Here is a 72,089-nt window from a genome sequence, read left to right on the forward strand (position 1 = left end):
TAACGTTGTATAGAATATAGATGTATACTTTGATCGAGTCATTTAATCATTCATGAAACTCTATAGAATGCATAATAAATACCGAAAAAAGAGGGAAATAATAAATATGACCGATAGGCGTTTGAGCTTTGTTTAAAATCTTATCCTAAGAGTGGTTATCCCTTTCTGATAATACTTTGTTTGCAGAAAATTAGTCATAGAATCGTCACGACTAGTCTTACATTCCACTAGCGCTTTGATAGATTCTGTCAAACGCCTGTAACAATCAATTTTTGAAGGTGATTCATCACTCATGGATGTGTACGATGAAAAGATCAGAAGACTGTCAATATCGCACGCAAAGTCGGTAGCATATAAAAGTGCCTCAGTCTGAGGGTAAAACGAATCTCACTAAAGTTTCCACTAAGAATTATATTTTAACTTATCCTCGTTTTGGAATCTCGTCCCATGCGCCCTCAGCAATACCAGTTTATTGATTGACCTCGGCATGTAGTATTTGGGTGTCTTACATTGTTAGCTGTCTGATTTTATAATATCATCTGTGAATATGTATCTTTGTTGCTCGCTATAATATGGAATAAACAGTATACCCGACCTCTACACCACGTCGCTTTGTCAGTGCTCTCGTTGTTATGCTATGAACCACAACGCTGATGTGGCAGCCGTAGAATGCAAGCTATTGCTTGTCTTCGCAGTTGTATCAAGGTATAATGGCCTTCAGTCACGCAAATAATGCCCCCGAAACTGTACTCTTTGTAACGTCTGGATGCCAATAAAAATCCCGCTTTGCCAAGAACAACAGCCTTTGATAGACTTTTCTAACGGGTTTGTGTTCCGGTGGATAAAACTTACTGTGATAACCATTTTGATGCCATTTTGCAATTTACTGCTCTTTTTCTTTGCATTGTGTTTCTTTGACATCATTGGTGTCAGTAGCATTTAAAAGATATACTTCTAAAAAGGTATCATATTCTTTATGTAGGTCTGTTTAAACTGCATGTAGCGTACAGCTAAACGTCTGCATTTGCTCTCTTTATGGATCGAATATAATACAAGAGAAGGATAGGTATGTGTAATCCAACGTTAATTACAATCTACATGCACTGAAATGAAAACTGCATTATTGTATGCTGATGAACCTACAAGTATTAAGCGACCTCTGAAGATTGTTTGGCAATAATTCAGTAAAGAGACCAGTGCGGAAACGAAACTCGTTTTAACCTGTTGGGAAAAAAATACTATTTTGAAATGTCTATTCCATTCTGACAAATCTCAACGTTAATCTGATTGTTCCTGCTAAGCAGATTATTATATAAGCTATTAAGTTTACACAATGTTTCGAATACTTTTGTGATTGGGACATTTTATACAAATGAGAAAGTAAAATCAACATCCTTATGCAAGAACAATGTACAATGACAGTATACTCGATTATGAGAAAAATTGAATTTTCGAACTTTCACAGGCTAGCAGCTATTTTTCTCGGTGTGTGTTTTAAGTTATTATTATTATTATTATTATTATTATTAAAGATCATGCATGGTAAAGTGTTGATTTATTTGGAAACACAACAAAACTGTATCATCTTTGTTAACATATTTAAGAATTCGTAAAAGTGCCATTTTCTAATTGCACTTTCACCAAAATAACTAAAATTCTACAATCCGCAAAAACTCTAGATACATTCACCAATATCCCTTATTACATTTCTTTCGATATTTCTCCAAATAAAGAATCACATTCTCGACCTAATTGTTAGATGATGATAACATATCTTCGTCGATTATTAACCTTAAAAATAATGGACCAGCAGTTGGCTTACTTTGAATTAGCGAAACTTCTTCTGAAATGTATGAATTTAGTTAAAATCTATTATTAGTTCTTTCTTATATTTATTTTCAATTTTTTGTTTAGGCATTCGTACGATAACATGGCTTTAAAGAGAATGGCTGGTATTACCACACAATAGTGAAAAGACGTCGGATTAGGTGGGTAATAAATTATCAGATAAGGGGAAAATGTAAGTTCTGTTCCTATCTAGCGTCGTATGAATACAATGTACAAGGTGTTCAAATACAGGTCTGTGAGAACCAAGGATTGTTGTTGGTATATTGGTGTTTATTGTTCTAGCTGCCTTTGGACGAAATCTTTTTGAAAAGACATAGGGAAAAATATTTTGCTTAAAAATCCACATTTAGGTGTGGGTTAAACCCACGAATTCAGACACGTTCCTTCAATGTCAATCTTCTAACCTAGTCTCCCTAACATATAAAGCTACAAAAGAAAGAAGACATATCCTATGCGGCCAAAATTACTGCACAGAGTCTATTCATTTTAGACTTGCTTGCATAAAGGGAGTAGGAATAAATTTATAGTTTTTAAATTATGTTTAAAAAACAAACAGATATCACAAAATGTGAAGGCACGGGATCAAGTTATGTGCAACTTGGATTAACTAGGTTCCAGCACTGTGGTTTAATTTGGTTTTGGTGTTTTACCGCACATCAACACATGAAGATTATTTAGTGCCAAGGTAATTGGACAATCTACATTATCATGAAGACAGTTGTAATATTAAAGACTGGGTAATTACGCTCTTTTACCTCTTGACCAACATAAATAAATATAGTAACTAGCGTGCCGGAGAATATGCAGACAATATAATTGAAACACAACTTCCAATACAGCAGTGCATTTCTTAAAGGTCACCTGTAACAAATAAAATATCTAATTAAACCACATTCCTTTCTAGATTACTTGCCTCAATCGCCAGTTGATTAAGAAATACGTGACTGTGTATAAATTTAATCACTGTAGCAATTTGTCAGCGATGAAACTGCGTATGGTTCGATTTATTTGCTTGTTTTATTATCACTTACCTCTTCATATCTTTGTGTTTCCTTACTTTTGTTATTAGTTCATACATTCATTGTATCGTTTGGTCGTTCTTTCTTCCTCTTATTCTTTTTTATTACAGGTTATTATTTTGCGATTTCGTCCTATTTCCGATATATCGACCCATCTGTAGCCACCATTTCACTTCAGCAGATTCAGCTAGAACAACAGTGAAGCTTGTTGCAAGGTTTTTGTGTCAGTTGTACCGATCATGACGGGAAAAACAATATTTGTAAGTAACTGCATTTGTATGGGAAAATATTAAAGAGTTTTTCGGATGGAATACTGCATGACCTTGGGAGTGAAGTATATCCGTCTGACAAAACAAGTTCATATTTTCCCATACAAATGCAGTAATCTTTTTTATATACTCATTTTTTTTTTCTTCTACCTAAGGCCTAATTATATAAACAAAATACACTACAAGAAACAAAGTAACTGAATGTATGCCGTATTCCAAACTAAATACACAAGCGCAGATTCATCATTACACAGAAACAACATCATTAATGCGCACATAACTCCGCCCAGATAGATTTTAACTTAGTCGCGCGCTAGACATAACTTTCGAAAGAAAATTGCGTTTTTGTCTACTTAAAATTGAAATTTGGAGACATAATTAGAGTGAATGCGCAATTCAACAACTTTTCCATTTGATCTGGAATAAATAGATTTTGGTATTTTATTCGATTCTACGAAATTTCGTGATATGGACTGGATTCATCTGTGCAAATTGTACATGAAAATAATCGGATTGCAGCAGCGAGGGAGAAGCGTGTTGACATCTTCAAGTGTGTTTGTTATGTCATTGACTATTTGAAATCATAATGTGGGGGAGGGAAATATGAAGTCTTTCATCTGCAATTATCACAAAGACGACATGGAATTTAATGTTTATTTCATTTTGAGTAAAGTAAGGAGGATGTAATTGCACTTGGTATATAGTCGAAATTACAATGCAATTTCGAAATGTGTAATCAAGCTTGAGAACTCATGAAATGGCTCATCTAATTTGGATTTGCAGAACTAAGAAAGTACATTTTGAGGAAATTCAGGATGTAAAACTCTAAGTATATTTTTGCCGAATATTCTTATTACCAGCTAAAGGAGACAGTTTATGTCTTGCAACTTGCATGTTATTTGTAGGTTCCCAGCAATTTTATGAAATCCGGCGTCTATCGCCAAAATCCGAAGCATTGTATCAAAAAGGTTAACTCGGAATGTAGCAAAGCAGCTGGTATGTGGCAGTCCGCGAAATATCTGCTTTAGTTCATTCAGAAACAAATTTAATCAACCAAAACGGAAAGCGTCTTTTACACGAGTGTACGTGATTTGTTTACAAAGTAGTTCCTGATACACTATTGGGCACACGTGTCCTGAACGTGAGTGCAGTATGAAGATGTGCAATATCGTAAAATACTGAACGATTCTGACAATGTAAAGTTTACGGAGAACAAAAAGAGCATATAATAATTTTACTTACCATGAAAATAAACGCCCGTATTGAAGCACTAGGAACATTCCAATCTCTTGCCTATAGACGATTTACTAGGGAATAAGAGCTGGCCATCTATGCATGGGTCTACTCTAAACTCCCTGGTAACGATACACAGGACTGGATTAATGTGAATGAGAATGTCATGCAGCACTTTCTTGCGATATGTTTGTTTTCAACCTGATAAGCTTTGATTACATCAAATCAACAGGATGGCGAGATAATATTCAATGACAAAGGAACATCTTGGCATCAAAGGTATGCATTTGATCAAACAATGTATGTTGACGAGGTATTTAAAAGACGAGGAATATACGAGCGAACTGCATTCCACTAAAATGTTGAATAACATTGAACACAATCTCAAAATGAATACATGGTAATATACCTCGCCTTTAAACAATAACACATTGGGGTAGTGTGTAATGTGTCGGTAAAGCAATGATGAACTTGCCCAAATATTTAGATATGTCCTTAGAAAAGGTAGCCCACTATCATAGTGGCCCTTCCCTTGAAATATTCCCATCAAATCTGTCGTAGCCAGAAATATGACTCAGGAATTTTTATCCTTTGCATCCGGTGGAGAACGCACTGATATTAGAAGATTTTCTTTGAAAACTACAAAAACTGCCAGTTAAGTTTAGGTAAATAATGTTTAAACTCTCTGAAAAAATGCACTTTTTTATTTTTTTCGTATATGTCTAAAGGGTCACTGTTTACTCAAAGATTCGAGAATAGTTGACATGGTCAATGGAAAAGAAATCAGAATTGATTATAGTAAGAAAGGTAAATGATGCTTGGAACGCTCAGTTATTTTGCATTGGTTGTCTTTCTAGGAGACAAATATAACCATTTAAAATAATTATCGCCAGCGGAAATCGCGGAAAGTCAAGCCACTACTTGCATACAAGCATAATGTATATTTTACGATAATGCTGAGGTCGTTTCTACCAACACCCTCTATAACCCACTAGATAAATAAATTATCCACAGAGTGCATTGATATATTTTAATTCCTAAATGGTAGTGCTAAGAACGAGCCACATTTCTCTCTCTCTCTCTCTCTCTTCCCTCTTTGACCGAGTTCTCGTTACATTTTAGTCTTAGAGAGACACCCAAAATTAGGTTCAAGTATTTTTTCACATGAATGGAAATCACATACCAGAGATAGTTTATAGATTACCTAATCTGTGATGTGTCTAAAATATCTGAAAAATAAAGTAGAACACGTATATAAATTATTTCCTATATTTCTATGATCTTGTAGGTAGTATCCTCCCACCACAAAGTTATATGTAGTAAAGATTAATGAGGGCATTCTACTAACCATTGTCGCACTCGCATCTGGTGCATTATGTCCGCAATACATTGTACACTTTCATATATCTTTGGAAAAGCGTTCTCTCTCATTTGCACCGATGAATTTAAATTGCATCCTCTATTATTTAAAAATGTGATGTCCTTCGGCATACTAAGTGTAATGTCGGTGACTTTGGCAATCAACAATTTCAAAAGCTGTCTCTAATCCTGGACATATATGAAGTTCACTGTTTCTTCGTCGTCTTCTACAATTGACTGTCCAGGTTTTAAGCATGTTAATTTGATGAGCGATGTCTGTCTGTTCATTTATTCAAAAGCATAGAAAGATCCAACAAGAATATATGAGAACCTCAATAATGTGATCTGATAAAAAACAACAACTGATCATTTAAAAAAAAACAACTTCAATGCATTGAAAAGCTCTAAAATTCGTGTAATTAATAAGCATATTTCAATAGCTATGAATTTTTCGAAGTTCTTGTTTATGTTGCTGTTCTTTTGTATCCTGAAATTTATTGCTACTCCTTGATATGATCATTCCAACTTTCATATCAATCAATTCTTTCTATTACATTAGCTTTTACGATCTTGAAATCCTTAACATGAAACTTTGTTTCCGCAACAGTGAAGAATCTTGTATCAGCACAGAATGTTGCAGGCATCTGTTATTTGTTGATTTAATGCTTTCAGAAAGTTATTTTGTCTTTTGAAAGAAATGTAAAGATAGTGACGAAGATCATTTAAGGTAATATTGGAATGGAGCGAATTTGTATCAGTTTTAACGCAATAAAATGAAAGAGCAAGCCTATCCGTTTCAACGCGATCACACAAAAGCTTGAAAAAAGCCTTGGCATTTACACACATTATTATGTTCGTTAGTAAATTACCTGATTAAATTTTAAGGCCCATTTCAGCAACCTTTATTTGTTAACTTGTCGTGGGGGTAATCTACTCTTTTGAGACAAACACCTTGTCAGGAAGATGATGCAAATGAGGTAAACAGCTAAGAATGCATAGGCATTTAAATGGCCTGCTTTCATTGTCAGGCCATTACAACAAAAGTTTTACATTTTTTAGGTTGCTACAGTTGTGAAGGGGAGACAATCCCTACTTATATCCATTTGTAACAGATCAATGATCAGCTGTTCAGTTATGAATATTAAGTATTTTTGGATGTCATTACACTTATTACATGACTTTTCTTGGAATCAAAAGGGTTCATAATGAATGTCGTACAAGTACCCTCTTGAAACTTCCGGCATGAAAAAGTGTAGCAATGCACACGGTATAAATTGATTTTTAAAAATTAAATATTGCGTAGATAATTATATTATCGTTGACTATTTCATATCCCATTTGTAGGAAATCAGCTGTACAGTAAAACCGCAGCTTTATATATGCACTGCATGCTGGCTCGAAATGATCAGTTGCAGAAATGATACGTAGTCAAATAAGACTTTTACTTGACAGTACTAAATGATACTAACAGCTGCCTCGCTTGGCGTAAAGCATTAAGAGGTTAGTGTTAGGACAGGTCGGCCTGGTGTCAGGATAATGTGACTTGAGTGGGACATAATGCTACATGTCAGCGCCATGATTCCCCAGTGCTAGACATCACAATAAACTGCCACATTGCAGACATCGTAGCGGTATGACTGAAAAATTGTTAAAGGTACGTTACAAATCTAAATCACGTCACAACACAACACACCCATCATGTCGGCCAATTCTGCGCGTCCGTTAATTCTGCGCAACGATACGTGATTTCTGTAAACATTGGATCACGTGTTTTTTTTTTTTTAAATCATAAATTTATTTTGTATTAAGAAAGAATGTTCGTACTTTAATTAAAAAAGGAATAATCATAAAGTGTGCAAAAATATCCCACATTTTGACTCGATGTTATTTCTAAATGTCAACATGAAGACCCCCTCCATGACCCTCTTGAACCTGTGACCCAGAAAATCATATTTACTATGCATCTGTTAGAATCATACAAATAAATAAATTATAAAAAGATGGAAATGTATACCTTACAAAATCTGCATCTTAATCCCAGTTTCCAGTTTTGCAAGTTGTCCCACACATACAAAATCGTCTGCTACCCAACGTGTCAACTTGCCCCTAGAACGGAATTGTCAAAAAACTCCCCAGCTTATAGTCTTTTTCTAAATTATTTAGCAATTTTCCCTCTAAACAAGACGGTGTAAATATTATAACCATTTCTTTGTTGTTTCTCTGCCACATGATAGCTAAAAATAATTTACAAGATCGGTTTAGTTTGCTTAAGGTCTCTTGCCATTTATGGCATTCTTATGTCGAATTTTGTATAAAAAAAACCAGCTATAAACCTGACCTAATTACTTAACCTAAATTTTGACAGAAACAGTCCAAAGTAATCTATATCATTTCCACCGCCCGATCAATAAATATTACATATTTCCAAAGATATGCGCAGAATAGGCCGACAAATGCGAGTCACGAAAACACGGGGGTGGTATCACGTGTGTTCAAAATTAATGTTATTTTGAAAAGAATATTCTAGTGACAATTGTCTCTTTTCAAATGGTAAGCATTGCAGTATGTTATTATTTTATTTACGTCAATTGGTCCAGTTCCGTATGTGTTTTGCTTCAATATTGAAGACGGAAACCTTACGTAAGCAGAGGTGCCCGAGAGCAGTGTATATATCATTCCACGTTGCTGGGCCCTGGTATGCAAAAGAACGATGTCAATATGACTTTGTGTTCGTAGTGAGAATAATGAGTATACAATTGTCAGAAGAGGAGCGTAAGTATCTTGCTGGTGTGTACGCATGGGTGAGGTCAAATTGGTATGTTGGACTTGAGTACGTCATTGAAACGTAGCACAGAGAACAAATTTTATGTTTGATTCTGGTTAGAATGTATAGCCAGTGTAGGGTACAGAGCAGAGAGGAGGTGTGCTCTGATCGTGGTATTCTAAGTATGATCAGAACAGCTGTGTTTTGAACTTTTTAAAGTTTCTGAAGTAGATACTGAGATGAACCAGACAGAATTGAGTTACAATAGTCCAGTCTTGAAAGTACTAATGAATATACAAGTGTTTTCGTGGCATCAGCTGAAAGATATTTGCGAATGGAGCTGATGCGTCTCAGCTCAAGATATGCAGCCTTGCATGTTCATGACATGTTGGTGCAATGTGAGAGTACTGTCCAGAGTAACACCTAGGTTTCGTACTGACTGTGTGAATTTAAGGTTGGTGTTGCTGATATTTATTGTTTGAGGTAAAGGATGTGACTGAGAAAGTCTTTGTGTTGTGATCAGAATGGCCTCAGTTTTATCATCATTCATCTGTAGATTGTTACATGGCATCCATGATTTAGAAATGCACCTCTCTACACCTTGGATGGTAGCATCAACTTCAGTTGGGTGGCTTGATTTGTATATTTGTGTGTCATCAACGTACAATTTGGGTGTCATCAGCGTACAAATGGTGAGACACTCGATGATGATCTATGACACTTGAGAGCGGCTGAGTATATATAAGGCAGAGAACAGGTCCAAGAACAGACCCCTGAGGAACACCATAACATAGATTGATTGGGCTGGAGTGTATTCCATTTGCAGACACATTTGTGTCCTGTTGACCAAGTAGGACTTGAACCACATTAAGGCTGTATCACGAATGCCAAATACATGCTGGAGACGGTGACGTAATATATCATGGTCTATTGTGTGAAATGCTGCAGACAAATCAAGCAGGGTGAGGACTGTAATCTTTCCGCTATCCAAAAGCAGAGAGAATGTCATTAACTACTTTTAGAAGAATAGTTTCAGTACTGTGACAAGGGCGATATGCAGATTGTGCATTGCTAAAAAGACTGCTTGAATTTAGATGAGATACAAGTTGGGATAGAACAACCTTTTCTAAGACATTTTTTATATGAATAGGAGATTAGAAACTGGGCGGTAGTTCTTTAATGATTATGTTCGAGTGTTGGTTTCTTCGGCAGAGGCTTTACAATGGCGGTTTTGAAAAAAGATGGGAATTCCCCGGATGAGAGAGAGGTATTAATAACATCAGTTAGTGAAGGCAATATTGGATCTAAGAACTCATTCAGCAGTGATGTTGGAATTGGATCAAGTTCACATGACTTTGGTGCACTCTTCATCACGATTGTACGTACTAAATCCATAGAGACAGGTTCAAATGCTGCTAATGGTTGCCGCTGAATTTATGTATCCCATCTGTATGGTGACGACGAGTCAATTGAAATTGTGTTGTCAAGCTTATCTCTAATGGTTTGTACTTTGTCACGGAAGAAATTTGCAAACACGCCCGGAAGGTCGACTAGAGAGAAGGTAGTTGGAAGTGGTGTAAATTTGTTCCTTGACATTAGCTTGTTAGTAATCTCGAAGAGCTCTTTGCAACTGGAACTTTTCATGATCTTAGTACTGTAGTGGGCTGATTTTGTTACATGGACTATGTTTGTGACGTTCTTCTTAGCGGCTTCATAGATTTGCTTATGAATATTGAGTCTGGTGGAAAGTCAAAGCCTCTCATCTTTACGGCGGTCTCTTTTAGCAGTGCGAAGCTGGTCCCTAACACTGCTATACCATGGAAGACACTTTTGAATTGATACTCTGCACATGGTGGTTGGGGAATGTTTGTCGAGCAATGAACGCAGGCAGCAATCGAGTTGTTCTGCTGTAGGAGGTAGGCAAGTTGTTAGGTTTGCTTTGATGTCATGCATTAGTTTGGTAGTATTTATCACACAGTGGTTTCTCTTAGTAGCAAAACAAAATGTGGAGGATTAAGGACTGATACGTCAAGATGGCATATAATGCAGAGGTGATCTGATGCAAGTTCGTGGGATACCAGGGAGGACCGTAGAATACTATCATCAGGTCTATGAAGAATCCAGTCTAAAATGTGACCATGTTTATGGGTGGGTTAGTTAACTGACTGTTTGAGGTTGAAAACAGTAATGGAATCTAGGACTTTTGATGTGTTTTGGTTTCTGGGACAGTCAAAGTGAAAGTTGAAATCTCCAAGAATAATCAGGTTGCCACCTATCGAATTTCCACACTCTAGGAGATTCGGAAACTGCTCCAAAATGAGAGATTCAGTCAGCTTGTTTTTTCTACTAGGAGGAGGGCGGTAAAAGCTGAAAAAATGGACTGACCTTTGTTCCAGTGTAAGTGTGGTTTAGACTAGTTCAAACTATGTGTGGTAGAAATTGAACGTTATGGTGTGTTTAAAACGTTTGATCATAGAGTTCTTTGTGATAACAGCAAGAATGGCGTGGGAACGACTTGATGGAGTAACCGGTGGGTGTTAGATCCGCACACTTGGGATCTTAACCTAATGTTTTAACCATGTTTCTGTCAGGAAAAAGACGTCGATATTCTGATTGTTGATAAAATTAACTATTTCTGTACACCTTTCCGATGGTCCTACTGATTGGGCATTGAATAATATAAATTCTTGCGTAGCACAATGCAATAGTTGCATAGTTTATATAGTTAGACAGGTGAGAAAAATCGTTGTCCTTGACGTCAAACATTTGAATATGATACAATTAATATTGAATGATTTTATCTAACAAACAATCATAAGAGATGTGTCAAACCAAGAAATTTGTAGTTACCCATTTTCCTCTTTTTACCGTACTAATGTTTAATAATACATTCGATATATTGACGAGACAGTTCCGCTATTAACTATTTGTTTCTGAATGCATATATTGAATATAAAAGATCATACTTTCAGCTGCAACAAAGAATCTCTACAAACAATAAAACACATCTTAACTTTTGCTCAATCAAAAAGCAATGCAGTCTAAAGAGTATCTCACCTTAAGTGTGTGTGTGTGTGTGTGTGTGTGTGTGTGTGTGTGATTTGGTCTTTTAACGCAGCTTTAACAATTGTTCAGTCATATCGTTACGACGTCTGCAGTGTGACAGTTTATAGTGATGTCTAGCACTGGGGCATCATGCCGCAGACATGTAGCATGATGCCCTACCCAGTCACGTTATCCTGCCACCATGCCGACCGGGGAATGAACCAACGACCTCCCGCGTCCGAGGCGGACGCTCTAACTACTAGACCACTGGAGTGGTCCTCGCCTTACATGTATAAAGCAAAGCAGTCTAAAAAGTATCACACTTTAAATAGACAAAGCAAAGCAGTCTAAAGATTATATCACTTTAAATGGATAAAGCAAAGCAGTCTAAAGAGAATATCACCTTCAATGGAGAAAGCAAAGTAGTCTAAAGAGTATGTTACTTTAAATGGGCAGAGCAAAGCAGTCTAAAGAGTTTCTCACCTAAAATGGATAAAGCAAAGCAGTCTAAAGAGTATCTCACCTTAAATGTATAAAGCAAATCAGTCTAAAAGGTATCTCACTTTAAATGAATAAAACAAAGCAGTCTAAAGAGTATCAGACTTTAAAAGGATAAATCAAAACAGTCTAAAGAGTTTCTCGATTTCATCGGTGGGAATCAATACAAAACCTGCTCTTCAATGGCTTTAATCGTGGAATGGATGAAATAAATTAGGCGAAAAAATTATTTCCACTTGTAAATAACTTAAAAGAAGCCAAGGACAAAATATTTGGTTATGACATAGTTTATTTTCCACATATCTATAAACGTTATTTTCTGCCAGTCTTCCAAGTGCAGAAATTACATTGGTCACTCTACTTCCTCGAAATGGTATGCTCTACCCCATTTATGTTTTTCTTCCCTTAGCTGATAAACCCTGGGTACAGGATTTGTATTTTTCGTTGGGTAACGTGAAAGGAGAACTGACCTGCTTTCCAAACTGCTGGTACAGCTGTGGCTTGGGGAAGTAGGGACGGGTGGAATTTTTATTTTTGGTGAATCTGTTAATAGTTTTGTTTCCCGCAGTCTTCTTTGAACGAAAACTACGATAAGTCTGTACAAAAGTAACACTATGACTAATGTATTCTTACAGGTGAAAAACATGTTTGAGTAGCTTAAGACATAGTATCTGAATATCAAGAGCATGCGCAAAACCAGGAAAGGAAGATCCTGTAACAATATCGAAATGATTATTCCGAAAACATCCGTGCCACAACACCCGACTGACTGAACATCACTTCTCCGGGAAAGTAGTCCAGACTGATCTCTTCGAGCTCTCGCTGCCGTGAGAACGAGCGAAAATTGCATGAGACTTAGGGACCACAAGCCTAGAATGGCTATGCATAGAATCTTGTCGTACCGTACCTGTAAACGTAATATCAGTATTGTTACTAGTAAACCAGTTTATATAGTATTACTTGACATTGTAGCTCCTCCCATATATATATATATATATATATATATATATATATATATATATATATATATATATATATATATATATATATATATATATATATATATATTAGGAATACAAAATGATATAGCGAAAAACAATCCATTCAAGTGCACTGGATCCAGCAAGAGATCACGCGTGTCAGGGTTTCATTAAGATAAATGCAATAAACTGACAACAAACAGTGCGAAACTAGTATCTAACTAGCCTGAGCGTTTTCAACCAAATAGCAGGGGGAAAAACATCTTTGTAAAATGCATCCAATAATTTATTTCCCTGGAAAACAAGTCAAAATTTAAAAGAAATTAAAGTATTGTGAGTTAAATCCCAAAAAATCGTAAATGTTGTAGCATAAGTCCTAGTATTCCAAATAATTTCATGTGGTGTTCATAAGGAACTGCGATACTGATTGTGCTGATGTGCCAATAACATGGAATAGTGCTTATTTGCTAACACCTGGATGTATCACAATGTTATAATAAAAAAATGTCCTTTAATGATTTCAAAATAACTCCAAGATGGCAATTTAGTCCTGCAGTCAAAACAACACTTTGTAATTCTAATGAATAATTGAAATAAAAAAATAAAATCCTCTTAAATGAAACCTAACTATAACTGATTCCTCTAAAGAGTGATGTTTATATAATAATGAGTAATTCTGAAGTAAACAACAATTACATAAAAACTACGACATAGTAACAAAACATAACTTGGGTCTTTCCCCGTAATTTCGTAAACTTCCTTCTAGAACATTCTAAATAAATTCAGACCTTGAACTTGACCTATGTAAAAATATTTACCTCCAAAATGCTAATGATTAGCTATATCTGTTAAATGCTAAATCTGATCCAAAATCATCGAGAAGAATTAGCTATATAATATTTTGCTTACCACCCCATACCCAAAAGATGTCATTTGTCAGATATGCCACTACCCTTAAGTACTGGCAAAGGTCAACCAAAGAAAGGGCAACATCATAAGTTTGGAGAACGCACGATATATTAGTCTCCAGGACGCTGATTAGAGCTGGGGAAGGGAATCTACGGATGCGGATACTAAATGCGATTGCAGAAAACTAGATGCTCTATGGAGGGCCAAACATTGCTATCTTACAAGTAGTTGAAAATATCGACTTGGATGGAAATGCAACGATTCATTGCCTTCAAAATAGAAAGTCGCGCCTACGGACACCGACTGATACAGAAGAACTGGCATAGGCAACGAAAGAATCACTCTTCGAAGAACAGCCAGAGAAAGGTTGACATGTTTCTCTACGACTAGCAGCCTCTTTTTGATAAATCTGGTGCTTTTCTTGGAAGGACTGCAAAAGGTGAAACGCGGTTTTCGATGCCAAAAAAACTAGGGTCCGCAAAGGCTGGTTCCAATTCACCCCAGGCAAGAAATTATCAAGCATGCGAATGACATGTTGAGAAAGGGGATACTATCCCTATCTTCCTATCCATAGTCATCGCCAGTTATTTTAGTACAGAATAAAAGGATGGCACAACAAGGTTTTGCGTCGATTATCGTGCCTTCAACGAAGTGACCGCGAAAGATTCCTACTCTCCGTGGTCTGCAATGCGCCATGGACCTTCGAAAGATTGATAGATACAGTTCATACCGGGCTCCAATAGCAGGTATTTTTGGGGTACCTCGAGGACACAGTAATCTTTGGACGCACATTCAAAGAGAATGTAGATCATCTTGGATAGGTCTTTGGCAGTTAGATGAAAGCTTGTCTAAAGCTCAAGCCCAAGAAATGGCGTTCATTCGTAAAAGACGACAAGTACTTGGAGCATTTTGCGTCGAAAGAGGTCATTCGTGCAGATCCAGAGAAAATGTACTCCTGGTCGACTTTACAAATCTGATGTCGCAGACAGAATTTAGCAAGTTTCATAGGGCTATGTTCATACTATTGCCGATTCATAAAGAGGTTTACCGATATTGCAGATAGCCTACACCGCCTTCACTGAGGATTGTCAGTCTTCTCTCGACCAGTTGAAGAAACAATTAACGACCAACCCTATGTTACCAAAGCCATTCATTATTGAAAGCGCGAGCGACAGTGTACTTGTTGTAGTCATGTCGCAAGTACACAACGAATGTAAGGGGGCTGAAGCCTGTTCTGACCGATCGCTTATGAAAGCCAAAAGAAGATTTGCGTCACATGAAAGGAGCTTGGTGGTAGTATTTATGTGAAATGTTTCAAGCATTGCTGTAGTGACCAGGACAACCCGCAGATCCATGAGGTAGTAACTGTATTAAAAAGAAAACAGAAAGACAATTCGCAGAATAGATCGAAGTCCTGTCACAATATCATTTGAGATTTAGCATAGTCCGGAATTTTGCGTCGTAACGCTAACGTCCTTTCCGAAAGCCCTTGTAGGCTATGTGGTTTTCAAGTAGAGGAAATAAATGTAAGCAGCAATGATCCGGCGACGGATAAAGAACGGACGTTTGCAAATAATGTGCTAGTAACTGCGGTGCAGACGGCCTGTGGTAGCAACGAGTATGCCAAGGCTCAGAAATCTGACCAGGATATGACAACTGTAATAAGTTAAGTTAAAAGCAAGCAACGACCACTGTGGGAAGACACGTTGCAGGATATGGCGTGTTGGTCAGTAGCCTCTGGAGTCAGTGGGAACAGCTAAAGATAAAGAACGCCGTAATCTGTAGCAGATGATAGTCGCTCGATGGTGGAAAAGCTACAAAATAGGGTATTATTGAGTCGGACATCAGAAAGATTTGGGACTGTTTTGCCAGAGATGTGAAGTATGTGCAAAGCGAAAGTGACCAGTACTTGTGGCTGGCTACATCAGGGGTTCCGATGGAACGTATAGCAGCTGATATTTTAGGAACATCTCCGACGATCGAAAACGTTTGTTATTATTGTGATCGCTGACTACTTTAATAAATGGACTGCTACATTCTCAATGCCTTGCCGGGAAGCTAAAGTTGCCACAAAACTAATAGTAGAGGAAACCGTCTAACGTTTTAGTGTGCCAAGTAAGTGTCACATGGATCAAAACTGATTGTTTGTGACTTATTGCATTCGTGAAATGTGTCGACCCTTGGAATTGAGAATACACTGGTCAGTACGTACAATGCGCAGCTCGACAGCGTGGCGGAAAGAATGAACCAAACGATAGATAGCTGCAATCTGCTTTCGTCGAAGAACGACAAAGAGATTGGGAGGAGCAGCTCCCGTACCTAGCCATAGCATACCGCTCATCAGTGAATGAAAGTGCAGGTTTTACTCCCAGTTTCATGATTGTGGGACGTGAGGCTGATTGGCCATCAGACATTGTATTTGAAAGACCACCCAATCAACATTACAATAGTTCGCATTAAAAAATTTACAATCGTTTCGCATGAGAAAACTTACATTCCAACATGCGGCGACAGAAGTGCTATTATGTTCATATGGGAACGATTGCAAACACGCGATCATGTCTTGTCGTTTTCACCAAAGAGAAGAAGGGTGAAAATTCACTGAAATTACAGACATGGCGATACAAAGTTCTTGAGAGCAATTTTTTATTTTTTATTTTTTTTTTATTAACCCCGTAATAGGTTGACCAATGGGTCGGGGAACCATCCCAGAGTCATCTTACAATCAAACATTTCTGGTTATCAGATAATCTAGGGATAATAAATATAACACTGGACAACAAATTTTTACAAAAGTCATGTTACTGAAATAAAATTAGTCAATTCTTATCAATTTTTATGTGCTGAACACGAATATGACAGTCAAATTGCAAAATTGGCTCTAGTTTTTTTGTAATCTGCAAGAAATTAATGTTTACATAACGAAATGCATTCCAATAGTAAAAGGTCAACTGTAATAGCCTACCTATAAAAAATCAAGTCATTGACTACATCTTAGATTTCTTCGCCTGTCTCTTGTACAGCTGTTCGGGATCATCTCTGAGGAGTGTCCAGCAGTAGTCAGCCAGCATTGTAGTGGACCATTTTCCCTGGTATCTTTGTTCCATTGTTGCGATATCTTGATGAAAACGTTCGCCGTGTTCATCACTAACAATACCACAGTTGCTAGGAAAGAAATCCAAATGGGAATGAAGGAAGTGAATCTTTAGAGACATATTGCAGCCAAGTTTCTTATACTTCATCAACATGTCTTCTACTAGTTCCTTATAGTTTTCTGCCCTAACATTTCCGAGGAAGTTTGTAGAAACTAGGCGAAAAGCATTCCATGCTTGTTTCGCGTCACCTTCCAGCAAGTTGTTGAACCGGTCATCTTTGAAAAGCTCTCGAATCTGAGGACCCACAAAAACTCCCTCTTTAATCTTTGCTTCGCTGAGTCGAGGGAATTTTTCATGCAGGTATCGGAATGCTGGCAAAGTCCGGTCAATGGCTTTCACGAAGTTCTTCATCAAACCTAGTTTGATGTGAAGGGGTGGTAGCAAGATTTTCTGAGCCTCAACCAGAGCTGGGTGTTGGATATTCTTCTCTCCAATGGCTACATTCTGCCTGTGAGTCCATTCCTTCCTCATGTAGTGCATTTCCCTTGCTCGGCTATCCCACTCGCATAAGAAACACATGTATTTTGTATATCCTTGCTGCAGTCCCATTAAAAGGGCAACTACCTTCAAATCACCACAGAGGTGCCAGCTGTACTTGTTATACTCAATGGAATTCAGTAGCTGCCTTAAGTTATCGTATGTCTCTTTCATGTGGACAGCATACGCTACTGGAATAGATGGAAGAATGTTTCCATTGTGCAAAAGCACAGCCTTGAGACTCAGTTTCGAAGAGTCCACAAATAGTCTCCATTCTTGTGGGTCATGAGTGATTTTTAAAGCATTCATGAGGCCCTCAATATCGGAACAGAATATCAGATTACTTTCCTTTCTGAAGAAAGGCTCCAATTGCTGGTGGCGCTTTCGATATGCAGTAATTGTGACATCTTCTTCTAGAAGATTCCATTGTTGGAGTCTTGATCCTAGCAATTCTGCCTTGTTCTTTGATAAGTCCAAATCACGAATCAGGTCATTTAGTTCTTCCTGTGTTATTCTGTGTGGGGTTGATGATGCACCACAGTGAAAATCTGGATCACTGCATGCTGATGGACCAGGAGAAGAACAGGTCGACTCACCTTTGTCTTCGTCAGATGAATCAAGAGAATATTCTGCTGGAGGTTCTGGAATAGGAAGTCCCTCACCATGTGGAACTGGTCTCAATGCAGACGGAATGTTTGGGTAGACTATTCTCGACTTCTTTCGCTTCGTTATTCCGCCGGAAAGAGGAGGAACCAAGCAGAAGTAACAGTCATTTAGGTGGTTGCTTGGCTCTCTCCACACCATTGGGACTGCAAACGGCATTGATGACCTTTTGCAATTCAACCACTGTGAAAGCTGTGTTGTACATGTAGCACAGCATATATGCGGAGCCCAAGGCTTGTCTTGGTCACCAACCTTGCATCCGAAGTAAAGATGATATGCCTTCTTCACTTGAGAATTGATACTTTTCTTCTGGTTGGCAAATGTCACTTCCCCACAAATATAGCAAAAATTGTCCGCGGTATTAACACACTTTCGAGGCATTACTGTTCTTTATTGTACGTAAATGGATAAAATAATAAGTTTTATGTAACAGTAGCTTGAACTGTCTCGCACAACGTCTAAAATATTTTAAATGCTGAACCTATCTGATTGGGCTTTATATAGTACACTGCTTACGTCAGCTTCAGCAGCCGCCTGGCATTAGTATAATAGGCCTACACATGTATAGTACACTGCTGACGTCAACTTACTTCAGCAGCCGCATGGCATTAGTATTGCATTGCATCAGAAAATGATGCAATCAACTGTGGATGATGTGAGCATGATGGTATTATGCAATGTTACATCATTATTCCGGATGTTGCTGCAGTCCTACTGGAGAAATTTACACAGTGAAACATAGAAAATGAAGTATATGAATATCTTCAAAACGAGAGCCAATACAAATTTTTCACGGTTATATTCGTGTTCGGCACACCAAAATACTACAGATTAGGGCCTTTTCAAGTCAGTAATGATTTCACTGTTGACCAGTGTAATCTACAGAGAAAGTAAAAAAGAAAACACACACACACACGCATATACACATGCATATGGCACACAATCTAGGTGACATGGCCTTTGTGATATTACAATATTTTGTTCCTGTTTACCATCAAGTCAGAGACAAGTTAAATGTTCATTGTTGAGGTCCATGTTTGAAGAAATTGGTGCTCTTTTTTATCTACCTTAGCAGTGTATTTTTCAATGTTCTTATGCATTGCAACTATTTGCTTAAAAGCAAAAATAGAAGGATTTTTCATATTGAATCTGCAAGTATAAATATAATATTTTGCCAAAATAAGCAGAAAATTACCCAAACTGTCCAGTTGTTCACTTCCTAAAAATGTTTCTTTTTTGGACAGATGTACAATATTTGGGCAAAAAGGTGCAAAAACTTCAATAAAACGGTACCAAAACTGTGAAGTAATACTGCAGTCATAAAAGAGATGCTCAATACTTTCAGTTTCACTCTTACAGAAAGTACATTTATTGTCATCAAATATGTTAATTCTTTTAAGAAAATAATTAGTAGCGATTATTCTATGGATTAATTTAAAGTTAAAAGAGATCAACTTGGTATCCTTGGTACAGCATTTTGCCCGGCTATATATATCAGACCACTCCTCACTACTTATATTTTTATTAAATACTTGCATCCAAGTTTCTTGCTTCGCAGTGTGTTGCCTTTTAGTTTCCTGTAAAAGATCTTTGTAAACAAACTTGAGTGAATCTTGTTTTCGTAAGTTCGTTATTTTATCTTCCTGCTTATCAAAATTATTATGTACTAGGTGGTTTTTTATGGCATCTTTCCATGCTTTAGGAATTCTGGATATTAAGGAGAAGTATTTCAAGAAATCATCGCTTCCAGTTTTTTGTTTTATTATCTCAAAAGGTATTAAATTACCGTGATCATCTACTAGATCGTTCAGAATTTCAAAACCAGCTTCTGTCCAGGATTTGTATTGATAAATCATTTTAGGGGGGACAAAATTTAAAATACTCATGGATAGATACTCGTTAGGACTTTGCGGTTCTTCTTTCCATTTAGATACTGCCAAAATTACATCTCTCCAAAAACTGTTTTTAATGAAGTTACTAAATTCTTCTAATTTCCTTGAGAGCAATTTTTTAGGGATACATGCAGTTGACATGGGAAGCCTCTCGTAGTGCACATGGATCGCTTGAAAAGGGGATTGGATTCTAAGAAGTCTGAAAATATTGCTAAAAATCAATGGAACGACGACCTCGATGAGACCAATCATGTTGCCCCTTACCTCGTCGACACAGTGACGGGAATTCTCGTAGGGGGTACAAGCGATAGTGGGAAGTCAAGAACAGTTGGTGATGAGCGACCTCGGAGATAGAGAACGCTATGTTGACCTTTTGTTATCCAGAATAGCGAAAAAATGCGTCTGGAACACTCTTATGTGTAGATAGAATAGCTGGATGCAGTCGATTAAAAATGTTCAGCGCAGCCTCCAATCAGATACAGACCTACAATGACATACTAATCATTATCATTATTTCAAATGACAAACACTATAATACAGCGTATCATGCTACTTACATTCCTTCTCATTTCGTGTATGGCCAGAACTAAGATCATTCCCAGAAAGACGACGATTTGTCCATTTGCAAGAAAAGGTTTCGAGGGAAGGCAGCTCTGTTCGAGCCTTTAAGGCGTCGACATTCAGCGAAGAAATATTCATGCTAAGAATGTGCACGGTTCGCTCCATGGACATGATGAAACACTCGTGATATATCGCCCTACAGAGAACGCGACAGAGAGAGGAGCCAACAATATAGTAATAAATAGTCGAGAGAGTCAGAGTCGACCCCAATTACTTGACCGTTTGAGTTGTCAAAGTCGAGATCTGGTACATTTTAGTCGTGGGATGCAGCGACACTTGAGGAATCGCCGGTTCCTGTCTTCGCCATCCTAGCAGATATTTTGTCAGTTAGAACAACCAAACGTGGATCATTTGGCGCTGATGAAACAGAAACGATTTGTGTCGGTAGCCTGGCAGACAGTAGCGTCAACACAAGTCATATTACGGAGCGAAACCGATGACAAGGAAGTGATTCATGCGGACGGTACTAAGTATTGAATTCAACGGACCCTGAAAGTGGAAGAAGAGTAAGAGCCATTGCCAGTGTAACCGTGCTTTCAAGAGTGTCCTTGAAGGTGGCACGATGACTGGAATGAATTATTGTGAAATAACGACTGTCATTCGAACTGAACATTAATTCATTTGTAATTATTTGATATTGTCTTTTGCTTTAATTTCACCGTGTTTTCTGTGATTGATATTGGGTTGATTACGCGTATTTGTACGTGCGTGGAAACTCATAGTTGTGGAGGCGTTGGTTGTGAAATGAAAAAACATATGAACAGTAATTTTCGTTTCGATGAAGTTTAAGTTTTGATTTTAAATTGTAGCTTGGTTTGTAGCGCCATCTAGCGTCTTAAGTTTTTGATAACACGATGAAGCACGTTGGGTATATATATACGAGCCAGCTATAGCTGCAATAGTGGTGTGGTATGATGATATGTGATGGGAAGACAACCCTTTCCAGTGAAGCAACCGGAGAAAGCAGATTTCCATAGCTTGCTGAACAGGAAAAGGACAGATCAGAAAATCTTAAATGGGATTGGGAGTAGGTCTTTTGTCGACCCGAGTAAAGGAGTTACAAGGATCGTTCAAAATGCACGAAAATCTTGCTATTCCATCCTTGTAAGAATACAGATAGTAAGTGAAGATCTCAATTATCTTATTATAACGCCCTCCATTCGTCTCTCTGTCGATGTTGAGGGAGTGATGACCCGCGACCACGACTCAGTCCATGTCGCAGGCTACAACCTTGTCGCTGACCCAGAAAATAACCCAGTCGACGACTCAGACTGCGATCTAGAGGGCGACACAGTTGACGACTCTTACGATTGAGAAAGCGACACAGTGGACAACTCAAACTGCGATCCAGAAGACCATCTAGGTGGGGACCAGGTGGCGAGAATACGACAACAACATGATGATATCCCGCTGGTAAAGACTTATGTCATACTCTGGAGCGCAAGACCTCAGACAGATTCAGCAGAGGAGCACTCCAATATAAGGACCTATCCTAAAGAACCTGAACAAGCGATACTATACCATTGTAGGTGAGTGACTTCAAGATATGTTAAATTAAGGCTTGACTCAGTAATTTGTCCTTATGATGTATTCATTCAAACTTTTGACCAAATTCATATAAAATGCGTAACAAAGAAGTCATTATGCACGTTCTTTCCTTAAAACCTTATACTACATGATGTTAAGAAATCAACCCTTGAGCACCATTGTCGATCTATGTCCATTCATATTTATTAGTATAGAAAAGTTCCACGTGATTAAGTGTAAACTTTTAATGCATTTCTGCAGAAAAACTTTTGAATGAAACGGAGCTTATAATGTTTTTGAATATGTTAATACGGTGAACAATATCTCGAAGTCTAACATTGTTTCCTGGAGGTTCAACAAACAAAGCAATCTAGCTACCATATCCTAAACAATAACATTTAAGAGGAAACTCGACAACTGTAAACTACATATTTATATATAGTAATTGGACTCAGTATGTGCCATTGATAAAATTGAGCAGGAAAAAGATGGTTCCAAACTACATATTTACATATTGTATTTGAATAAAATTAGCGGTATTTAAATTAAGAGCGCTAGTAGAAGAACCAAAGATAATAAAATCCTGCAAGTCGCATATCTAAATTTATTTTGGTTTCAATTACAGGTTGCTAAAATGTAAACATTGAATTTGTTCCCAAAAAAATGGGTGAGGGGCCACTTGTAATTATATAATTCATCCAAGATGATTCGCGATTAAGTCTGTTAGTCGGTGGACTTGAATTTCTAATAAACAGTGGTTGCTTAACTTCTTATGATAGATAGGTGAGTCGGTATTATTAATAATTATTTACTAATTTCATATCACAGTGGAGATTTTTAAAATATAAACTGGCCTAACCTGTACTTCTTTGAAAGCTTCAAAGAACTCGACAATATCCGCCGCAGTTCCGATGTAGACAAGAAGGAGTTGAGACAACTGGTCATGGGTCAGCTTGCCCTTCGGGAGTAGCCAGCGTCCTAAAATCAGGATCAGTAAGAGAATCTGCTCCAGGGTGCGGATCCACTGGTCTGACGTCATCTCTATCGGGATCCTGATCTCAAATTTGACCTTAAATTGGTGCCAAAAACTTTTGATTTTCGTTGAGTTACATTTGTTTACTTTAAGTGCTGACATACTGATAAAATAAATATAAAATATTTACTTTCATAGCATTGTTTTGATCTCAATAAAACAGAACAAGAAATCAAACATATGCCAAAACTACAAAAAAGATGTTATTAAAACAGTTTTTGAAGTTCCAGAACTCTAGCTGTATTCAAAACTATATAATAATGCTTATATTATTTTTTATATACAAGCTCTGGACTTTAGCTCTGGTTGCATGCTTAAAAGATTTCGAAAACACTGAGTCAGGATAAGTACTGATATACATGGACGAGTAAATATTGAGAAGTATTCTAGATTTATTTGGTTCGTTGGAGACCTTTATTGAGACACTTCTTAGAAAATCAGCATCTTTTAAAATAAAATCTGAGATCATCGTTGTCTACGCTGGCTAAGTAAATCAGAAACCTTTGTGCTGTAACGTTGTCTGTTAAAGAGTGATTTATACGACGTCGAATCATTCATACAAAAATGATAGAAAATTGATCATTCGATGACAGAATCTTAAAAAACATTAATGTATAATTTTGACCCAATCACAGGTTGTTGTTGTTGTAGGGTTTAACGCGATTTTTCAGCACAAGCCTGGCTTATACTTGGCGGCAAGTACAATTGGCTTCTGGCAAGCTTTCTCACGTAGCAACGTTAGCCGAGCCTGAGACTCGAACCCACTCAGAGACAGATGGCAGTGATCCGGAACGGTGAGCGCTTTAGACCACTCGGCCACTCGGGGCCCCCAGTTATATATTTTTAAGTGTTTTAATTCTTATAAGTTTTCAACATGCACAGATCTAAAGAAAACAAGGAAACTATCTGTAATCATTGTAAGATAAATCATTTAAAAAAATTGAGTGTAGCAAAAAGTAAAATGACTGCGAAATATATCTATAATAATAATAATAATAGTAATAGTAATAATTTTAAACATTGCAAAATATCCCATTGCGCCGAAAAACCACAGCCTTGGTGAAATATATGCCTTATACCTTGTTGAAAGAATTCTTATTGTTCCATTTACAGACAATTTGTTAGAGTTGTTTTTCAAAGTTTGTTTCATTTCTTTTGCATATTGCATATTTTTTTTATTTTTTTTGACATCTCCTTTGTTAGATTTGTGGTAATAATAATAATAATAAACTTGTTGCTATGATGGTCTGTTCCTAATTTAGTCCAAATTGACATGTTATGTGAATTTTAATAAAATGTTGATATTTTTGTCTTTAATACTAGCTAATGATACTAAAACTAAACAGCAACTAATGCCAACATTTAAAAGAAAAAAAAAACTTGCCTGTAAATTGTAATAAATATTGGTCATAAGGAAGTTTGAAAATTCCAGGATTATAATATATAATGACCAATCTGCACTATTTATACAGGTTTGAAAGATATAACACCACTATACTCTGTAAATAGTTGGCCAGAACAGGTAAAGCCGCTATGAGAAATGTTTTAAAATGTTTTCATATTTTAGCAAAAACGAACGTATTTAGGTGTCAATTTTATAGTCAAGTGAATTTCTTGTTATCTGAATGATTTTCCTTCAGCTTTCTCAATTTAATTCACGGTGTCAATGATGAGGTTGGAAATTCACGGATTATTGATTCTTCCTATAAATTTTGTTTAAGAAAACCCCATTTTGATCTTTCAGGTTTGTTTTAGAAAAACCCATTTCAACCAGGCAAATAATTTCGGTTTGTTATGAATGTATATAATATGAATGTAATATAAGAAAAAAACTTACGAAGACAAGGAGAACTAAATCAGGATGGAAACAACAGTTATCCGTCAATACAGCATGGATAATTCTATAAACTGTTTAAAGCCCAGTAAAACGATCGGTAGTTAGCATGCAGGTTCATATCATTGTCACTAGATTTCACATTATCTCGAAGTGGAAGTAAGTGCATTCATCTGCGTCGATCATTGGAGGAATATTAACACACATCCGCCATTGTTTGTATATAATTATAAACGTGTAGTCTGGCAAACTTTGTTAGTAGTGTACAAATGAAGAGAGAGAACTACTAATAGATAGGTACGTAACGGACGCACTGGGTCTGCCCAGTTGACCGTATGCAGACTAGAATAGACGACCAATCACAAATCGCATTGCTTTTGAGAACTCTTTCTATCTGGCTGATGGCTGAAAATCAATCTCGAACTTAAGAGTGGAATACAGGCTTGACTTCTATAAGAATAATGTTCCGGTAGATATACGTCTATACTGTTAACAGGAGGGAAAAATGCATGAGTAAAACGAATAGCGGAAACACGTCAACATGTGCATTATCTAATGACAGATTTGACTTCGCAGTGCATGTTCTGTAGGTGACCAGATATTGTTATATCCTGGAGTAATATAACAAGCATCCGTTAACAATGAATTTTCTAAATTTCCGACAGCATTCAGATTTCAAGAGAGGTTGATAAAACTGACATGACGCTTCTGGCTTTTTGCATGTTATATCAATGGTATAATTGCGAGATAACAGGGTGTCATCACCGAAGTGAATATAACCTCGGGGGATCGTTGAATCCAACTTCCCTATCAGAAATGACAGGTTCTATTTTATGAATTATACAGAGTGTGAGTCGACTGTGACGACACAAATAAACTTGCGTGCATGTATGTATGTATGTATGTATGTGTGTGTATGTGTGACTATCGCTACGATGGTTGCAATGTGGCAGTTTATAGTGACGCCTAGCATTGGGGCATCATGCCGCAGACACGTAGCATGATGTCCCACCCAGTCACATTATCCTGACACCAGTCCGACTAGTCCTAACACTTACCTCTTAATGCTAAGCGCCAAGTTAGGCGGCTGTTAGTACCGGTTTTTGTAAGTCTTTGGTATGACTCGGCCGGGGATCGAAGGCGAGGCGAACGCTATAACCACTAGGCCACATGAGCGGTTATGTTTAAATGAATGACAGAAGGGAAGGCAGAGAGGTTGGTAATCATTCTTCAAAATTACATGTTACTTACCCCAAGGACTGACCCCAGAGGTGCGCTCAGGTCTTCATATTGATCCGTGTAGTAGAGGGGTGGGGTGTGATTAGAGGCTAGATATTCAATCATCCGCCTCTCGAACTCATGCAGTTCAAGAAACCAGATAGCTGGCACGGAACTCATCAGGTATATAAACACACTGGGACAGAACCTGTAGATAGGCAAATCGACCAAGTGTAATGTAATCCAATTTGTTTTTTTTAAATTGCCTTTTGCCTGTTACTTCCATACTGTCGCTTATAACTGTATGCCTGCTTTATGCGTATATTTATGTATACGAATATTTCTTTGTCGTTATGTCCGTCTGTCCGCATGCATGCATATATGTATACTTGAATTGCAGGTAAGCACGTACATGTTCGATAATATGTACACATTGCATCTTCTAACAAAGCTTTCTAAAATTTATGCTGTCTTTTGTTTAAATCCCATTTTTCCTATATCATTTCACTTTCATTCTGCATCAGTCTCAGAGTAATCTGAAAATTATTTCTTACATCTTTACGTATTAAAACAAAATACGTGAAACGATTCGTGCAAAGTGACTTAATAACTCCTACTAAAAGAAATGCACAAGTTTATGGGTGAATCCACATGTTCTATCAGCAAACCACGTATTATAAAGTAAACTTTCAAGCACAGAATAAAAATGTTTTAAGTGTTTATTGACATTCACGACAGATCCATGATTCCACTTTATACAGGACACATATTTTCCCCCATCCCTAAGAAAAAATTGAACATGTTATTGTTTAATATACACCAATTTAGGACATCTATTTTGCTTGTAAGCAAAATACTGACTGTAGCACTCCATACTGGGTCACTAACAATACTTGATCGGCTTATGACAATGTGAATATATTAGTCAGCCAAATATTGACTTCTTGGATCGGACTTGTATCGCGTTCCTCAAAGACGAAGAGCCCGTATATCCTACAGTAAAATCCGGTATAACGGTGGGATATTCAACCTAAGTGCCTTCTAAATCTTCACTGCTACAGATTAATAGACAATGTACCTTGCAAAATTCAGGCATTATGCAGTACTTTTCTGCAATGACGTGACATTTTGTAAAATTTCGTCTGTGCAAGGCGATTGAAGAATATCGTATTTTCATTTAGAGTTAACATATGTATCGCATGACTGCTGTATTACTTATGTGAATAAGTCCATATTATTATGGGTATGTTATATAGGTTTGTAAAATACAAAATAAAAATTTCATTACCTTAAAAATAAGGTCATGATGTGATTTAACGCTAAGGTGTTATGTCTTAGGCCTCACACTGTACCTCAATTTCATTTCAACAAACTGCTCCCCAATTGGCGCTTTCGCTCCTTAAAACACCAGTTCCAATATGCTGATGTCTGCAACATCCTTACAGAAACGCATGTTTTGACTTTGTCTCATTTTTTCGTAAGGAATTCACAAACAGTGAAAATATGGAAGCATTAGGTCTGGAAACAGCTTGTATATTATTGTCTTTTTAAATGTATCAACTTTTTAGTCAAGCTTCTAACAGAAATTACAACAACAACTAACCAGCAGTCAATCGGTCTGTGCAGGCGGTAGTGTCGTTTGCAAATATCATCTGTGGAGGAGTTTGTAATTTCACTACATATTGTGCACTTGCAGAAGATCACATTTAGCGACTTCGCTTTTGTAAATTTCCTTAAAAAAGAAAATATCTGTAAATATCAGCTATATTATTTTTTATTATTCCGTGCCACACATTGGGCAGTGACAAATCTAAGCATTAATTTAAATAATGCTGATGTAATTTAAAACAAATTATATAAAAAGGACATAATCATCATTTATTAATAAATTTAGTAATGCACCTTATAGCATATGACTACCAGGCTGAAAGCGCAGTTTTGAAAAATCTCTTCTATCAAAAGCAGGCTCGGCCCTAGGGCAAGGCGAATGAGGTAACCATCTTGGGTCTCACGCTTTCAGGAAATCAACTCCGAAATGCAGTTATTTTGCTTGGGGTCCCGCGCTGATCGCTTTTTGCCTTGGGCACTGCATGCTTCCTTGAGCCCCGTATATCCTTGGGCCGGGCTTGATGAAAGGGAATTGGTTATAAAAACATTATGTACTGGCATGACCAGCCTTTTTCTATGAGTGAAAAATCACTCAGTTGTTTAAAAAGATTTGCAATAACAATACATTCATGTGTGTAATGACTATTTCTATAGAATAAACAATCATAATAAAAAGTTTATAATTTGAAATTGATAGGCATTTTATTTTGGGGTCTTTAAATTATAAATTTCGGTTAGTTTCAATTTGAAGAAGTCAAAATCGCACAAGCATAGAATACTATGTGCAGTTCGTTTCTTGTTTCTCCACCATTCGGTATTGTACATAATTCTTTATTTTTAGCAGTGGAAAAGATTTTTCATTCAATTTGTTTTCCTTTCATTTTCCAAAACTACTACAACTACATTGCCAGTCGATCCATCAAGGCACTGAAATTAGAGTAGTTTATATTAAAACTATGTTGAAATTAGAGTAGTTTATATTAAAACTATGTTCAAAACCACAAGCGTTTATTCATTACACTATCAAATAATGATGGATCTGGCTAACCCAAAGCTAATCCATTGCACTAAGTTTATACCTATCGTGCGGTGCGGTCCTTATATCGAAACTGTAATAACGCAAAATGAACAGCCTCCTATATATCGGTTTGGGGTTGGATTTATATAAGAGCCACGTTCAGGACATTGAGATATAACCAGTCAGTAGTGACGTACATGGTAACTAAATTACAATTATTCCTTCGTCTTTTTTTTTTTTCCTTTTTGTGGACGAGAGCCTCGCTTCTGCATGATTATTCTTCTTTTCCTGTCCAACGTTACTAACGGAACGGAACTTTATTGATCTGACATATGCAAAACAAAGCAGTAGATTAATGCAATACATAATGCATGTATAATACATTGTTTCAGAAATTAACGGCAATAACAAATCTGTCTACACATACATTTAGAGAGAGAGAGAGAGAGAGAGAGAGAGAGAGATGTGGGTAGAGGAGTAAAACAGGTAATATCAGTAAGAATAGGCAACTATAGTAATATCAGTATGTAATGTTTGCCTTTTCATTCCTGATACAAGTCAAGACCTCTATTCCCCATGACTTTTTCATAGTTTAGCAAGCAAGCAACATACTATGTGCAGCCTGTGGATTATTAATAATTCACGAAAGTAAAGTGACCAAACAAACAACCAAACAATGGCCAGAGTTAAACAAGATGACGGGGTGACGCAGACCAGTAACCGGCAAAGCCACCAAAATCTACCCCTGACAACAGAAACATCTTTGAAATTGTTTATTATGATTAATTATCTTGGTAAGGTTTTCAGTCAGGCATATATTATTGTTTGTATCCACACTTAAAAATAACGACGGAACACATATTTGTGGCTGCAGGAAACAGATTTTCTTCAAAAAAGGTTATTGCTTTTCACTACAAAGTGTGCAAAAGTAAACTTTCTGTCGCAGAGAAAAGTCGTGTTGGCAGATTAAATTATGGTAGAAAATACATTTTATATTGAAACATTTCGGCGATATATATATATATATATATATATATATATATATATATATATATATATATATATATATATATATATATTACAATTAAGAAAACTTTTGTCAAGGAATTTATACAGAACTCTAATAACGAGGTTAACCCCTTAGATGACTGGCGGATAAAAATGTGGTACAGAAACAAAAATCTCTGCTTTAATTAAATGCATCAAGCAGATTTATAAAAGAGGCTCAAAAGATGGTACATGCATTTTCTGACACAAAGCTAAACATATTGATAAATTGATTAACTTAGGATTGATTTTAAAACAGAAGCGGGGTAAATGTGGCCAAGCTTATGAGCAGAGAAAGATAAAACGTTTTATAATATTGTGATAGAAAAAAATAAAGTCTATAACTATAGGTGAATCACCTAATACAGCTAAAGTGAGCCAGGAAAGATACAAATGAATACTCTGATGATATTAGCAGTGAATATTCTCGCAGCAATGAAGATATCCAAGAGCAAATCAATTAAACAAATGTTTTATGGGTATTAATATAATAATGGAATCCGAACTAACTAGTCTTCGATATATCTGAACAATTTGATACATTGACGCAAAAGAAGAGCAGCGCAGAAACATGGAACAATTGTCAGGAGCTATTACTAAAACCAATGATGCAAAAGCTATTGAGGAAAGTTAGTAACACTAAAAATACATTTGATAATGCATACAAACGTTCAAAGTCATATCGTATTCGAGTTGGCGTAATTTTTTGTTTTGACGGGTTATTTTAGCTCATTTGGGCTGATAGTTGGACTATATTTATCCACGTTTGCAGATGAATTTATATGTTCGCTTGCAATATAGAACGCTGATCCCCCAACTCCCCCCCCAAAAAAAAAACAAACAAGTATGTAAATTTTTGAAAGCCTGATTTAAACTTTCGAATTACCATAAAGTAGCATGATGGACTTTATAAAGCTCTCGATCCGCCTAGCATCATTATCAGTGTGCCATTTGGTGCGGGGCAGGAGATAAAGAGCGGCGATAGGTATCCATACTCAGACTCACAAAATAGGAGACGTTTGTGAACTCCATTATGAGCCTAGCGGTGAGGCCTTTCCAATTAATAAAAACTCTTTTGCATATATAAACATTCAGTGGCTTCAGACGCAATTAATGCAAGGGTGTATATCTTGGAAACCGTTGACTCTGCATAAAAACATCCAGCATGATAACTGTGAATCACATTTGCTCACGTATAGTGTTGGTACATGTATTCGACCATGTCTTAATTGTGCTATTAGAGTCAAATCACGTAATCAACTTTGCCGATCATATAGATCTATTTCTGAATATTATCGCACGCGACGTCAGAGATTTGCTGAACCTGTGACTGTACAAAAAACATGTAATAGCACAAACTCACCAAACAGATACAACAATAAACGAAACAGACAGAGGAACGAAATGAGATAATATATATAATAGAAGTGATTACAATTTCTGATCTTGGAAGAATACAACAATTAAAACGATTTATTGACGGACTTTTCAATCAAAGAACGATTTCCCTTATATATGCATGCGGACCGTGCATCAGCTAAAACAAATCACACAGTACCAAGGAACACAAGTACCAAGCCGTACATGAAAGGATCACATACTTGAATTATTGAGACCGATAGTTGCACTAGATCAGCCTCCTGTCCCTGATAATCCATCATCGGTTGTTACAATAACAAAGGTTGCTAATACAATAGCGATTGCTAATGCAATCACGGCTGCTAATACAAGAGCAACGGTATAAGAACTCAAACAATTTGCACGTAAGCGTAATATACGAATACAAAGAGATGCGAAAAAAGCTGACATATTTGCGATATTAGTTGCGTTTGAGAATTAACAAACCGTCATCCTATTGTTATAGAGGTTATACAAATCCGCCATGGGGATGAATAAAAACGTAATGCAATTGCCATGCTGCTGAGCATGCTCGTTTAAAAGCATAGCAATTACAAGTATCTGAATTTAAATTTCATACACGTAGTGGTGAATTAGAAAATCACCTGGCAAGTGTACCCCACGCATAAAACCAGGCATAGATGCTAGACAACTGTATCAAATATGACCAGTGGCATCATATGTTACAGCATTCTGGCCCCTCTGAAGTTCAAGCAGATATTGTTGTTAATGCGCATTTGGTTTTACCTTTTAATAGAAAGTTGTTATACAAGAATGGATTTAAAACTACTACACGATGGACTCACAGCAGTGCCCGCACAAGCCTGAGCCATAAAGATAACAAAGTTATCAATGAACAAATCGATAAAGATATTGGAAAGATTCTCGATACGTCGGAAAGATACAGCAATTTAGAATCAAGATGGACTCTTGACCGATGAGCAAATGTCGAGATACATATCTTGCCATATCTACCATTTCGTGGATCAAATTACATGCCAACACCAATGTGGATTATATTATAGTCAGTGATAAAAATTAAAGAATTAAAATGACCATAGATGTTTTGTCTTATCTGCGTTATATCCATAACAAGGCAGAAATATTCTCAAATTAACTGTACTACAAAGAAATATATGCAGACTTTGACTATTGCAACACTGAAGTGAAAGATGCGAACGTATCCACCTACCTTATAAACAAAACAAATACAGCACAAGTTGCTGAATAAGTTCATGCGTGTATTGTTACTTTTGTTAGGTGTGACATTTAACTGAACCACCAATGTTTTATCGTGGAAAGGACACGATAGAGGTTTTTCTTCAGTAGTTTGAAGTTACACTAAAATAGATTTGAGAACAGCTCTATTCACCAGAAGAATAACGTGAGCAAACTTTTCCACACCCACTCATCACTGGATCTGTGAAGGAGCTCTTACTTTCACAGCGACTGGAAGTTCCGGTTCCAAGGATTTTGACCATTGCCGCATCACTAGCGCGTAGGTAATTTAATAATCCAAGTTGTAGAATCAGAATCAAAAAGACCGATAAGTGCATGGCAAAATACATAACGTTTCGGCTGGGTCATACATTTAAATTAGTCGCCGATATTGTGCCACAAATACTAACCTGTTAAGGAAAAAAATGTGTGTATCCATACAATTACGTGGGAGACTGGGAAAAAATTTCTTAAACTCATTTGCCAACGATGGAAACGTTGTACTCGTCGCTGTCACGTGAAAGCATTCCGCAAACAACTACGTGCAACCAAACAAAAGTCTGTTCGGCATTCGAATGCAAAAACGTGGTGACTATCATGATCTGTATTTGCGCACCGATGCTTTTCAAAACTTTCATGACACTGCCATGCACATGTACAAGTTAGATCCTGCACATTACTTTTCATCACCGGGAATGGCTTGGTATGCGTTGTTGTCAAAAGCCAAAATCAATTTGGAATTTCTCTCCGATATCGACCGACTTCTCTTCATCGAGCTCCTACTTCGTATCGTAATATATATGGTGAGTCAAGCGTATGAGCGTGCAAACTACCCAAGCTAAGACGGATATAATCCGTTGAGGGTAATTGTTACATTATATATATATATATATATATATATATATATATATATATATATATATATATATATATATTCCTGTTTGTGGATTTTCGTGAATTAAAACCACAGAAGCTTTGCTTCTCATACACTTACGCGATAACAACATCAGTAATGACCACAGACATTTAAATAAACTTGATATAGTTGACCTGAACAATTTTCTTTACGCTCCTAACGATTATTTGTTTCGTCAGAAGCGTTGTCATTGCCTGGTGAATGTTTATCCCTGTATCTGTGCGCAATTCAACGTAAATATACTTAATGAATAATTTTGTGCCACGTATGAAGACGAAATACTATTATGTATCACACGTACGAAATCGGCAGTTGTAATTGCGGCTGGGAATGCATGTAATCAAGCTCCATCGATCGCCTGGATTTCGCCACAATCTTGGATGGGACGAGACTTTCAGATAAATACCGATTTGTCCACAGCCGACACGAGTGACGTTGAACAAAATTTGTCAATACTCATGAAAAATGCAGTGTTCGGAGAAACCATGGAGAATATACTCAAAGAATCCACGTACGTCTTGTCCATTATAGTATGCACGATAAGCTCCGATTGCTTAGTGTTGACACAGCATTTGAATATTTGATAGTAGACTTTGTGCTATTTATAGTAAGAAAAGACAAAGTTGAAGTTGATAAAACCAACCTAAGTTGGTTTGTCCGTTTTGGACCAGTCGAAGCTGCTTATAGACGAGCTAAAACAATTAATAAGGATCGTGGGAAGATGTTCTATGCAGACAGCGATCTCACTTCATATGCATATCATCGCGAAATAATTTGAATTTGGACACACGGTAAATATGATACAGTCTCGAGAAAGGTGATGAATAAACACCAAATCAATCCCGCCAAATATAGTTCTCATAGCAAAGGGGGAAAATAGCATTAAAGTGTCAAAGACGTGTTGTTGTTGGGACAAAATGAGTTAGAAAATTTCACAGAGTGCTTTGAGCGAATATTTACTCCGCTGAGTAAACCAAAAAAAAACATACAACAGCGGAACATGCGCTAGAGGTATTTGTGTTTGCCATATAGTCTTAACGTACTTCACCAAACGGTGAACAAGATGCAATGCGAGTCGTTGATAGCATAAAAAATGTTGCTGCGGATCAGTTACAAAATCTGGAATTACAAATGGTTTAATCATCGCTTAAGGTGATTAGTGACTCGATAACCAAAGACGGTTCCTGCTACACTACCATCAACAGCATCAACAGTTTCTCCAGCTAGTACAATCATTAATGATGCCGCTCAACAACAACTGTCAGATTCGTTTATTGCAAATATGGCGATAATGAACGGATTTGGACACAAGCGGCAAATCCATCAGAACTTTTTGGAAATTGAGCACAAATTGTAAAGCACGACAGTACTGATTATCCCACCAATGCCTAATGTTTTCGTGTGCTATTCTCCTCAGTCACATATATAGGTTTTGTAGAGATGTTCGCAAGGTTAATTTTGAAGCTAAATACATAGTCATAATATTGTTTAGGAAACACGACAACGATGCAATATATTGCGAGGTGCAGATACCACTGATGTTATAGTTGTATTAAAAACATTGACGTTTGTGGATACCGGTATTATCTCCTTCATTAACACATAATCACGTGTGCTGTCGTTTATGCAGTCGCCAACTGCGTCAAAGCTGTCATTTTTTTAACATACCACATATATACACCCACCAAGTAGCGTTACGGGATAATATATGGCAAATAAGTACCTAAAATGGTCTTACAGCACCAAACCACGTGTTCGTCGCGTTTCAACTTACAGCGCGAGATAATGACGAAATCCGTTGAAAATGTTATTAGATGATTTAAGAGCGACTGAAGTTTCTCTGTGATTAAGCGGTCGTGAAACATCTGATGAAATATCGATCACTACTAATTCTATACAGATGCTAATTATATTGCATGTGTATATTGTATATGGACCGACCATCAAAACATTAACACTGGTCTACAGATTTCCCAACACCACTTAGGTACATTGTACCTGATCTATTATTTTTCACTGGAATACTTGCAGTTGTTTCGGCAGTCCGTTGTTGATATGCTTGTAAATGAACGTTTAGATGCGGCTAGGGCCACTGGTCAACGATGATATTCTCTGATTCTCTCTGTTTATGGACGTGCGAGTGGTCGAACAATGGTTCTTAATGTGCCTGTAGAAAATTCACAATTGAACTTCAAATAATAGTGTACTGTCACGAAGTGAAGGTCGGCCTTAGTGAAAATAAGCTGACAAAACTAAAACACGCAATAAAAGTCATTGTTGGTCATATTAAAAATTTCTTGAACAAGATTAACGTTACATGTCCCAGTATGGTTGACCAGAATACAATGCAGCCAATCACAATAACACTAGAGTAGTAATGAAATGATCCAAATCAGATGTGGTGAAATTGCAAAAGACTAATGGAATATGCCCAGTCCTTGTAGCAACTTTAGAATTGTTAGTGGCAGTGGCTGCAGAGATTGCACAAGCGGCCGCGTAAGGGCTGTCTTAACTGAACCTGGGATGGCGCTGGAAAATGCTGTTGAAGGTCGCATAGGAATAAACAAAAAAAGCTTTTGATTACAAGGAGCAAGTCCGTCGAATATCATCCGGAAGAAGTATTCTATTACCCTATACGAAACGCAGAATCTAACGCATTTAACAAATATTGATTTACCTGCATTGACAAAATCGATTAAGCATTTTCGTGGTGTTTTTATACGAAATGAACTTTCTTTTATGGTACCATGAAACTATATTGTCAACTTGGATTTAACAACAGGACCTGGTACTCGTATGTGGTGACAACTGGACATTGTTTTTATTTTGACTCCTTTGGCCCTTCACCACCAGTTGATGTTGTTAATTATTTAACCCGACATGGACTAATCCGTACACCATTATTTTATTATACTATACCGATGCAAACTCGGTAGGACGGTCCAAAGGTGGTCATCTTGTTTTTGAAGCGTTGCATGCACTTTGCGGGAAGTAACACTTCATGCAGTCTAACACCGCAGGAACTTACTGATTTCACATTGAAGTACGTTAATATTATGCAAAACGTCTATTAACATTTACATACGTTACTCAGCCCGACGACACGTTGCTCTGTTGGAACGATGTTGGTTAGCCAACAAAGACGATTTGACTTTAGTTACGAAGCGAGTTGTTGTTGGCGTTGATCCAGGTGAATTTATGATTTTTGAAGAGCAATCTGATAAACTACAAACGTCTAATATAGGCATTTAAGATATTGTTATCAGGCACAAGGACGCCGTCGCAAAATAGTTTGCCGTGATTAGTGAAGTCGGAGAAATCAAAGACTCCGGCGTGTCTATTGCGTTTATTATTATGTTGATAATGATTATATTACAACAAAAACAAATAAAACATTATAAATGTGATACAACCACCACGCGTAGTAAGTTCATTTTGAACATGCCAAAATTTGCTAACCATCAGAGAACAGGAAACAACTGAATTAAAAATAACAAGTTGTACACTTATTTTATTGAAATAAATGGTATGATAACCTAAATATAATGTCTTAACTGCGCGCGAGTCTGGAGAATAACGATACATTATATCGGGTTATTTTAGTGGATGGATTCAAGTAACACCGTTAATCAACAAAAAGCCTGATGAATGAGTAGTAATACTTAACAAACGTACAAGTCTTCCAAAGTCTTTCATATATACGACAATAATATCGTTGATAGAAAAGGATGAAATTCATTTCTAAGCCTTTCACACCTATGCGTCCGGCTACATAACCGTCATTGGTGTTTGTGTTTAAGATTAGATTTACTGTTATATATACACAATGATTCTGACGACGATGATGAGATCGCGGTTTTTTACCAAACCGCAGCAGATGCTAACATTGATGAATAAATTTGTCCCATACCTTTAATATCTGCGCCCGAGTGGTGTTACTAGTCCCTCTTCTACAATGAATTATAACCTTATTAAGCACCAAATAGAAATTGATAGTTGGGATCCAACTGATGTAAGACCATCTAGAGGAGAATTCAAGCAATCGCATTAGCACGTAAAAATGCTCAATCTTTGACTGCACCACAAGATGCGAAAACATTTAGGGATTGTTTCTACAACATCAACATGGAATTTACCGCCCTACCCATCCCGGTTATGTTCACTCATGAATATGTTACACCAACACAAAAATGCGATGTTGACCGTTAATAAACAAGGATACAGTTGATGAAAAAAGACGATTGTTAATGGTAAAAGTTACGGGCTTAAACAGTGTGATTTGAAACGAAAAGGGTGCTTGTCCACCAGATCGCACAGTCGGCGGAGATTTGCGTGTTGCACCTAGACCTGATGAGTCTGGCCAAGTCGTGAAATTGAACCCAAATTGTATCTATAACAGAAGAACTATAATGACTCCTCAATATTACCGCCAAGAAAAAAATAATCGATTCGGAGCAACAGCTGCGAGAAAAAAATACCAGACATTAGCTGTGATTGTGAAACATGTATGCGAATAATTGGTCGTAGATGTTATTTGTGGTCCTGCTGCGGCAGTAACTGTTGGTGATTGTTTGACTGGAATTGTTACCACGACAACAATCAAAGGTGCACCAATCGGGATAGGATCGAGGCGATAGAAGAAATAGAAGGATTAAGAGTTGGAGGACAATTGGTCATGGATATAAGATTTGTAGAGACCAAGGTATTGTTGGCGGGTCAAAAGAGGGATTACATAAACTAATGGACTCCTCAAACATGAACTGTCAGCGGGATGACATGAAGGTTAATGTCAACAGGACCAAAGTCATTAGAGTATGCAGATATGGAAACAGACATCTCTGTATCACAACTGATGGTGAACAAGTTGAACAAGTGATATTGTTCAGATATCTGAAATCTTTTACTGCAGAAGATAAAAGGTGTTATGAAGAATAAGTGAAACAAAAATTCGAAAGGCGAAGGATGTATCTAACAAGAAGGAAACATTACTAACGCAGAAAATTAACAATGGTTTTAAAAAGAAGATTGCGAAAACCCTAGTATGAAGTGTAGCATTTTATGCATCAGAAACAGAGACTCTTAGAAATAATAAAGTGTTGGGTTGTGATTTGGAGACGCATCGAGAAAGTCAGCTGCAGTGATAGGAACGCAGATGAAGAGGTACTAAGTTTAGTAGGTGAAAAGAGAAGATTGTTGCAAGTATTTAATTTTTACTCTAGCCATTGTCTGGCTTATTGTTTCGCCACTTCACTTGCATGGATTATTAATAATATACTGGCTGTACATAGAAGGTGGCTTGCTTGCTAAAATAAGTAAAAGGCGTGGGAAATAGAGCCCGTGACCTATATATCAGGGATGAAGAGACAAAACAGACTTTATGATACTACTACTATGTGCTTTTCCGCTTGCATCAAATCAACAAAATTCAGTTCTGGTCTGTTCTTTAAGAGTACTTTCTAAGTGACATGGTGCAATCAATAGTGCTTGTGATTTTGGTTAACGCTAAAGTGACCGTAATGCTTAAATGAGACCAGAAACCAATGGAAATATAGAATAATAATAAAAACACCATAGAAGAAAACCTTATTCTGACGTATCATATGGGACCGTAATGCCAATATATTTAAATATTGGCATATCTTCTAGGAGCTGAATTTCCGTGACCTCGTATGCAAAATGTCTGCGCCTATTCGGTTACTTTCGGGAAGTGGCGTCATAGTAGAGACTCTAGCATCCAAAGTAGGAGTTGCCAGAGTAAAAGACAATGCCGTTTTGCGTTGCTAATAGCACATTAAGAAAAGCCTGTGGGCAACATTTTTTTCTTTTCCAAAAGATAAAGACATAAAGATAGTATGGATATATTATTACAAGCGAGTCGATTTCAAAGCAACACCGTACAGCACTCCGTGCTCGTTACATTTCTCAAAGGAATGTTACTAGAGGGATCATAAAAAGATGGCAGCTCTAGGATACATAAATGCTAGGCCTAGAGTAAAAGTTATCGCTGTTCCAGACATATCGTTGGATATTTTAAATCCTTGCGGAAAAATGTTAAACGTGTGAGTTACGAATATAGGCAGAAGGCCGAGTACGTGACCACAAATACTACAATCATTTCACAGATCATTTATCTACACTAGCAGTGTAAAAAAATCTGATAGCCCGACACCAGAGGCCCCTCTGATTTTTGTCAAAACAAAAATTGTTTGGCTCAGTTAACTTGGATCGCGCTGGTGAAATGAGTAAATGTATTTTCAAGATGTTGGCATACATGCCTTAACACGGCACAATCGAAATCAAATCACTACTGTCCTAGGTACAATTGAGATCTGATTTTAATCAAATGGAAGCTTTGCTAAAATCTAAAAGTAAGATTCTAAACCTGTTGTGTTTCGAGAAAACACAATTTCCAGTAATCTTAAAAAAAAGTTTTAAAAATTAAAAAAAAAAAACTTTCAGTCTATGTCTGTTACATGTAGTATGTATAAACGGTAATCTGTAATGATTGGAACTTGTGTAAAACTATCCCTTGGGCAGTTTAAATAGCAGCGATTAAAAGAAAAGATGTCAAAGTTTCACATTACTGGCTTACAATAGAACTTGGGTGGGTGAGGAGAATATTGACCCAACCCCCTTGCCCCAATGTGCGAGCGCCCATGGGATGTGCCAATTCTCACTGTGATACGCCTTATTATTCCCCCAGGGAAGCCCCTTTTTCATATTCTGGTCAACTCTGGCTAAACTGCAGAATAGCTGAAGTTTTAATTTAAGTACACAAGCAATAAAGCCAGTGTGACTAATTAACAGTTAATCCTTATCCTTGGATTTATCTTGTGAAAGGACTGCCCTTAGGACATACTCCAAAGAAACCATGTTCGACAATTTGTGTATGTAAGCACAGCTATTGATTGCCAAACAAACGATGCTTATTTTGTTTTAACTTATGATGCCCAGGACTTCTTTTGAACAGTTCAAATTCAAATCTGCAGTCACAAGTTACCGTACATGTGACAACTGTTTTCCCCACGTTTTATGCCCCACCTTATTTCCCTCAGTTTTAATGCATGTAACACTGTTTACTGAATACAACATTTATTCTGAATTAGTTCTTTGGGGGCACATATGCTGCATGTTTGTTTGTTTTTAAATTTTATTCCCTGTATTATTTTAGTCGTGGTAATTAAACTGACATATACGGTAGAGGAATGTCAGGCGTTAAATGACCGAATTTCTTTGGCGGAAATGAAGATCCGAGAGAATATTTCACAGCATTCGCAGTGATCATTCATTTAAGCTAATTGGTGACATTTTTATTCTTTTATTTTTTTTTTTACTATAGTACTGTTGTAGTTGTTTAATAACACATTAAATTTACGTGAATAATGTTTAATCTTAACGTTCTATTTACTGAAGTAGAAAAAAAACTGTTGTGTGATATTAATTATTTCGTCCAGTGCCGGATTTAGACGTGTGTGTGTGTGTGTGTGTGTGATTTCGATTTTTAACGTAGCTTTAACAATTGTTCAGTCATATCGCTACGATGTTTGACCAGCAATGTGGCAGTTTAGACATTGCGAGGCCCTAAGCTATGGAAATCTGTAGAGGCCCTATTTGGTATAAAATAAAATTGAGAGGCCCCTTCAGACTACGACTTCAGACAGTGAGGCCCTTAGTTGTAGCTTGTTTTAGCTTATGCCTAAATCCGGCACTGATTTCATCACTACAATGTTCATAAGTGATAAAATAGAATATGGCATCTGTGGATTGCATACGTATGATCTATTTATGTATGGTTTGGGGTTGTTTTTTTCTGAGAAATGAAAACTGACAGACATAATGTAATAATCAGGACTTCTCTGCGAAAACTTGGGATATATTACATGATCGGGAGGTAGATGAGGAAATGCCCCACAAATCGAGAGGTTTATCTCCCGGCTTGAGAGCTGACAGGTATAACTGTCCGGGCTTGTGGAATTTCAGTCAGAGCTTGAGTTTATTCAAGTCACCAGCCCAGAGCCTGTCCTAAAAACATTTCTTTGAGTACTGACCAGTACAGTACATAAACTATTATATTTGACAGCAGATTCAACTTTTGAATGTGTAACCCAAATCTCGCTCGCCATGTTTATGTTTGTATTCGAGGACTGGCTAGTATTGCGTTACGGGACCAGGTGATCTGTCGTCTTATCAAAACTAGGAAACACTCGGCAATTTACGGAATCGTGGTATCTTCCACGCGATATAATCACTACCCGCTTACGATATTTAATTTATAAACATTACAATTGAATTAAAATCTGTAGCGAATTACATACGTAAAAGGAAAATTTTGATTTCTGATCTCATTTAAATAAGATGTCCACATATTGGCCTATGTAACAGTTTGTAACGGAAGAGTTGTAAAAATGGGTTGGCGAATTACGGATTAAATGATCAACAACTTCAAGTGCTAGTACAAACCCATACGAGTAGTAATACAAATGATGATTGGGTATCACCGCGCATGCAACCCAGTGAGCTTCAGCTTCCCTCGTGCGCGGTCTGTTCATGCAAGCTTATTCCGCATATAGGACACCATGAAAATGCTTGACTAACTTTGTCATCGTAAGTAAATTAAGATATGGTAATGCCCTATACGAGTTGTACCGAGTAGTGAAAGACCTCAGCTTGGTGGCATTCTACGAGTTGTCGCTAGCAATCAATGCCTTTTATTCTTTTACGAGACGAAAAACTTTTGATGTTTCCACCAACAGATTTTATCAAAGTCATTCTTGATGCAGTTCTGGCTGCCCCTAGTGAAGCTGCTTTTGGCATGCACTGGAACTTCATCTGCCAACAACGCTGGAATAGCCGCGAAGAACAGAAATATTCCACTAGTCTTTGGCATTTGTGCCATCTCTAAATCTGACACTTTTAATGTCATCAGAGTGTTCTTTTGTTTGACCCGCATTTAGTTTATTAGGTTGTGTTTGGATCAAATACACGGGTTTAATTAACCTTGCCAGAAAAAGCCTCAGTGTGATCGCGAAATCTTTTCGTATTGCACTCTTTATTTTCACAAAAATCTGCTTCGGACAAAGGCCAACCTTTATTTTATGATGCGACATTATAGTTAAATTCAATAACGAAATGTATAGTTTTTACAGGCGCGTTTATAACCCTCATTCAGTCACTAAACCCTGCAACAACACAGTCTTGTCTGATAGGATTATCGCAATATATTTATATATGGATAACCTACGGTTCCTCGTCCGCGTGAGTTAAGATACATGTCCGCCACGGACTCTTTAACCAGGTCTAAATTTTCGAGGTTAAAGGAATACATCGGGTACAACGTAGGAAAGTCGTGGTAGGAAATCTTCAAGCCTATGACAAGTTCAGGTATTTGAATATTTTTTGATACACAATAAAGTTGCTTGTTGCCACAGTCGCGCAAAATGTTTTTGATGTGTTTGTGTGGCATTTTAATCTCTGCGAGAACTCGGTCACTGATAGTGCGAAAAGCATCGTTGGATTTTCATACTGGTGTTCACATCATTTGCCAATTCAAATGATGTAATCACGGGAGGCGATGCGCTATTAACTTAGAGAATAATTGTTTGCCCTGAGAATATTTCGTGGAAGCCACTTTTGGAGCAAGTCTGTGGTCATCACAAGAAATGAAATGGTAAATATTTCGTCAGACACATATGTGGCAACTAATTGACTTAAGATGACATTCAAAGGGTACATATGGATAAATTATCTTTACCAGCATTGTGAGCGATGTTATTATCACCCATATTAGCATGATTTGAGGTGCCCCTTCTGCTGACAAAATCCGCTTTTGATATTATAATTGTCTCAGTGACAGCATTGTCGTTGGCACTGTCAGTGGGGTATTTAATTTGATTAGGTCTGGCGTTTTTGTCTTTCATGAACTTCATAGACGGGCCAGCAGACTTTGCGTAATCGTCAATGTAACGGGAGAGTCCAAGAATAGTTGCAGCAATGTTGATGTCAAGAATTGCTTTGATTTCTTTTATGTTGATGAGATACAGTACGCTGTTAAACAATGCCATTATACATTGAAGTCAATCTCGAATCGCTTCAATCTATCCACGATTAGCATTGCAACTTATTTAACGATCTGTGCAGCGTACGAAGACAAGGGGGCAAGCTGGTACACCTATAAATAATGACTCTGCGTCATCGCCAGGACTACTTACTTAATATGTCGCGTAAACGGCTTTTCTATCATTAACTACACGCACGAGTGTACGATTGTCATAATATTAAATATAAGGTCAATCTATAATGTACAGTTACATTGGACAGCTACATTGCCAGTGTTACCCTACGAGATCTATTATGTATCCGTCCTGACCCATAACGGTACAATACATTTTTGTAAACCGGAGATTGCGACATGAAAGATGCATACTCGCTGGGGAAGTAATTGATATAAAATCACCCAGTTCCACAGTTGCTGAAAATATAAACGGTATACATCCACGTGATACTGCGCTCACGGAAACTATGTTAACTGCCACTGACGGCGTCACATATTAAATTGATTTGAATATTTGAGATAAGTCTTACAATGTAAGGAGAGATATGGTATCATCTGCGTAAAATTTGTCTAACCACCTGAATCTCTTAAGGCCAACCGAGAAGTTTCTTACTGTTGACCGTGTGATCTCAAATGCTTATGTTCGCGTATGCTGAAATTTGAGTCTTTGTCAGTGTGCAACGATATTATCTGTTGAATCTCTTCATTTGGTTGATTTCATGCAGTACATGCGCCCAAAAACTTTAATATTATCGCAGGTGGCGCCACTGTCCGACAGAACACAACATATATATTTGCGGGAAGACGACCAATTGATGTGATCGGATGCTAGGCCAACTATAATATACGTGCAACGACGCCACTGCAGTCCCTAATGTGTGGCATACATCTGCAGTTATTTGTATAAAGTCACACAGAGTTCTGGTTACGTTGATGAGATTATAACCATCGATGTGATGCTGGGGGATGTTTATGCAACGTCACGCTGCATTGCATCACCCATTACATATAAAACAGAAAGTGTACCATAACAAATAATGCAGTATCATCAATAACTTCAGTTTTGTTATTGCCCTCCGTAACCTATACCACAAGTGTCATCAGCTGATTTGCAAGGTCACAAGGGTCACACAATTCACCTTAGCATTCTCCTTTCACTGTTCTTTGCTCCATGTCTTTAGACATTCTTTCATTGTAGATTCAAAATTGATGTGGCGTTCAGATGCTTGTTGCTCGACTTGAGTCCTCGTTTCGTAGGGTTTCTGTTAGTTTCATAAACTCTGCATACGTTGTTTCGTCTTTCTCTAAGCCTCCAGATAGATATGTATCAAGTACTTTATTCTAATTTTCCTACAGACCGCTCCGGTGGTCTAAGTGGTTCGAGCGTGTACTTCGAAACTCAAGAATAAGCGGTTAGTGTTAGACTGGTCGGCCTGGTGTCAGGATGGGTGGGACATGATTCTACTTGTCTAAGACATGATACCCCAATACTAGACGTCACTATAAACTGGCACATTGTATTCATCGTAGCCTTATGAATGAAAAACTGTTAAAACTACGTTCAAAATCCAAATCCGAATGATCCCGATGATTTTTTCAGCAAATACTTGTCCAATTCTGGTTATATGGAGAACAACATAATACAAGATTTTCAAAAATCTATTAGTGAACTTGATAATTAAAATGTTGCTCTGGTGTTTTCATCTTTGATTACTATACAGATAGTGATGGTGATGGAAGCTTTTTAATTGCCGCTCTGAAGACTTCATCAAGTAAATGAGTGCTTTTGCGACTGCACCAACAGTTTTTCATACTTCTTCCATTTTTCCCCGCTCTCGCCTATGACAAGAGTTCAAGGATATCCTAGCTGCTTTCGTGGACTTTTTGATATCGTTGACGAGTTTTAGCTGTCGTAACAACATGGTCTGTGTCTTTTTCTGTTCCCATCATCGCCGCGTAGGTTTTCTCATCTTTCTTTAACTCTTCAGTGATTTTCGCGATCTTGTTTACAACGAGTCTTGTAGGTTTGACAAACAGGGCAAAACGGTTTTTAACGCCCTATGTGAGATTGCGACTGTAAGATAACTTTGATACGTCCCACGACATCAATACAACCAAGAAATTCCAGTGATCTTCAGTAGTTTTGTCACCTCGGTCTGAATATTCTGCTACAAAAAACACATGACTGATGTTTCTTTTATCTTCTTTTTGTACATTATATTTATCATAATTGTTTAAAAAGTGCACCCAAACCAGCGCCGTACTTGCATCGTCCACCAATTAAATCAATAGTATGGATATTATACGGCTCCTTTATGGTCTCTGCAAGCATATTCCGAAATTCATTAAACGAGTAAGCAAGAGCAACTGAATCCAATGAAATTTTGCAAAGACGTGCACGTCAATGCTGCGAAATGTTATCAATATTTTTCAGGTGGCCCCTAAGCGCGATTGTGTATTTTTGTGTAATATTCATCACGCCTGTGTTTTTGTGTCAACCTCGGGAAAATATTCTCGCGGGATTATTTTGGTGTTGAAGCATCACCTCATCATACATGACAAGATTATCTTCACTTGCATTAAAATCGTCACTTGCATTAAAATAGTCAATGGTAGGAGCTTCGTCAATTGTGGAAAAGAAATCAACAGTGGAAGAGTTTCTTCTTGGAGACGACTGAAGCGTTAGCTTTAAATTCCAACGTGTGAATTTCTTACCCTAGTACTCACTTTGCCTGCATATTATTCGTTTGATGCACACGTAATGACATAACTACTGCGCACTTTGCAACGATAACAAATCAATACTATGTCTGTATGGATGTATTGATTGCTGGATAGGATGCGGGCCTTTATTCCAAACAAATACGTTAATATCTTTGAAGGATAAAGCCCTTCAAACTTACTGAAGTAACTGACTTGTATGGAAAATTCTAAGTTACTAATCTCGAGTTCACCCAGATCGGATATATATTTGCGAGGTCGGTCTGTAGTATCGCTCGCTTGATACAGTGTAGGTAAAAGTGCCCATTAAAACATCGATCGTCATCGTTTTATATATACTACAGCTGTTATAAGATGCACGTTGGAGTTGGGATGTAACTCGACCGAGGAGGTGGGTTGAACCATGAACCGTGAAGCTGGACTTCCACTCATCTATTTACTTTACATCCTCATTTTTGCATTGGTGTATTTTTCCAATATCTCAAGAATCTTTGCCTCTATTTCATGCATTATTGATTGCCAGCGAGCCAGGATGAATCCACGGTTTTCTGATTCTAAACGCATGATAATTGTCACAGTTATGCAGATTAATAAAATTCATATGGAGAACAATATCTGCATTAACATCGGATGTGCCAATAGGATGTAATGCTTATATGATTAGTGGACGCATCTTTGAATGAAAATTTACTGGATCTTTACCTGGCTGGTAATCGACCCGGATAATTGCCAAATAATTTTGTAATTCTCCGCGGCGTATATATAACTCAGAATCAGTTGTTAGTAATTGTCGTGCTTTGTGGTAGCCTCAGTGGCAATGGTAAGTGCAATACGATGGTATACTTATTCGTGTTTAACTACCTGTGCTGGTACGGTCATCAAGGCTCGTGTAGGATTCCTACTATAATAAAGCGCTGCGGTTTCACGACGTTGACATGCAGTTAACTGTAGCTCCTCTGGAGAATGTCCTAACAATTAAAGTATGTCAGCTTTTCTCATACCGCATGGTATTTTTATCCCACGCTTTCGCGACAGCTGCCGAAGTTTCATTACAGTCGGCATATTTAAATACGGAAATCATAGCCTAATTGAGAAACTTTGGTATTATTGTTTTGATATACCTGGGATAGAAATTACAATTGCTTCAATCCTGGCTATTATTTAATTTATTCTTTTTTCTTTTTGCTCAGCGGGGTCAGGCGCGTCTACAATTATATGTTCATTAAGTCTTTGACTGCACGAGGTAATTATCGCCAACAAATCCTCTTAAACAGACAAGCTCATGAAGTCATTACTCTGATACTGCCTGTACGACATAATGGAGCACTGAGGCCAACACGTAGCTCTAGTTAATGTTAATTTGTAGTAATCGTAGTGGCAGCGTCCAATCCAATAACTTTTTTGGACTGTTTATATATCAGGTATGGATTTTACTTTACTCGACTTGGAAAGGGTTTCATAAAATAATGCCCATTTTGGTATCACTATATTACTGCTGTGGGTATCTTTATACTTTAGGTCTTCGTTATCACTAGTAGCGAAGTCAGACTCTAAATAATAATAATGAGGACTTTGTATAGCGCCTAATCTTTAGAAGCTCTAAGCACTTTACAACATTAGACAACACCTATAAGATAATTAAAAAAAACATGTATAATGATATGATTACAAACACATACACCATGAAATTAGAAAACATAGGAAAAAGACATGCTGAGAATATTTAAGGTAGGAAACATTATATTAGGTCTTCAAGTTTGTTCTTGCAGTCGAAATAAGTGAGTTTTGAGTGCACTCTTGAATGTGATCACTGTGTCTTTGTGTCTAAGTTCAGTGGGCAATTCATTCCACGCTGCTGGGCCCTGGTATGCAAAAGAACGCTGTCCATATGACTTTGTTTTCATAGTAGGAATAATGAGTATATGATTGTCAGAAGAGGAAAGTAAGTATCTTGCTGGTGTGCACACGTGGGTGAGGTCGGATAGTTATGTTGGACTAGAGTACGTCAGTGAAACGTAGCACAGAGAACAAATTTTATGTTTTATTCTGGATCGAATCGATAGCCAGTGTAGGGTACAGAACAGCGGGGAGGTGTGCTCTGATCGTGGTACTCTAAGTATGATCCGAGCAGCTGTGTTTTGAACGTTTTGAAGTTTTTGGAGTAGATATTTAGATCAACCAGACAGAACTGAGTTACAATATTTCAGTCTTGAAAGTACTTATGAACACACAAGTGTTTTAGTGGCATCAGCTGAAAGATATTTGCGAATTGAGCTGATGCGTCTCAGCTCAAGATATGCAGCCTTGCATATGTTCATGACATGTTGGTGCAATGTGAGAGTACTGTCCAGAGTAACATTTAGGTTTCGTACTGATTGTGTGAATTTAATGTTGGTATTGCTGATATTTATTGTTTGAGGTAAAGGATGTGAATGAAAAAGTCTTTGTGCTGTAATCAGAATGGCGTCAGTTTTATCATCATTCATCTGTAGCTTATTACATGTCATCCATGATTTCACATCAGAAATTCACCTCTCTACAATTTGGATGGTATCATCAACTTCAGTTTTATTGGCTAGATTTGTATATTTGGGTGTCATCAGCGTACAATTGGTGAGACACTGGATGATGATCTATGACACTTGAGAGCGGCTGAGTGTATATAATGAAGAGAACGGGTCCAAGAACAGACCCCTGAGGAACACCACAACATAGATCAACTGGGCTGGAGTGTATTCCATTTGCAGACACAATTTGTGTCCTGTTGACCAAGTAGGACTTGAACCACAGTAAGATTGTATCATGAATGCCAAATACATGCTGGAAACGGTGAAGTAATATATCATGGTCTATTGTGTCAAATGCTGCAGACAAATCAAGGAGGGTGAGAACTGTAATCTTTCCGCTATCCAAGGCAGAGAGAATATCATTAACTACTTTTAGAAGAGTAGTTTGAGTAATGTGGCAAGGGCGATATGCAGATTGTACATTGCTAAAAAGACTGTTTGAATTCAGATGAGATACAAGCTGGGATAGAACAACCTTTTCTAAGATTTTTGATATGAACGGGAGATTAGAAACTGGGCGGTAGTTCTTTAAATCGTTATGGTCTAGTGTTGGTTTCTTCAGCAGAGGCTTTACAATGGCAGTTTTGAAAAATGATGGGAATTCTCCTGATCGCTATGTAAGTGATTTTAAGGTTTCTTACACAATATGAAATAATGATTTTTCACTCTTTTTATCATATTCGGCACCAAACTTGCGCCGTTGAGACTCCAGCATGATCCCAAAGTCGACTAATTTAGCAAGAAGTTCCGGATATGTATTCCAACTATTATACATAGTTTAAGTATCTTTGACACAAATGTAGGAAGCATTAAAGCGAAATGATTTAACCTTTTCTGTAACGTTCAAAACACTCCATTGGTTTGGTTATCTGATGCCAGCATTAGATGCACCCATAAATCCTTTCATGCTACACGCATCAATCTGTGAGTTTTTCAAGGTTATATATAGCGCAATAATTGTTTAAAATAAAAGGAAGCATCTCTACTCAGGTTGTGCTTTTAGAAGGGTATCTGTGAGATTATAGGCACGCTACAATCTTAGCTGTTACACATGAATTTCATACGTTCAAACCAATTTGAGTAGTCGGTATTAGTTATGGCGGTTTGAATACAGCCCTAGACGAGCCCTTAGAGTGCCAAACGACAAATTAGAAAACTCAGATGTCATCAAAGATATAAATATGCCTCACATTTGTAATTTTTATGTCTCAAAGATATAGGCATGCCTCGTATTTGTAATTTACATTTATCATACATCATAAACTTGACTTTCATTTTTAATGTGTAACGAATTCTAGTTACTTCACGTATTACTAAAATATTATTTTCCACAAGTAGGCTTGAGCCAGTAATATTCTGATCATCATTATAACAATGTAACTATCTTTGCCACTGACTAGACTTCGAAGGTAATTGGAAAAGCTCGTACCTGAAATTAAGATGCTGCCGGAAAATATGCGTGTACACCCCTCCCCCATAATAACCCAATATAAAAGTTTTGACTTACTATTTCATGATTTAGTTTATATATGTCTATTGACGGTACCGTGCATTGGTAAGCATACTTAGTCTTGAAGTATTAATTTTAGGTTCCACAAATGTTGCTAACACTTTTCAGTTCTATGAGCTTTCATACTGGTGGGCATGTTGTCTTAACTAAAGATATATTGTTAATGTGTGCATTCATTTTCTCATCCTGTTCTTGACAACCAGGACCTGCACTGCCTTACCTTTAATTCTGTATGTGTTATAGGTGTGTGTTATAGGTGTGTGTATTCTTTAAATACAAAATACTGATGTCAGCATGATGTGGTGATCTTTGGTAATTTCAGCTGAAGAAACGGAAGATGAAACAGCACGAATTGTATTTCATACATAGGTGTTCTTATTAAGACTATATGTCTAACTAATACCAGTTTATCTGTCAGAGTTTCCGCAACTAATCAAGCCAGAAAGGGAACAAGAAAAACACCATATTGGTTACTGAGACGGCTTACTCAGTTTCAGATTCATTATTATAATACTTCCAAGATGAGCCGTTGTCGAGGGTTTCTTTGCGATAGGTTTATGTAAAAGTTGACAAAAGGAGACATGCCGTTTAGGCATACATTGAATTTGAAAGATGAAGAAACTTTATTTTGCACAAGTGAAAATAGTGATTAGATTGTCTAATATATATATATATATATATATATATATATATATATATATATATATATATATATATATATATATATATATATATATATATATATGTTGAAATTTATGCGAGCGATAACAAGACATGTCTTAATTAAATAGGATGAACATTTGTTCGGAAAATAATAATTTTTAAAAGCTTGGTTTCCTAATATGTACAACATTTCCCTGTTTTACACTTAAAGATAAATGTTGTTGTTTTAGGGTTTAACGCCATTTTTCAGCACAAGATAGGCTATACATGGCGACCAGTATATCTCATGGAGGAAGAACCCTGGAAAACTCCGGGAAGAACCAACGACCCACGAGAACCTACTGGCAGGCTTTCTCACATACCCACGTTAGACGAAAGATAAATGTTCATACATACATACACACATACATACATATATACATACATACATACATACATACCCTCCCTTTTGTTGCAAATAACTTCTAATTACAAATTTTAATTTGCAATTTTTTTACCATTTCCACTCTTTTCCGTGTCTTTTGCAGAGAGTTACTGCCGCTTCAAGGAACAATAAAATCAGTGTGCAAGTCAAATACCAATATCGGCAATCCTTTGTCACCATCGTAAGTCGCCATACAGTTATCACGCCGTGGGATGCGAACAGAAAGCGAACAAAAATAGCTTGCCCGATGGATTGATATCCCATATTATAAATTCAATATGAAGAAGCGAGGAGCTGAAACAAAGAAAAACAAACATCACTTCAGAAAGCAGACTAACCCGTATTTGTTTTCAAATATTTTCAGAAACTGAAAGCGAAATAATTCTTTCATGATTTCGACAGATGTTCAAAGCTTTGAAACTAACGCTGCTAAGATAAATCATCCACCAGGCAGAACATATTAAAATAGAGCCATACACTGAAAATAATCATTTTAATATGTGTGTTTGAAATAGATGAATTTGTCCATATAAAAAAGAGTATATACGATACAGATAAATATGCATATATTCTATGATCAAATGTTGACAAAGATGAGTTAAAGCACAAGTCATTTTTCAGACTTGTATATATAGCTGCGAATAGTTTTCTAAACAACACAAAAGAGTTATAAATGACTAAAGTTGTTGTTGTTGTTGAAGGGTAAAACGCGATTTTTCAGCACAATGCTATACATGGCGGCCAGTATAAATGGTGGAGGAAGAACCCGGAAATCCCCGACTAAATGTGCATGGTACAGACTTATAATAAGAATCCTTCAATTTTCCTGACATCACACACACACACACACACACACACACACACACACATATATATATATATATATATATATATATATATATATATATATATATATATATATATATATATATATATATATATATATATATATATATGCATAAAGACACTCCATCAGCAAATAATTCACCAAAGTAAAATAAACATAAAAAATAACAAAATACCCAGTACCCAGTAAATTTGGGGAACTTTATTCAAGAAGCAATGTTGCTGGTCTCAGTGTAATAAGTGATCGCAGCACTGCAGGCAAATAGTAAAATGTGCAGTGCCTGCTGAATGAACCTGTCGATACGCTTGCTAGCTCTTGTCAAAAGCACCGTTAATTTTGGTTAAATAGCACACAGTATGCAAGCAGTGAGATGAAATCAGTAACCATCGCAGGCGTATCTAACACAGATCCATAGTTTGGCTATGTATGATCAGTATTGTATGACAGGGAAGACTGTTATGGCTTGTCATAAATGATGTCACTATAGCTTTATCATTACCATGGTAAAAAACATAAATATCCAAATGGCTCAAATTTATCATTGCGGAAGAATATTGCCTAAATAAAAGCTTTAACCTGCCATTTCATGAATTACAATGAAAATGTCTGCCACCATTTTTAGAAGTATAGGAAGTGAATGAAATACAAAATTACGAGCATTGTATTATAACTGAGGTTGTATTATAATGCATCAATAAAAACACATTTGATTACTTGATTAATCATTAGGCATTAGGCCTACTTTTGTTTCGACTGATCAACAATTAATTCCCGTGCAGGAAAGACATTCATATTGCCCCAGATAAATCGGGCATATATCGGCTATCAAGATAAAGAAACTTAAAACAACAAAAACAACAATCAAAGCTTATTACCTAAGATTATCAGTAAAATCACTATTTTTGTTATTTCTTAAGAGAGCAATCTAACATGTCCAACATTTCTCTTTTACCAGAGAGACTCTGAGGATCGCATTCGAAAACTAATACCCATCAAAGATTACATGAAGTCAAATGGTCGGAAAATAACACAAGGGAGAAGATAATGTTACGACTCTAGGTCTTACATTATGTAATATAAAGAAGGGAAACCGACGATACAATATAAATCATGAAGCAATTTATTTCTCTAAAATTGAAAGTGAAACTTCAAGAGACACACTATTGTCAATAAAGTCACAAATAATCCTAAATGTCCAATCACATGTGCGATAAACAGAATGTCTAGAATGTATTCCAATAGTCTTAAATGTCTTAATATACCAAATATACGCAATCCATCATGTATTCGAATAGTTCACAATAATTACAAAGTAATGTATGTCAAAAGTTAATGAGCACTTAATAACTCCAATGATTAGTTTAAATAATAATTCCTCTCTAATTTTGTCTGAACACAAAAGTAAATTCTGTTTATAAAGGACTCATACACGCCGAAAAATCGGAATTAATTGCATATTTATCAAATTTCTATTTATGGACATTTTCACTTAAAGAACATGTGATTCACTCAAATGGAAACTTCCAGTCTAATTCTAAACAATACTGAACCTAAAATGTTCCAAATTCACCTGCTATGTAAACATCCTATTTTCATCTTATATACATTGCGAAAAGCTAGATATGTCAACATCCTATTTTTATTATATAACTTGCATAAACGGACAAAAGTTAACCGCACAATTTAAATTAAATATACTTAACAATAAGTACAAGTTATAATTGAATTGACCTATTTTGAATATTTCTAATCTCACCTCCAACCCAATATTTGCTTCATCATGCTAAGAGAATGGGAACTTAGGGCCTTTCCAAAAGGATACATAGGGGCAATCAGCTGAGATACCTCTGCTCCCTATAACTGAAATTAAGTTTGAACAATGTGTGCCTGCTACCTTTTGTAACATAACTGAAATCATCAAAACAAAAGATTAGTTTACATGATGATCAAGTATAAATTCTGGAATGCAAAATTGTTCGTTTTGTTTTTAATTTCATGGTTTTAGCCAAGCAAAATATTTGGTACCCGTAAAAAATGGTGAATGAACAGTAATTTGCTAAACGTTAAAATAGTCTCATAATAATTTAAATAATTAAAATATTTAGTTTTCCCAACGATACAACAGGCTGCATACTTTGCGGAAGCCACCACCAAACATGATTGCCCCTTGACAATTTTAACTCAGCTGTTATATGCAAATTTTCCATAGCTCTTATATACAAATTTTACACAGCTGTTATGTACAAACTTAACACAGCTGTTATGTACAAACTTAACATAGCTGTTATGTACAAACTTAACATAGCTGTTATATAATAACTTAACACAGCTGTTATGTACAAACTTAACACAGCTGTTATATAATAACTTAACACAGCTGTTATGTACAAACTTAACACAGCTGTTATGTACAAACTTAACACAGCTGTTATGTACAAATTTAACATAGCTGTTATATAATAACTTAACACAGCTGTTATGTACAAACTTAACACAGCTGTTATATAATAACTTAACACAACTGTTATGTACAAACTTAACACCACTGTTATGTACAAACTTAACACAGCTCTTATGCACAAAACAAATTAAACTGTTATGCTCAAAACTCTCTCAGCTGTTACATTGATACTAAAAACAAGTTTACGTTGACTTCATTTTGCATAATTTATCACCTCTAAAAAAAAGAACTTTAGGGAAGATTTCACTAGGTTATCTAAAGAATACAAGAATTAATACAAAATGGGAAGATTTCACGAACGAAAGATTTTTAGGAGCATTGTAAACAAGTACAATCTCAATAGATTCTCTCAGATTCAGTTTGTTTCCTGATTTGGAAGCTTTGACATTTATATACTACTATTACTACTTTACTCTTGTTCGTCTTCAATTATATTGGCTTTAAAGAAATCAATAAATCGGAACAGGCCTGTATAGTAAATCATATGTATGTATGTAATGCAAGATCACCATCGCGAGACAACTGTTAATCATAATATCAACAACAACAACAACAACAAGAGTATCGATGATGGCTTGTCATTGCTATCATGTTAAACACGATATTATTAATTGAAATCGGGCTATTCCTACAATGGAACGTGAGGGTTTTGTTCTTTTCAGCTATCACAAAGAGGTTTTTTAAAAAAAGCACAACCCAGTAACAGCTTGAAATAAAATATTGTTAGTTCGGACTGGAAATATTACAATTTGTCAAGAAATGCCCTAACAATATTATTTGAATCGAAACTTTTATAAAGTCAACATTTCACTCTTCCTCAAGATTGCAGAACACAAAATAATGAACGTCTTCTTTGGATAGTTATCAAGTGAACACAAAATGTAGGAAACATTACATTTTCACACATGACATAATAAGGAGAAAATGCTAAAGAAGAGATGCAAATGGATGCTATCACAATATCTCAAATGCAAATAGCTATGATACTAACTTTTATTGTTTCATGGGGTAATTTAGTTATCATTGACCAAGTGGTAAATGTAATATTCAAGCGTTTAACGTTGCACATTTTGTGAATTTGGGTAGTGACAGACTCAGGCACAAAGGCTGACTGCATTATATAATCCCCTTGACATGCCAAGTCAGTAAATATATATATATATATATATATATATATATATATATATATATATATATATATATATATATATATATACTTTAATTTTGAGATTATAACAAGTTTCTAAAAAGTATTACTCAGGGTCCTTTTCAAAGAGAAGTAGAGAGGAACCTAGTGGCCGTGCTTGGTTTATTTATATATGGATACTTGCAGGAATCTCAATTATTTCTATTTGAGAAGTTCTTGTGTTTCACTTAAACATGTTTTGTTTCTTTGAACTTGTTAATGCATTTAACACAGATTCATAGACAAAATAATGTTCTTTAAAGTGACTCGCAACTGCTGCACGTACAGCATGCAAAAAACCTGCAAAAATATATATGCGTGTGACGTAACATATGTAAATTACAGTGACACAGAAGGGAGCAATTCAGCTGTTCCTGAGCAAATACCATACTCTAAAATCCTTATGTTCTAAAGATATTCTCTTATTGTAATCAAATTGTACGTGCGTAAAGTTTACGAATGTAATTATCTGTCAAATTCTACAATAGCGAGGTGGTCTCGTCGTCTTAAGGATACTCCCCAATCTATAAAAGATGATCCAAGTTCTGGAAGACCGTTGTCGTCTATTGGTAAGCAGGAAGTGGCTACGTTTAAGGAGAGGAGCGTAGGCCATTGATACAGATGCTTGATGCACACAACAAGATATTTCTATTAGCACGGGAATTAATTCTTCAGCTGAATATTCAGTGAAGAATCATTTAAGTTCAAGACGGTTTACGCAGTATGGGTCCCATGTTTATTGACGGCTGGTCAAAAACAAACTAGGCTTGAAATTGCTAAAGAACTTATAGCTAAATGTGGAAACAATATCCAGATACGCTTTAAAAAGTTTGACAGAGACGGCGAAACGTGGATTTGCTGTTTGAACCAGACTCGACAGAAAATAGTACAGTTTTAATCTTAGAAAACGAGCAGAGACCATAACTTCCTCGACATAATCGGACTCTCGAGAACATTTTATACGCATTGTTTTGGATGCAAACGGCCAATGATCGTCTAGGCAAACGTCCCTAATTCTGACAGTGTCACTGGACATCGACATCTTTAAGGTGTTGTCTAAAGTTGTGGAACAATACCGAACCACCCGTCCGTGCAGCGATACTGTAGGTATCCGATCTATTCTATAACAAGCACTGGTGAAAAGATTTCGCCGTCGTGACATACTTCTTGAAGGAACACAGCATCTAAACATTTTGCTACATCCTCCATAAAGCCTTGATTTAACTCCAAATGAGTTTTAACTGAATCCCGTTATAAAAGATTCGCTGAAGGGCAGACGATTCAAACACCACAATGCTGTTCATGGTACGTTTTCTTGTGACCAACATACCCAAAAGTGAATACAAAATATTGTTTAATAATTGGAAAATCGAAATGAGAACGTGTGTAGAGAGGTACATAGAGAGAGCTTTGAGGGTATGCTATGTACGCAGATGAAGAACTGCGTTGTATTCCGCACTAATGTTTACATACCCATAGGAAGTCGATTTTAAACAAGCGGGAATCTTTGATAATCTGTGACTACTTGATAACGCATTGAAGACACACGTTTGTACTGCATGAGAATTTATTTAACACGAAATGCTATTTAAGTACTAGTAATAACAGGTTTTTCTTACTGTCATAAATGGTACAGAATCTCCATGCTATACAATCCTGAATAAAACAATATAATATGTCAATACCCCAAACACTGGTGTACCAAAAATAGGCACATTGGCTGTCAGAATATATTAGCAATCAGAATACACACATACTAACACGAGATGTGTGTGTGTGTGTGTGTGTGTGTGTGTGTGCGCGCGCGCGCGCGCGTGTGTGAAAGAACGATGGCTACCTTGGAAAAGTGCATCCACCAGCCGATGATTTTAATACAGGTCTAACTACAGGCATGCTAATTAGGACGGTTACTCGCCATTCCGTAACCTTACTAAGAACCTGATATGATGTGATAAATAAATCAAACAGGTCAGATCTAGTGCTTCCATACAAGCAAGCATCGTATAAATGCTGTAAAATATTTTATGAAGCTGGATGTATGTCTGGTATTCATTCGCTGACTAAAATAAACATAACTTTAACACGAGATAATACCTTGTATTTAATAACTTTCCACACAAATTCCGCTCTACCTTCTTCTTCTTCCAAAAATAGCTTTAAAATTCTCGTGACTGGTCTACTCTGAGCATATACGATTATCTGCTAGGAAGATGGAGACATATGATATAAAAATACTATTTATCCCTTTTTAAATGCGTTGACATCGATAACCTAAGACGTAATGAAGGGAATAAAGACTGACTTATTGGGTGTGTAGCCTTACCATATGTGTGAGTGCGTATGTTTAGTAAGCACATTATCTATACTTAATTTTAAATGTATATGGTATATATTTTCATAAGATTATCATACCACGAATATATATATATATATATATATATATATATATATATATATATATATATATATATATATATATATATATATATATATATATATATACTCCATGATCTTAATAGAAGATGTAATAGAAAAGAGTGAGAAACAGCAAGTTTTGTAAAAGTCAGCAGATATTATATTTTCCTAGAAGACTATGTTAAACTTTAACAAAAGGAACATACCGTATTGGGAGTGGGTGCGCTTATTGCAATAAAACAATCCAGGAATTAAATCCTTATTTGAAATTTCACCTTAAATTCAAGTCTATTTTTCCAAGAATGTTATTTTCGAAGAACACTTCGTATCTCCAAAGAAGACTCACTTGAATTAAATATTTGAATAAGTAAAATCCTAGCCCTAAAAGAACGGCTGAACACAACAATAATGCAGTTGATTCTGCCTCAAGATCTTATATAGCAAGAATAATTAATTTCTAGAAAAAGAAGATTACATAGTCATCTATTTGACCTCAGGTCGCAATTAGTATTTGATAAAACATTCCCACATTAACAAATGGAAAATAACCTTCAGAAAGTTCATAATGTTCACAGTATTAAATCTCGGTTATAATTAATGTCTATTACTAAGATGATGATATAAAATGTGCAGTAAACAACAGGTCGACCTGACAATTCATGTGGAATTTCCAAAGTTCTCGATTCGGATTGAGATAAACATGTTTACTACAAAATCAAAATCAATGATTCAAGGTCAGGTAGAAAATGAACTTGATTTTGGGCAAGATAAGGTCCAAAATACAATGTTATATATCAGTAGCAATAGTATGTAATGAGAGAAGCTAACAAACAAACAATGTAAATTAAATACACATAAATATACAATATACAACGTAATGGCAACATACTGGATGCAATTTCTTTGCCAAGTATAAAACTGACATTTAAATTGTTAATTCTGTAAACACAAAATGAGCATATATAACGAATCTTGCATCACACACACACACACACACACACACACACACATATATATATATATATATATATATATATATATATATATATATATATATATATATATATATATATACTGCATAAAGAAATCCACCATATTTCTATACAAATATATTACGTTCGACAATGGTTGATTGTGTATGACAGCTTAAAAAACAGTATTTAAATAATGTTATATAACCGAAAAATACACAATGAAGTATAAAATACATTTTAATCATAAACATATGACCAGTCAGTGACACAAAAACATTCTTTTCTCATATATAGACCTAAATGCAATTTCCTCCGCACATATTTGTAATACAAGAAATCCGCATATTTGTTATGGTGACATTAGGGCAAATATGTATACATAAGAAGTGCTTTACGTACCTTGGTTCTTTTACACAATCGTCATTTCCTAAATGTTGTGTCTTCTTCCTTCGCTGCTCTAACATCTGGCTGAGCCGTTCACTGGAACAAATGGGTTAAATACTGAACATATATTTGCATGCCAAAGTTTTGTAATAAGATGAATCAGATTTATTTGACGTTTCTCGTCAATTTAGCCAGATATTTAACAAAGCTCCAAGACGATATCCAATACACAGTATAACATTAAAGTAACCTAGACACTAGTTCCATAGATGCATGAGACCGATCGTGCCAATATCATCTCTTGTATATGACACTTGTCAGTGGTTTGCATTTAGCCACTGCGATATACTATTGATCTAGTTCGTTCCTACTGAGCCAGAATTAGTATAGTACAAGTCACACGGGTCATGTAGGCATTCAACACCGACTATTTGAGTAATGGGTGTCATGTTTTAGAATTTAATTCTACATACCTTTAAGTGGCAAATATTCAATTATTTGGATTTGTGTACATATATATTTCTTTGGAAGGTCATTATGTAGACGCACCGATACGTGCGTACGGCAAATCAATGTTAAAGTACGTAGACATTTTTGGACGAAATTAACCTAAAGGTGTATCCAATAAAATCAAGACTAAATGTCGCATGATGTGATATCACAATGAAAGCTACGCATATTGATAAACAAATTCGTACTACCCTCGATAGCAACAATTCTTTTTTTCACAAAGTTTAGTGCATAGACCCCATTGTTAAAATCCATAGCGAGAGATAATTTTCGTCTAGAAGTTTCTTGGTGACAGTTAAGTTGCAGAACATTCAATGATCAGGACTGAATCAACTTTAGTTAAAGAAAGTTAGTGTTACATTTTAAAAGAATACTTGATATTTAATTTAAAATCAGTAAATGCACATACATGACCCATGCAACTTGTACTATAAGTACGTTATTAGAATATAAAACACTAACTTTCACTGGTGGCAGAAAGATCTTTTTCTATGAGAGGCCAAAAAATTAAAGAGTGTCAATATATGCAAATTTAATCAATCTGATACATTCTTGGAAACATACTGGTATCATAAACCAATGCACTTCCTTTTTCGTTTTGCTATTCTTTGACCATGAAAGCGTGTCTTGAGGAAGACTGTTTTTGGTCCTATTATAATGTTTTCAACTAAAGTTTATACCAACATGCTTGTATGGCCACCACTGTTGGCTACCACTAAAAATGTATTTTACGAACGTCAGTGGCTATATGTCCGAAAACACTTGTAATATTCGAGGTTAATAGTAATGATCAGATTGGTGTTGTGGGCACATCACACATTGTTCATTATTTTTGTTCTTCAAAACTCAACTCCCTTCCATTCAATAAAGCATTTTTTTCTTTAGTTTATATGCCCCAATTAACCACCAAAATTTCTTGCGGAATACCCTCAGCAAGTATACACACGACCGAACAAGCTCGCACACATATTGAAACCTATACTTAATCTTCATCTAATTTACTTGGGACAACAATATCTCTATGTTTAAATTAGTGCTACCTCATCACTCGTTTTGCTGTAGAGCATTGGTACCTACGGAGAATAGGGAAAGCAAAAAAAATATCTTTATCATTGCAAAATGTATCCTATCGAAAAGCAAGAATAATACATCATTTGGAGCAATATCATTTCATTTTGCTTGCTGATATTTCATTTTTAATGTATACACAAACGTCTGTCGAGTTAGGTTTATGTTCTATGTAAGGATTCGTGAGAAAACGTAGAGCCCGATAAGTCACTAAGTTCATTTGAAGTAGCAGTTTCTGACAAAAATAATTATAATATTATTCACAAGTGTTTTTAAAAGAAGTATACTTTAATTATTGTCGAGCTCGTTCACATCCCAGAAAAGTAAATTTGTCACCGAATCTTCCTATCCTGGTTCGTTGTTTGCAGACGCTTCAGCTCCTTCAGCAGCACTTGTTCTGTTCACATACTGATATATTCAATTCGTTCCTCTGAGGATTCACGCACGCACCTCAGGCATTTGTTTGGTCATCAGATACATATTCCACATCAGCAATGCGATTATTACATGAAAACGTAGTGAAAACTACTCGTGTTCCTGGCTCATTCACCAATTTCATTAGCTTGTTTCGTTCATGTCTGCCTTTCAGAGTCAAGCTCTCCGTTTATTGCGCATTGATTGCGGTACGCTCAGCACTCTGTTATCTTTGTACTAACTGAAATTTGATATTATGGGCCGGTGGTGACTTGATGGATTTATATTGTTTTCTTAAATTAATAATATTTTAATTTTGTTCTTTCGCTCAGTTTAATAAAAGAAGTCTAGAATAATTTGTTACTATTTCATAATATAATCAGTTTATGGTTCAAGTAGTAAATCATAACTATCCAGACCGGTCGGCTTTCATTTACAGGAAAATGCATGTACTTTCTTATTGCTTGTAATGCCACATTCAACAGTTTTGCTCTCTAATAGTTTTTGATTACGTTATATTTTTAATTTTTTGTCTGGTTATTATTGCCCAAGCAGTGAATGCACTGAATGCAGATGACCAGCGGAGAGGGTAAACAAACCACATTCTGGAAGATCCATCTTTTTTTTAAAAAAATCTTCTTACGACAACAAGAAACAATAAGGTCAATAACGTCAAACCGAAGCCTCTAACTTACCGAGAGTTTCTCTGATTGGGTTACTTTATCTCTGTCGTTCGTGTTTTTCAAAATTTTGTTTACCTGCCGTGATATTCATTTGTGGTCGCACCCTCTCTGATGCTGTTTTTTTTTATCCAAAGACTTATACGTTATCGTGATCGAGCATCATGTGAATTTATTGTTATAAATCCGTGTGGAGCAGACTGCTTTTGAAAAGACGTTTCTGAACCTAATCATATCAACATTTCCACTATGAATCTGATGAAAAAATTCGCATAGCATGTGTATCAACTCCATTAAACACAACAAAAATATTGCAGTTATCCCTGATCATTTTAGGTATTTGTATATATCGCTCAGTAAAACTAATCACATCAGTGTTTTTCTGTTTGCCTCGAGAAAATATTCTAGATGGATTTGATTGTTTGTCCAGCAAAACAGCGTCGTATACCACACGGTTGTTAGCAAAACTATCCAGGCCATCTACATATGGGGCTTCAACAATATTGGTGATAAAATTAATATCAATTCCATATTCGTCTAACAATTTTGCGTTTTCATTAAAATCTTAAAGCAGATCGTAACATCTCTGATCATCAACTGACGGAGCTACTAAATATAACAAATCCCACTTGAGCCATCTCATGATCAAATTAAACAGTAATTGTGTTTTACCCGATCCAGATAGACCTATTATTATCATTCTGATCGAATTCGGTAATGCTGAAATATGTTTGACTAGCTCTTGTTTACGTGTCGCTGATAAATCAATGACATCCATGTTATACAAATATAATAAATAATATGGATTTATATTGTGTTCGATGTAGAGCATTCACCAACACAAGTTGATTAACAACAATAATAACAAAAAATACAAAACGTGCACTTACAGGTAAATGAATAAAATGTGGTACAACAAATATAAATTTATTTCTAAATATAAAAACCTGGTGAACTTGAAGGTGGTAAATAAAAGAGTGACTGATCCTATTTGGAGTGTGACGACACATACAATTTCTAGCGTGGTAAGATCCACGGGTAGACCAGCAATCTACAGATTAGATTCAACTACTCCTCAGCGTGAATTTGTACGTGAATAAATATTTCCTGAAGATACACAATTATCACCGCATTCACTTTTGTAAACTAGCACCTTGACGTCGATCACATTCCAGACAGGTCAGCATCAAATTTAATCCTGTCAACGGTAAATTGTCTTGGATTATTATTTGAAAACTGCCACAAAATTACTGTGCAAAACTCGCACAACGATTATTTTGTTCTTGTTTTAATGTCATGATAAATTCAGCATAGAGATCAAAGTCGTGCTTATTTGTTTTCACATTGTTTATAACCAACTAATTTTTTTCTTACTATATCCTTATCAATAAATTGCTATTACCTACAGTTTCTGTGAAGTCTATGATAATTTTCCGCAGCTGAGATATTCTTCTAACTCGAGACACTGCGAGATAAACTAAATTTGACCATTCGATATGATCATCGACGATCCAAACATTTGTATCAGAGATGGTTTATCCTTGTGATGAATGAATCGTCATTTGGTATCCTAGCGTCCATGGAGTTTTGTCAGAACACACGCTCAACAACACTGACAGAAACTAAAACAATATCATTTAATACAAGATTTAGTTTCTCTGACAATCCTGGTATATCAACGTCGATATTTTGTCGTCGCGTATCTGCTGGTCGATAAAATAATGGTACGGGTAGATTTGATAACTTTGATTTATGTAACACAAATATTTATTGTTGAAGTGTATAACGAACTATCTTTCTACTTGCAACGATCAAACCATAAATTCCAAACATTGTTAATAGGATTTTTTGAAATTATTTCACACGTTATTTCACATTGAATTTTATTCGGTTGTAGTCTGATTAATTTCTTAAACTCTCTTAATTCTGGAGGATGTGCTCTATGATCATCTATTATTTCTTCATAATAATCCACAAAATTCCTCAGTCATTTATATAGAGACAATCCAACAAAAGGTGGCGGTTGACCTTGATCGCCACAAATTATTACAGCAGTATTTTTTGTCATTAACTAATCAAGAAATATTTTTAACGTTTCTAATGAAACGGTGCATATTTCATCCCAAACAATAATCATTGAATAATCATTGAAATATATTTCTCTCCCATTCGTTCACGAGTCTATTTATCTCCCTTCCCTCGAAATAATTAGTGATAAGTGCGCGATTTAATATTTTCTTCTTTCATTTCTCTTCGAGTCTGTGTGTAACTGTTATTTCAACTATTTCTGAACAAATGTTCAATAGTAATTTAATCACACGAGTTGTTTTACCAGAATATCCAGGCCCATTGAGATAAACTTTCTTTTTACGTCTAGTTACAGGATAACATACATATGGTGCTGATGACAAGTTTGATAACTGATCTTTTTGGTAATATATATCATTAATTTCAACGTCGGTTGAATCAGAATAATTAAGTATATTTTCTTGTTTTATTCTCTTTTCGCTCCATGATGCATAAGTGCCGATATGTAGTTGTTCTAGCAACCCTGCATTATTTTCTTTGATATAAAATGAATCCGTAGCCACTCTGACAGCAAACTCAGAAACACTAATTATCATCGATGATATATTTATGGAAACATACGCGAGCAATGAAGATCTTAAATCAATACACACTGGTGATTCAACATCAACATAACTAGCAATTGTACCTAATTTAGTTCCTTTTAATATATTAACATTCCTTCGACTTATAAATGTGTTTCTATTCATTGTATCAGCAATTATAAAATCGTGTTCAGCATGGTTTATAAGTAATCTTGTACAATGTCGTTTATGATCATATGATCCTCCTTGGGTGAATTTACCAATTAATTTTCTACCAAGTACTTTTGCGATTTTATTCTCAAAATCAATCATATCAGGATTTTCACCATAGAATATTTTTTTCTTGTGGTATCCAAACTTGTTTCTTCAAACTATATGATATTATTGCTTCACTTACAATCAACGATATCAGTATTTTTACATCGAGCATATATCGTAATAATGCTGTTGGTGTCCACATTTTTTCTTAAAAAATGTTTGCCAAACAAGACATAACGAATCGGATGAAGATTTTCAGGAAACTTAAATGACTCGATACAAGCAAATTCAGTCCAATCAAAACCTGGTAATGATCTGTGTATCGATTCTCTGGTTATCTCGTGTATTAGATGTCCAAATCGCTCAAAATACTTAGAACACTTTCCCATTCTAAGAAACTTCCCGGATAGTATGCAACTATATCAACCCAAATAACATCCCTATAATCGTATTTTATATTCCATAATCCACCTTGTTCGTCTTCCACACAAATGCGTTGTATTTCTTCAAGAAAATCCAATCGTGTTGGTTACCAAGAATATTTCTATCTTGCAAAATGAGTAGCAACTGACGAAACGGTAAAACAATTACACAGTACTTGTTTTACATCGTCATGGGTATATTTTAGCGCAAGATTATTCATTTCTTCTTGGAGCGATTCTGTGCGTAAATATTTTCATTAGGTCGTACGAACTGATCATAATTTTCATTACCTGAAATTTGAAACAGTCACACGGATACAGGATCATTCTTACTTAGTTCGTTAATAAAATCAATTATATCTCCTTGTTAAATTTAACAATTCAATTTCTTGGAAATGTTGTTACTGCATTAATCCATGCATGCGCATTATGATCAATAATTTCAAACGAAGCACCTTTCGATTTATACTTTGATTCAGTAAAACTCTCCGGTATCGTTCTTAGTGTTATGTTATTAGGAATCTTAATTTCTTTCCTAATTCAGCAATATCATTTATTGCAGCTCCTTCATTCTTAACTGATTCAGCCAAATTGTTTTGTTTTTTCACGTCGCTGATCTGATAGTTTATTTCCACGTAGCGTGTTCGTAAAATGTTCCGTTACTCGTTCGGATGCATAATTTATTTTAGAAAATTTCATTGGTTTTAGATCTGACCGCTCCGGTTGCCTAGTAGTTAGAGCGTCCGCCTCGGATGCGGGAGGTAGTATGTTCGATCCATGGCCGAGTCATACCAAAGACTTACAAAAATGCTACTAACAGCTGCCTCGCTTGGCGCTTAGCATTAAGAGGTTAGTGTTAGGACTAGTCGGCCTGGTGTCAGGACAATGTGACTGGGTGAGACATCATGCTACATGTCTGCGGCATGATGCCCCAGTACTAGACATCACTATAAACTGCCACACTGCAGACATCGTAGCGATATGACTGAAAAAGTGTTAAAACTACGCTAAAGATCCAAATCACACACAAGCAGATATTTTATATTTTGAAAAAAAACAGTCGGTATGGTCACTAATACTAGGTATCTTATATTCAATACATTATCTCCCAGGTGTGTTAGCTGCAAACACACCAGATGAAGGAAGATAACTCTGTCAAGAAAAGCTCTCTCCGGTAGAGTAATTAAGTATCCCGCTTTTTACTGCAAGACTAACTGGAATCGGGTCACAATTAGTACTAGTTCTAGTCTATTTTTAGAACATTTTTTCATTTCTCATACTGGTGGTGATAAAAGAGTTTTATTTATGCATGTTTGGTAAGGATTTAAAGGTAATTGTTTATTCTTGAGAATATGAGCTCAAGGTGTGGATGACCTCGTGCATTTCGGCGACAGAGCACAGTGAGTAATAAGGCCTTGGTGATGATCCGGAAGTGAAATCTGTGCTCTGTTCACATGCTGATCCGTTGACAGTCCAGCATCTAAGAAAATAACAGGTCAACCTTTGAAAAGAACTTCACCGTGAAGTCATCTTTGAAGGTATTTTATATTAACATATGATTTGTATTGATTGTAACACAGTGGAAAGGTCAGTACTGAGAAACAAATGTAGAGAACATATAGTACAATTAATTGCATTCTATGTCAAAATTTCGCGATTAAGGAAGATAACTCAGTTGAGCGAAACTCTCTCCCGCTTGTTACTGCATGACTATTTTCATTTTTGTCATCGTAAATAATTGTATTCAAAATATACAATAATTTTAACAAGCTGTGTGATAATTAGTATCAGTGGAGTAATATAGTTTTGTAATAGTTAATTGTATCCCCATATAATTTCGTCTCCCTTAACAAAATCAATAACCCGCTTTCAGTTCAATTATTTCTAGATCTTTCTGTTATACAGAAATACATGAATTTTTAACCTGACTTTGTCGAGGGCAGAAATACATGCAATATCGATATGTCACTGCATTTGTATGGGAAAATATAAACGAGTTTTTCGGATGGAATACTGCACGATATTGGGAGAGAAGTATATCCATCCGACAAAACGAGTTCATATTTTCCCATACAAATGCAGTAACTTTTTAATTATAGGCTCATTTTCTTATTCTACCTAAGGCTTAATCATATAAACAAAATACACTACAAAAAACAAAGTAAATGCATGTATGCCGTATTCCAAAACTAAATAAACAAGCGCAGATTCATCATTTCACAACAACAACAATTATTAGTGCGCACATAACTCCGCCCAGATAAAGTTGAACTTGTCGCCCGCTAAACATGACTTTCGAAAAAAAATAGCCTTTTTGTCTACTTAAAATTGAGATTTGGAGTCATATTGTGAATGAATGCGCATTGCAACAAGTTTTCCATTTCATCTGGAATGAATAGATTTTGGATTATTTTTTTCTTTCGATACTACTACATTTCGTGATTATGGACTGGATGCATCTACGCAAATTGTACATGAAATATGTCGGATTGAAGCAGCGCGGGAGAAGCGTGTTGACATCTGCAAGTATGTTTGTTCTGTAATTAACTATTTGAAATCATAATGTGGGAGGAAAATTATGTCTTTCAACTGCAATTATCAAAAAGACAAAAGACTATTTTAATTTAATGTTTATTTCATTTTGAGTGTAGTAAGAAGGATGTAATTGCACTTGGAATATAGTCGAAATTACAGTACAATTTCGAAATGTGTAATCAAGCTTGAGAACCCATGACATGGCGCATGTAATTCGGATTTGCAGAACTAACAAAGTACATTCTGAGGAAATTCAGGATGTAAAAATGTAAGTATATTTTTTGCCATTCGTATTACCAACAAATGGAGACAGTTTATGCCTTGTAACTTGAATGTTATTGGTAGGTACCCACAATTTTATGAAATCTGGCGTCTATCGCCAAAATCCAAACATTGTATCAAAAACGTTAATGCAGAATGTAGCAAAGCAGCTGGTATGTGGGAGTCCAAAATCCAAACATTGTATCAAAAACGTTAACGATGAATGTAGCAAAGCAGATGGTATGTGGGAGTCCGCGAAACATCTGCTTTAGTTCATTCAGAAAAAATTTAATTTACCAAAACGTAAAGCGTCTGCTATACGAGTGTGCATGATTTGTTTACAAAGTAGTTCCTAATTCACTATTGGACATACGCGTGAGGACAACTGGCCAATCGGGAGTTCCATCGTCTTTATTATTTTGTGTGCAAAAAAGAAATTAATGATTTGTGGCAATCTGCCGAATGATTTTGATCTGATAATATAATCGTAATTGTGCTAGCTCTATTCTTGCAGTTGGAAAGGTAGCATTAAATTCGGGATTAGTTAAGCTTACCGATATCATCGTTGTTTTTGATGGAGCTGTGTTCACGACAGTCTGTTGTACTAATTCGTTCGGCGTTTTTATTATTATTATTAGTAGTAGTAGTAGTAGTAGTAGTAGTAGTAGTAGTAGTAGTAGTAATAGTAGTAGTAGTAGTAGTAGTAGTACTAGTAGTATTTATATCAGTCGTGGATTCTATCACAGTCATTACTTCCTTGTAAATTTTAATCATCTCCGTCAACTCAAAATATGATATTTTCCATCACTAAGGCTTGATAATAATAATGAGGATAAATTGGAGTATGCTAGTGTCGCTGTGTATAATTTTATTATATAATCATGTAATTTTGTGTTTGTACACGTGCACATTTTTTTGCGATGATAGTAAGAAGGCCAGCAATTCTTGTTGCAGCTGAAACAAAGATGGTTACAACTGCTGATGACATCACCAGCGATGGTGTGATCGATGATAATAGTACACCGTTCCAACGATAATGGCAGACACTAATAAACAATTATATCAACAACAAATACACGTATGCTATATTATTTTACTGTATATTCGTCAACGATAATTTTTACTTTTTTCACATTCAGGTGCTTGATTATATGTGTAATTTTGCGCTGCATGTTGAACGTTGATCGGAATGTTCATTATATATTAATTAGATGGGAATTCGGCGACTAATTCAAGACACCAATTATACATCAAGCCGAGTTTTTTATTCTTCTGGTTCCACAGTTAATGTTTCCTAGTCGTTTAGCTCCAACATTGCTAAAATATATCCAGGAGATCCACCTGACGGAAATTGTGGAAGATATCGTAAATGTAATAACGCCAATTACTGAGAGCCTGTCTATACCGGTAACTTCGGCGCGATGTTTAATGGATTTATTGACTGGTGACTGGTGTCTATAATGCTTGTCCAGATGCTACTGTATATACTACACTGTCGGTAATTGTTTTATGTCATAGAGTTTAGTATCGATGGCTGGCGGTTTTCAAAAAAAAAAAACAAAAAAACATCAACAATCCCATTTATTCTTTTACGAAAACCTAAATATATCTTCACATGACTAGTATAGTTAGTTCTAAATGAAGTCATTTCATTACTAACTGAAAATATCGTGTTCATCAATAGAATGATGTATATTTTGTTGTTACAGCGTCATAGTCTGATTGTGGTTCTCCAAGACCAGTAATTGTATAAATATACATACTGAGAGAACCAGTCATTGTATCACCGGATTTTTGTACTCGATTTCGAATAATATTTAATATCGTAGGCATAATAACACCGGGTTTAATTTTTCGATTACTATGAAACACAGTTATGCTTTTTCAGATACTTCATTAATTTTAACGATAATATCTTTCAGTGAAAGATTGCTGGTGTTCAATTTTCCTTGCTGATATTGAAAGCATAACAGCATTGTTTGGATCTAAATTTGCAAGATTTATTTATTCAGATATTTCATCACTAATCTGTTTACTTATATTTTCATGAGTTTGTCCGTGTTTTTTTTGTTTTTGTTTATCTTCTGTAAATAACAACCATTATACTTTAAGATATGTTTAAAACAATGCGTCTACTTGTATAATCGTGCACGACTTTTATGAGGTGTTAATGCTCATGATGACACAGCGTCCAGTATATATGTTAATTCATGGCCACATTTTGGCGGATAGGTTATGGCTGTGTTGTTAGTGTGAATGCCAGACTGGAGTTTTTATTGTGTTGACGTAATTTATAAATTCTTTGGTCGAGCAAGTCCATATCAATCAAATAAATAATTCCACTTGGATCAGTTGGGTATGCTACCCAATAAGTACCAGGACCAGAACTATTATCGAGATTAATAACACCAGTTTCAGTATTGTACGGCTGTTTTTGGTAACTGATCGCGCATAAAACACCTATAAAAAAAATTTATGTTTAAGTTTTTAGCAGTATCAAGTAAATCAATATTTGACATCGGACAAATAAACGAATCATTCCTGGAAGTCTCAGACCTTTTCCGTATCGATAAAGGGGTCCTGGAAGTATTAGACCTTTCCCTCTTTGTTAAATTCTTTTCATGTTGCTTCATTTATTACTAAGTTAGCAAGTTTACCAGCAGCGGCTCCAGCAGCACCAAGTAGTGCAAATGCTTTTGAAATAGCTGGTGCAGCAACAGCTATTAAACCTGGTATAGCTGCAAGAAGTGCAAATAGGACACCGGTTTTAATCGAGTCTAAGCAAGCTGACAGATTAAGTGTAACACCAGAATTTGAATGTTTGGCGTTATTGAAGTGTCTGAGTTGGCGTTCACTTAATGATAATTTATTTTGACCGCCTTTGAGTTGTTCTTCTTTTTAGTGAAATTTTAATCCACAATTTTTATTTGCTGATGCTTGAATATTTTTTTATCTGACCAGGTGTCAGACTAACACTAACGTGATGATATGAAATTTTACTAGTAATAGGTTATTTTCAACTGAAAATGTTACATGCTTTCTATCGGTGGGTCAATAACTCGCATTCGCCCGACATTGCCTTCAAGAAACATTGCTTTATCTCTGAGTATAACTGCAAATGCTCTATAATCAACACCAGCTTCGTTTATACGAGCTTGAAAGTGAATATCAATAACAGATTAGTTTAATAAATCTATATTATCCAATGAAAAATAATAGATCGGATACATATTTCAAAAATATCTGATATTCGTAAACTAGTGTCTATATTTTGATCATGCCCCATAAATGTCATTAAACGACGATATGTACGTGCTACATGATTATTTTCAAACTTTAACAATATACCTTCCGATGGTTCTTGATGTCCAGTTATCCGTAAAGACACCTCACTAACTTCAAGGTCGTCAAGTTGCATATGACTATGTGTTTGTGAATTTTACTCGATTATTATGTTGTAAAGCAATAAAAGTATGCCTTGGTGCAGAAACTCCTTGTAGTGATGATATATGCCATGAAAATAACCCAACAATATTACATTGAGTGCTATATGTAGTTACTGTCAACCATGATCACA

The 72,089-nt window shown here is 36.1% G+C and overlaps 2 protein-coding genes across 2 annotated transcripts in view; both read right to left on the reverse strand.

Annotated features, from left to right (window-relative positions):
* LOC149781404 (uncharacterized) overlaps nt 1-523 on the reverse strand; it is a 2,395-nt gene extending 1,872 nt beyond the window's left edge. The window contains exon 1 of the mRNA XM_089934745.1: nt 1-523. This exon is cut by the window's left edge and continues 1,872 nt beyond it. The gene's annotated coding sequence lies outside the window, so the exon portion shown is untranslated.
* Nucleotides 524-12,337: 11,814 nt separating this feature from the next.
* Nucleotides 12,338-51,749, reverse strand: LOC149781405 (transmembrane protein 26-like). Its single transcript, XM_089934746.1, has 4 exons — nt 51,559-51,749; nt 26,378-26,552; nt 23,119-23,328; nt 12,338-12,942 (listed from the first exon to the last, which is right to left on the reverse strand). Exons 1-4 carry the CDS (start codon nt 51,747-51,749, stop codon nt 12,388-12,390), a joined length of 1,131 nt encoding a protein of 376 aa, XP_089790872.1. The 3' UTR covers nt 12,338-12,387.
* Between the last annotated feature and the right edge of the window lie 20,340 nt (nt 51,750-72,089).

This window comes from Sinohyriopsis cumingii, chromosome 15 (genome assembly GCF_028554795.1).
Source record: "Sinohyriopsis cumingii isolate HCF-2022 chromosome 15, ASM2855479v2, whole genome shotgun sequence".
Classification (NCBI taxonomy): Eukaryota; Metazoa; Mollusca; class Bivalvia; order Unionida; family Unionidae; genus Sinohyriopsis; species Sinohyriopsis cumingii.

Excerpts from the sequence above, each read along its gene's own strand:
- LOC149781405 (XM_089934746.1), bottom strand. The coding sequence starts at position 51,749 with ATGGGATATCAATCCATCGGGCAAGCTATTTTTGTTCGCTTTCTGTTC. Across the intron at positions 26,553-51,558 it reads CACGGAAAAGAGTGGAAATG|GTTCTGTCCCAGTGTGTTTA; the intron begins GTAAAAAAATTG and ends GCCTATCTACAG. Across the intron at positions 12,943-23,118 it reads AAGCTTTCAAAGAAGTACAG|GTACGGTACGACAAGATTCT; the intron begins GTTAGGCCAGTT and ends TTACGTTTACAG.